General features: G+C 39.2%; 3 protein-coding genes across 3 annotated transcripts; 2 read left to right on the forward strand and 1 right to left on the reverse strand.

The window, feature by feature from the left end:
* Positions 1 to 32019: 32019 nt before the first annotated feature.
* On the reverse strand, positions 32020 to 35686 carry uncx (UNC homeobox). Its single transcript, XM_036552833.1, has 3 exons — positions 35366 to 35686; positions 34533 to 34708; positions 32020 to 33084 (listed from the first exon to the last, which is right to left on the reverse strand). Exons 1-3 carry the CDS (start codon positions 35622 to 35624, stop codon positions 32020 to 32022), a joined length of 1500 nt encoding a protein of 499 aa, XP_036408726.1. The 5' UTR covers positions 35625 to 35686.
* Positions 35687 to 48743: 13057 nt separating this feature from the next.
* On the forward strand, positions 48744 to 50160 carry LOC118794742 (AN1-type zinc finger protein 2A-like). The gene is made up of 4 exons (XM_036553001.1): positions 48744 to 48837; positions 49307 to 49401; positions 49579 to 49710; positions 50005 to 50160. Exons 1-4 carry the CDS (start codon positions 48783 to 48785, stop codon positions 50158 to 50160), a joined length of 438 nt encoding a protein of 145 aa, XP_036408894.1. The 5' UTR covers positions 48744 to 48782.
* A 52-nt stretch (positions 50161 to 50212) lies between these two features.
* LOC118794576 (AN1-type zinc finger protein 2B-like) lies at positions 50213 to 55898 on the forward strand. The gene is made up of 6 exons (XM_036552834.1): positions 50213 to 50217; positions 50721 to 50843; positions 51295 to 51391; positions 52650 to 52726; positions 54637 to 54740; positions 55587 to 55898. Exons 1-6 carry the CDS (start codon positions 50213 to 50215, stop codon positions 55673 to 55675), a joined length of 495 nt encoding a protein of 164 aa, XP_036408727.1. The 3' UTR covers positions 55676 to 55898.
* The last annotated feature ends 16191 nt before the right edge of the window (positions 55899 to 72089 follow it).

Consider the following 72089-nt stretch of genomic DNA (forward strand, 5'->3'; position numbering starts at 1 on the left):
TTATGAGAAAATAAAAGTCAAGGGAAGTATTTGGTTGTATGTATTTCTAAATCATCTGGTAAATGCCATTTATTTGACATGTGCCCCTAAAAAACAGACACAGCCACCTTTTAATCTGTGAGAGTGCTTTCAGTGGTAACACACAAACCATTCGCATCCAAAGTAAACTGATGTTACTCATCCAGTCCATCCAGTAAGGGCATTGAATGACAGAATCCTATTTTATACAAAACTACACAGGGGGTGTAATCATAATAAAAAATCAATTAAAAAGTCCAATTTACCAACCTGGGCATCATTACCATTTCTGAATTCATGAATCTCTGGCCACGGGGAGTAGGAATGACAGTGGCTCAAACTAATAGAGCCCATGCAATGCTCATTAAACCCATGATGAGGACAATAGGGCTTCCACTTAAAATCCTTTGTCACGTACTCTGCATCCACACACCCTTGCAGAGTTCCCTACAAGCAGTGTCCCATTTCAGCTGGCCATTGGGTCTCTGATGCCTGTTTCCCTCTGACAATCTCACTTTGACATCATACATCGAGGAAGGGACAGTGACCGCTAATTGATTTTACAGCAATTCTGAAGAACAGACAATGAAAGCTCCCTCAGTTTGATCCTCTATTTCACGGCTCCACTTTAGCGTCTGTCAATGCTTACTAAACTAATTTCTCCCGGTCCAGCAATCTGAAAGGCTATCATATCTCTAACTGCTTTCAGTATATTCATTGGTAAAGGGAATTTGGCCAATTCAGACCTGTGGAGATTATCTGTTAGTGCCACGTAAATGTTTATAACACGGCAATCTAGCTTGTTTATAAGGATGTGAAAAGTTTTATTGGTAGGTCACTGGAGCGGAAAGGTTGGATAATAGGTAGTCACCAAGCAGTCTCTAAGAGCTTTGAAGCATTAGAGTCGACGGGAATAACATCCCAAGACCTTCTTTGATCAGAAGCTAAAGGGAAATTTAGAAACTAAAAGCTGGATAGATCCCTACTGATACTGTGCTCTGTGACACTTTTCCGGCCTTGTGTAAATTATTTTTCTCGTGAGATTTCGTCAATTTTACCCCAAAGCTAGGGAGCAACTGCAGATGCCTTAGTCCGTGCATTATGAAGGGAGCTGGAGATGGAAAAACAAAATGGTCTGTCTCCATCTGAGTGTCTCATGAATCCAGAGATGATCGGCAATATATCGTAAAGTGAAGAGATTGTAAATCATAATACGTCCATCACCTTGACACAAATATCTGCGGTATCTATTCAAGCAAGAATAAAGCACACAGATGCACAGATGCAAGCACACACACACACACACACACACACACACACACACACACACACACAAAAAGAAACGTACATTCACTTCTTATTAAGGAGCCAGTTTTACTTTAGGGAACCAGATTTGAACTTTTGAAAGATGTTCAAAGATTAGGAATGACATACCCATCTTTTGATAATGAGCATGATAGTTTAATCCACACTCAAGTGTTAGGCTATATAGAGATCTAAAATAAAATAAAATTTTGACATGTAATGATATAACACCTCATCATATAATTAAGAAAGTGTTTGGAGAACACATATACACAGGTGAGCATATTTTGTGCTGCACACACTTAACTCAGATGTTACTCAACTATATATGTGAGGTTATACAAATATAGCTTGGTGCTCACAGTAGACATGGCAGAGGTGTGGTTAATGCTGTATATAGGGCTCTTGGAGGCATCATTAATCTTAAAATGAGCATATAGGGTGGTTGTGTTTATTTGACCAAATATTCATTGCTTGCAAGCCCCTCATTTCAATGCTGGGGAGTCTGTAAAGATGGCGATTGCTATACATAAAATAAAGAAATGGATGTTTTAAATGGATTTTAAATAGAGATGGCAGTTACACTGGCATACATCTGTGAAAAGGTGTACATAGGTGTAAAAACACATTTTAGCCCTACTGACAGATAGAGAGGCACATATCCACACAATGAACTGTATTTATACCTAGGGAATGCTTTCCCTCCTGTGGCGTTTGAATGACATTGAAATTGCATTTTTGTCATTGTTTATGTATCACTTCCTTGGGTTATTTCACGCGCCAGACGGTCAAAAAGGCATAGTTCAAATAACCGGCACTCTGGACCAAAGTATCGGTTGCGGAGAGACTCCAACACCTATTTTGTTAACAATTTGCAGCTGTGAGCATTGTTTTGCATTATGTCCATTCTGTGTGGAAAAACATTACAGCCTGGTTGGATTCCAGCAGGGACTTGATATCTCCCTCGATCTATCTCAGCAGCCATGAGGAGGTCCCCACGGCAACACCCCTGGATCAGGACACTGAGTGTGCCTGCTCCTCTCTCTCCCTCCTGTTATTTGTTTACACCTAGTGTTGCCCATCTGTGTTTAAACACTAAATTACACTATGTGAGCCAATATCGGACATCAGCCCAGACAAATGGATTTAGACTGCATCACACATTTTCTCAGTTATCTAAACAATGCTAAAAGAGTGAAGCAATTTTGTAATCCTGAAGGACACTTTAAATTTGAGTGATGTCAGAACAAAACATATCAACCATTTTTTTTCTGGAAAAGCAGGTTTAGTATTTTCATCGCATGCCTCAGGAAGTTCTGACTTGTGAAGTGAGGTCAAATACTTGCAAATTCATATGTTTAGATGGTAATAATCTGCATCAGTGACTAGAGATGTACTGAGGAGGGTCTGTTAATGAGACAGACTCCTATAGTCTGTCCAGTCCCAAGAGAGAGAAGAGCCTAAATCTTCCAGCTAAATGTGTCATTACAAATTGTTACCATAGAAACCATTCTCTGCAGATCTTGTTCCTTTCAGAACCTTAATAAGGTATTTTACTACCAGGGGAAACACACAAAGAAAATAGGGTTAGACTAAATGAAATATCTAAGCATCATTCGTGTTAAAACTGCTTATTCACATATTAGATCCACATTTATCTAGCATGGCTGGCAATTTGTGCTCTGAAGTTAATTGATGAAAATCTTTCTCATTGCCATTGTTGGCATCTTGTCATTTAACTTCCAATTTCTAATGCTTGTGCTGTTTGCCACCCGTTTCCAGCTCCAGTGAACCATTTCAAAAGCCCCATTTGCATTATCCCTTATCGAGGTACACCTCAGTGTAGTCAGGGCTTCTGTTATTTTTACATATACTCCTGGTGTATCTTGGCCTGGGAGGAGACAGATGTCTCTCAGCTTGCTTTCCAATATAATACTGATTGTGGTGTCATGATGCCAAGAGGAAGTACATTTGTTCATTGTGATGTTATGGAATGTTGAAGAGTGTTTTCATGCACACATGACTTCCATAAGGAAAGAGGGCAGCCATAGAAGGTCTTTTGTAACACTAAACAAAGGAAAATGGACAACGTTCTTGTTTGACTTGGAAGGAGGGAGACGTTTGCATGGCTATTGCTGTGGCATGATCACTTACGACTTAAGACTTAAGATTGCACACCCACTGTCTTTCTGGTGTTGAGGTGTGACCAACTTATTGTACGAATGCAAGTGCCTCCAAAATATATGTACCATATTCTACAAATATGTTAAATTATATTTTTAAGTAATGTACATATATGTATGTAGTATGTGTGTGTATGTGTGTATGCATATAGTTATATATAGTGTAAATATGCTGTTATTAGTACATGTCTTAGTATCAATGTAATCCATTAGCTCTTGCATAGTAGTTCTAGTAAGCCATAAAATCATTCCTTTTATTCCTTTCATTTCTCTTTTTTAATGGGACCCAAATTAAAATAGCTATTGCATGAATGAGTATTTCGTACTGCTACTTACCAAACGGGGGATTATTTTAATCTAACTCTGTGGACCTTAACTTGCTATCTCTCCCAATAAGTGATTAAAGATGGTCATTGTGCTGTTCATCACTGTGGCATGCCATATGCTACAAACTTTTTTGTGACAACGATCACCTCCTTGCTATTCTTATTCCAGTCTTTCTCTTTGATAATGTACACTGTACGTGGCATTTACTTTGACCTCAAAACTTTTTTCCCCTCTCTGTGAGGGATGAAATCTGATTACACAGTTGGGTTTGCACAGGCTCATGTGTGCTAATTTGGCCCAGTTAACGGTCTGTTTTGACAAGGGGAAGGGTGCTACGGCTGAATTGCTACGCTGATGGGAGTGTAAAAAAAAAAAAAGGTTTGATGAGCTGTGCAGTAGAGGAGAAAAGCCCCAATGCCTCTAAAATAAGAAGCCCCGGCCAAAAGCAGTTTCATACGTTTGGTGGCGGAGCGGAGTTTAACAGAGAGCCTGACGGGCAGGGGAGCCCCATTTAGCACAGATAAGGGTGACCACCCTGCAAATGACTCACAGGCGGTGAAACAACCCCATCTCTGACCGCCCTTCTAGAATAAGCAGTAGAAGCAGGCATGTTCATACAACCCTGATACAGATCTTAAAGGTCAAAGCAGAGGGGTTCCCTGAGCAGGGGCACAAAATAGTAAGGGCAGGAGCACCATTGTTTACTGCATTCAAAATTGTGGGTTGACCCTTATCCTCAGTCACTTGGATGTGGGTGGAGGAACCTAAGCCAGCCTGAACGTCACAGGCTTGTGGCTCCAACGCCATCACCCTTGAGGAAAAAGATCTCAGTGAAGTGTTGGCTGACCACTCCATGAACCTGACCCAGACCACATGAGGGGTAGCTATCTGTGGCCTTGCATTCTCAATATTGAGAGAAAAAGGTAAAGAAAAAATAGCCACATCTTGCTAGACAGCGGTGAAATATTGTGAAACTTTGTGGTTAACTAGCCACATAGCGAGGTTGAGTGTGATTTAATTGTTTAGCTCTGCGAATTGGCCCCCTAAAGTCCTGCAACCCCAATGGTAGGCAGATAGCCAAGTGTGTGACACCTAGCAAGCTAGCTAGCAGATGGCTAGATACCTTTTTGTGCGTTATAGTACCACTGTCTAGCCACGTGTTTGACTGGGGAGCTTTGGAAGAGAGCAACTAAACATTGCACAAAGTTCACTGATTTTCTGATATGATAATATACCATATATATAAAAAGTATGCAATGAACATGACTTCAGAGTATAAAATTGATCAACTGCATAGAGCACATTGAGTATTTCTGAGTAAAACATTTAATAAAATATAAAAATAAAATTGTTGTTACCACCTACCAAGGGCTAGCAGTCGTAACTTCTGGAGGCATCTATACACTATACAACCAGCTATATATCAACTTTCCTTTACTGTGTTTCCTTACAAGCATGTTCAACATTCCTGTTGGTTTCAACAGTGGTACAGTTATCTAAGCACAACATCTTTAGATTGACTATGGCTAGTTAAATGTATGTGATGTGCCTGCAGAGCTGAAAATGTACATGCAAAATTTATAGTTTAGTTTTTGTTTAGCCTATGATATATATTATATAACATTACATATTATCTACAAATAATATTTATTATTGCACATTTTTTTCTGAAGCAGCATCACAGATAAAACATATATTAAATTGCTGTATTAGTATGTCTAGGTTTAAACTGCATAGATGGTTTTAAAATGTACTTAAAAGGAGCATGCACAAAGATAATACTCTATGATGCTTCACTGTTCCGAGCCTCATTCTCAGGCTGTATTTCAAAAGGGAGCCAGATACAAGGACACCTCTGTGAATTTGAAATCTTCAATTTAAATCACATCACACAGGTCCTCCAGCCCAAGAGGATTACATGAACCAGACTTAAAAACCGAGCTAAATTTAATTAAGAGGGATACTACTGCGCCACATGAAAGAACAGTCTGGAAGGCCTAGCTTGTGAATAAAAAAAGAAATCTTCAGTGCTCCTAATACTTGAAATGTATATGTGTAAAATAAACCGAAACATGAGATTCACTCTACAGTAATATAACAATTGATATGAGGAAACAGGCTGGTAATGTCCTACAATACAGTGCAAATAACTGGAAAGCAGTGTTGCTGTAAACAGCCTAATTCTGGTGAATTTTGAGAAGGCAGTGTTGTATGCGAATCACAATGTCAATTTCATGCTTTCAGAAACCTTTCAGGGAGTGCGTTGTTATTTTGCGTCTGGTAACCAATCACATGATGATGGTGTTTTTTTGAGAGAGAGAGACTGTTGTGTGTGACAGTTTACCAGAAATTGTCATGTAGAGAGATGTCACGGGCTGATATTTATTTATTTGGCAGCGCCTTTCCACACATCACAAATGAGAATTCACATCCCATTCGCACTGTATCCCGGTGAGATGCTGAGGATCTCTTTAAATTATTACTCAGCAGTCAGATGGGGCTGATTAAGGCCCTCTGAAGAGGCACTCGAGCTGTTAACACTGCAGATTGTGTCTCTGACAATCACTCAGGGAAAACTAAGATCTGATGGATGCAAATATTGCGCAAGTAAATTCCCTGTGTCCATAGGATGCTGGTCAGTGCTATTATCATCATAAAGAACCTGGTTCTCACCTATTTTCTTTCACTGTGGTCCAGTTCCAGATGAAAAGTGTAAGTGGAATTTTTTTCTGGGGGTGGGTGGGGGTGGGGTTACAATAAAATAAAATAATACAAATAATATTTAAAAATGCAATGTTGTCACTAAATGATTCATATAGTACATACATGAAAAAATGAAAAGCTGACGTAATATTCTTGTTGTTGTTTCATGCATAATCCCATCACTAGGAATGAGAGAACAATGTTTAAAACATGTTTGGAATATCTGAATTTTCAGCATGACATTAGGACTGCAGTTTCTTGTTTTGTTTTTGTTTGTTTTGTCCTTTAAGAGCCATGACTGCATGTGACATACTTGTAGGTCCTGTCACATGCAGTCACGGCAGTAGTGGTGGTGCATCACCCTGTTCTGGTGAGGTGAACGTGAAGTCACTAGTATCTTTAAAAGGAAATGACTTCATAGACAGGTTGTGGGAGACAAAGGAATCCAGTGAGCGGTATGTTGGGAATGAAGAGAAAGGGCGGTGCTAGCGACTCAAGACAGAGAGAGGATGTTCTCTACATCTGCAGAGGGGGGGCCTGGGTTTTGAAAATAAATATGTAGCACTGCCAAAGCCATTGAATGCTCTGAAAGCACAGTTCACTAATCTGCAAGATTGTGAATGAGGAGTCCAAGAGTCCCAGTGACATATCTTATCTCTGCATGGCATGGAGAGTCCAACCCATTCAGTCCCCCCTCATTGGGCTATTGTAAAGATTATGCCCCTCTAATCCCCCAGTGGTAATTTCGCTGCTGGGATGGGCAGGTGATCCTGGGTCTGTGTAAAAATGGAGCCAGGAGGGCAGAGGGAGCAATTGCTGTTTATTCTTGCCACGGTGAAGGAGATTTGAGCCGTCAGAGCGCTGCCATATTGTACTCCCCTCCATCTGTGTTTTATGGGCTGTTAAAATCAGAATAGGATATAAAATACATTATCACTCCTTCAAGATGACTGTAAGATATGGAGCAGCTCACTTCACTGCTTGCGATTACCTGAGAGAGAGAGGGCTATTTTCAAGACACATGACATTTACATTTAGAACCTTAAACATTCAAAGTAAAACATTCATTTGCCTCTATGGGGATATGTCTTTTCTTTAACTTTGAGTTACTATTTTTAGAATTCATACTAGATAAGAAGTAATACTTGCTGCTTTGTTACTCAGTTGGGGATAAATTGAATTGTAGTTAGAATAAATACACAGTGTTGTTTTAACCCCAAATCGTTTTCTTAACTTTACGAAATGGTATGGCTTGGAACAAACAAGACACCTGAATAAATGAGAAGATAGTGGGAGAGGGACAGTACAGGAAAAAGAAGATTTGGTCCCTGCTCCAGTGCCAGGGTGTGAAATATATGGTTTTAAGTGGCCCATCAAATTGATTGCGATAGATTTATTGATTGACTAAGGAAAAACCCTCTGTGCATCACACAGTTATAAACAAGTGAGCGCAAATTCAGGGGTCCAGGGTAGCACTCCTCAAACTGCCATTGCATTAAGGGAAGTATTAACATCTCAAAAGACCTTTTGGTTACTATAATTCCTGCATCCCCCAAGTCTGGAGTGACTAAGAATAAATTGGGCTTAATTTGAGCATGGTTGCAGCTACAGCCAGAATCACTGACACAGCTGTGATGAAATGCAAAGTGGCTGAAGTGTTTTCATTTTTTGGATGCCTGGGGAATTAATCATTGAATATTCAAGAACATTGAGCCAAGATGTCCAGACATGAGACCAGGTTAATTGATAACGTCAGTTACATAGGACAAAAACAAAGGAAGTCCTAAGATAGAATGTCCGAGCAGTTCTTGTTGAACTGTTGAATTTCTTTAACTGTTTAACTGCAGAAAGAAGCATTGTTTCTGGGTTTTTTTAATATACGGTATGCTGAAACGCATTACAGCATGCCAGAAGGAAATAATATTCTCCTGCAGCCTTTGCATAACTGTATGGCTGAATGAGCAGGTTATGAGCTGCATTAAAGATGGAACCGTGGTCGTGGAGAAATACTTTGAAAAAGAAACATTAATAATCATTCAGTGGAAGCCTAGCACCCATCATATTTGTGACTAAGCTCCAGGTCTACTCATCACATCACTGTATTTAGTGTTTTTTGTTTGTCTCTACTTATATACTCAAAATAAATAGAGACCAAGTAAAGTTAATAAATATGCATATTTCTATATATACATCAGATGAGGGAAAAAATTGATAGTTGATAGAAAAGAATATGCAATATGCAATAGAAAAACTGAATTATTACTTTGCAGGTATATCACTGTTGCAGCGTTGTTTTTCTTACACTGCACCAAAATGATTTCAAAAACCTCAGTACAGCCATTTAGCACAGGTTGGCTACCCTGAATTGTCATAGATCTTGCGCATCATCCAGCGTCTTGGTGAGAGTACCGTTGTTTTAAATACACAGACGCCTCTCACTGGACATGAACCATTTAGCCATTTAGCAGGAGGTAACAGTGACCAGCTAAACTTGGATGTTGATATTCTCTCTCTCTCTCTCTCCTTCTTTCTAGCTGTCTCTGTATTGACCAATCTGTGTGGTAGATTCGAACTGTGGAGTAATGAATGAACACTGGAGAGGTTTGTAATGGTGATTAGGGTCTGAAATTGGTTCAGATTTACAGTGTCACTCAGAGATGGAGGGAAAGGGAAAAAGCGGCCTAAGAGGCCTAATGGATCCATCAGCTCCATGCGGCTGCTCAGTGGGCCGAGCCAGGTCAGCAGCCTTCCGCTGGCGGCACAAAAGCACTTCAATTTCCTTAGGAAATGTATCAATTTAACTGACTCCAGCACCACAGCAGAAACCTAATGAATCTGGACTCAATTTTCCGCCACACTGCCTCCGTAAACCGTCGGAAACAATGTTGGCGGCGACGGGACGGAGGTGGGCCCCCTGCGTTTGGCAGGCGCTGGATCCGGCAGCCTCCAGGACAGCCACTGGAGGAAAATGGGCCAGCCTCCTGTTATCTAGTGACAGTTCCGACACCAGCCGCTGTCATTCATCTAACAATGATGCCATTAAAGGTAAATTGGCCTCTATTTTACCAGGATGATAGTGCTAATTGAGTGGCAAAATACAATACAGGGGACTGTTGTCTGCTGTTAAGGGGCGGAGGGGGAGAGATTAAATGGCCATACAATAGTGGGTGTCAGGCATGGCAGATGTTGCTTTATGCTGATAACTGCGGTGACATATCTCCCACTTGCCAGACTAGGGCTTTAGGAGGGACTTACAGCAAATGGAACCAGATGGTTTCATGCCAAAACACCAATGAAGCAGTTAAACAGCCTCTGGTTTGTAAAAACTCCAGCACTAAGATGTGTTAGTTTGTAGTAAGTAAAGGGATGCGGACTGACTTATCGATTCTGCTGTTGTTGCGCTGACCTGGACCACAGGCTAACAGATGGCTCCCAATCAGCAGCCGTCAGGTTTATTTAGAGGCCAAGCTCTGATCACTCGTAACCACTGTCTGGGGAACTGGCTGCTCTGCTGGGTTATAGAGAGCGATCCCAGGAGAGTTCAGACAATCGTTGGGTAGGATGCCATTTTGCTGCAAAAATGTCTGACTTTAACACAGGGAGAAACTGCAGATTGTCGGGCCAGCAATGTTTTCACTCCTTAAAAGTGACTATGAGCAGAATTTCTTTTTCTTTATCTTTATAACCAAATTCACTACACAGGGACCAGGGAGCATAGTGTTGACTGAATGAGAGCAGGAGAGTGAGGAAGCCGAGAAACTGTTATTGGGTTTGGACTACAAATCCCACCACCCTAATTTCAATTTTACATTCAATACCTGTCTTGGTAAACAATGGCAAACAAATTAGGCGGAAGACCTTTGCAGCCCATCAGTGGTCCACAGACCACACTTTCAGAACCACTGATATAGTCATCTTATTGTTTTGTCAGGATCAAGCCCAGGGCACATGTAAGTTAGCTCCTTGGCTTGGCACAATGGCAGGTAAGGAGGCGGTGACTAGCTCCTTGGCTGGCCTTGAGCTTACGTCCTCTCTCTAGCCCTGTGTACTCTCTCCCCCTGGCTCAGGTTTGGCAGTCTATCCCTCTATACCTCCTCATCGGGCATCTCTCATCTTTTCTCCACTGTGTAAAATTTCACTCAGGAGCCAAAAACATTCTACTCTGAGGCATCAAATCAAAGGCATGTTATGATGAGAGTGGCTTAAAAATAAGTAGATATACTGTAGAAAGTATATCAGTGAAATTATCATGGGTTCTGTGTTAGCATTTGACAGCCATCAAAGCCAGATTTATTCTGTTTTGTTACATTCACTACGTATTTTTTGTACTTCTTTGCCTGAAGCTTACATCTACTGGTACAGTAAATTCATTAATAAAAACTACTTTTGCTTTTGAGTTTAATGCTGGCAAAAGCCACAAAAGACAGGAAATTCATTAAATGTCTTCTGCAGTAAACTCAGCCTATGCATTACTAAGGCTTTTCAGCACACTTTTTTTGATACATGGTATGATAATTAGTTACTTCACACATCATGACTCACCACAGGGCCAGTTGCTAAACATTCAAAGTTTATCTCTAAAAGCAAAATCTACAGTTATCAGAGGAATAAAGGAAAAAACCATATGAGTTGGTTACTATATGTAATATAGGCATGAATTGCTACATAAAATTTTACAACTGTGTGTGTGTTAGTACTTACTTTCTAGTAGGAAGCTGTTTATAATAGAACACCAGCAGCTAGCTATAGTACATACAGTTATGCCACCGGGGATTTCTCCTGATCCTTTTCCTTTATCTTCGCATTTTTCAAAAGGGCATAAGGAAAGAGAAAGTTTTAGTATTGACATGAATTATAGTATTTTAGTTAGCTAGTCATTGTAACAATATATGCGTCTTGTTTACACAGGCATATGTATGAATTAGCAATGCTCACTCTGTGTTTACTAGCTAGTAATCTAAATCTCAGTCATGCAGGAGATGTATTAATGTATTAGACCAGCTGCACTGTACAGCAAACTGTACCATGCTCATACACTAATACATATCCTAGATAGCGTGTGCTAGCTATCTAATGTATTATGAGCTGGCTAGTGAGCAACACCTAGGGCACAATCAGGAACCGAATACACCTATTGCAGGCTAGTTAGCCAGCAAGCACTCTCTAATGGAATACCGGTGGCCAGTCATGTCAAGACAAATTCTGCATTGTGAAGCTTTCTTACTCCAAGTCTTGGCACCAAGGTTAGCTAGCAGCCAAATCCGAGATTGTGTTGTCTAAAGTTCCTTAAAATCAGTACAGCCATTTTAAGAAAGATGCACGTGTACCTGTTAACTGATAATCGCAGGGGTTTACTAAATGTTTTTGAAATACATTGAGTGAAATGTGAATAATGTACACTAATTTGTTATAGCGAAATGATCATAATATGTTAAAATTATAATAATAAAATGCACAGTTCATAACAGATGGAAATTACTGATAAAAATTATCTGTGAAAACAAACTGTACACGCTGCCTATGTTACCATATCACAGTTCCCTTTGTTGTTTGTTTTCCATGGTCTTTTGTGGGTATTTGTCATTGTGATGCAAGATTAAATGCTTTTTAGGAGCGTATCATAGTGCAATGATTGTTGCAGTATAGTTTAACTACAAAAGTTGGCTCATAGTTAAACTATACCGCAACAATCATTGCACTATAATACGCTCATAAAAAGTAAAGGACCACACATAATCAATAGCAAACGTGCCCAGGAATATATGTTGCTGGAGTGAATAGCTGAGACTGAAGCCGCTGCAATAACAGGTAAGGCTGAGGTCCAGTCAGTACACAGACGCAAGTCTATTCTGGCGCCTGCACACCAGGGAGGATTAACTTATTGATCTGGTCAGGTATTGTCTTCAATAAAACATGATCTCTGAACATATTAGCCTTACCCTTGTACCTTATCATTGCTGAAAATGGCCATCAAAGCAACCCCCCCCCCCCCCCCCCTCAAAAGACGTACGTGACTGAAGTTTGTGACATTTTATAAAGGGGATGACTTGACATGAACCATCTGTTACAATGTTACAAACAAATATTTCAAATAAATATAATTATACAAACAATTTATGAACTCAGCACTAATTGAAAACAGCGAATCTAAACATATGAAAAGTACTTTTTAAAACAATTTTTCAAAATTTCATACTCTAAAATGATAAGTTTTGATTTGCTACTTTAGTAGATAGGTAGCAACAAATGTATTAACTGTTTTCTAATATCATAAATAAGTCTTTAGAATTAAACATGAATTCACAGGTAAGAGTCACATTAAAATTTGTATTTGTCGCCTCTGGGCTGTAATGCCATTATATTCCTCTCTGCATCAGAGGAATGTTAGAAGCAATGTAACAGGGCAGAGTACCTAAGAACAGAGGATTGTTGTATGTTCTATCACCAGTTTAATCCCTCTTTCTTTTTTCTTCCTTCATTCATCATCCCATCCTCTGGGTTTTGTTGCAGAAATATGAATAAACATAAATAAGCACAGAGCTCTGCCTTTATAGCCTTGAAGCCCTAATACAGGAAGTTGGAGATAATATTTGTCAGGGTCAAGGCTTTAGTTTTCTTCTCTCCTTCCCCTTGCTCCCCAGGGCGTTAGATGGTGAGACATTTAATTGAGGGAGTAGCAGTTTCATATCTATAACAAAAATCAAATAATGCAAGGTGATTTACTCCCCTTAGCAACTGCGGAGAATGCCCTTAGCAACTGGCCTAGCCCCGGGCGTCTGTGTAATCAGCTTGAAAATATTTCAATTATTGTGTTGATTTTAGTGGATTCGAGAAGCGGTCAGAGAGCGAGCGTGGGTGAATTCAACCCGCAAACCCGGACAGGACGGCATTGATTTTAAACAAGTGTGAGAGGAAGTGGAATACACCTGAAATGGGATAGGGTGGTGGAGTCATCGCAGTCTGTTGAGGTGAGGTGTGACATTTACCCACATTTCCAACTGAGCTGGAAATTTTGCCTTTGAAAGCTGACTGATGGGATAGGGGGAGGGAATCTCACAGGCCTGCCATGTTGTCTCTTCTCTTCCACACACTCGGAAATGTCAAGAGCTTGAAGCATTTCATTGGTTACTGTACTGTACAATGTACTGTACAATGTACTATATTTATTTGTATGTTTTTGGCAAATACCTTTTGAATGATTCCCAAGGACATCCTGTTGAGCTAGATTTAGAGTATGTCACAGCGGCAACAAAAACAACGATAACAGGAACAGGTTATGTACTAGCTAGCTAGTCACACGGAGTTTCAAGATGGGAAATGTCTTTGCTGTTTTTTCTCTTTTATGCAACTCTGTTTTGGAATCACCACTTGTACACACCGCAGCAACCTCTACACTCGCCCAAAAGCTCTGAAGTAACACAAATGCAATCCTCTAATACCCTCGCAAGCAGCCAAGGACAGGCTACTTTTCCAAGCAAGGCCGAATTTCCACACGACAAGTCACACAGAGTAATACTGTGAAGCGGGCACCCACTGGAGAGCAGGCACCACGCTGCTGATGTCATCTGAGCAACTCACTTCTGGATTAGGTAGAGTTATTTAAACAGCAGGAGAACTGATACAGGGGAGCTGTCCAAAAAACCAGAGTGGGAGGGAGCGTGGGAGTGAGGAAGGAAGGAAAAACAGAAATGCATTTCTTTATTGTGGATCATAGGTAATTCCACAGCCTCTGCAGTAATTTGCAAATGTTGAGCTTTCTCTGTTTAAAGATACTAGCTCACTGGTACATGTGAAGGCTAGCACTCCATGTGAGTTTTCTTTTGTATTGAAATGCTGCAAAAGCCAGTTTTATATATGGAACTTTGACACTATATGGATCATCATGGGATGGACTTGAATAGTGTCAAGCCATTCTGACATCATAACGTTTACAGGGAGTGCTAAAATGTGGGAATAGAACATTAATACAACTAGCAAAACCTTGAACTATGAATGAAAATAACACATGAAAAATGGGGAAATAGAAACATTTTCTCAATATAGAGTTCCAAATGTATTTATGAATCTTGTAAGTTACATGCAATGTACAGCACAGTAAGTAAACAATGGAAATTTAGCAAGCACATTGGGTCTTCAGTAACTGCACACTGGATATGTCTGGAGGTCTGCTTGAAACAATGTATCCACAGAATCTGAACTTTAAAAATGCACCCAGGAGCTGAAGCTGGATAATCTCAGCATGATGGCAATGTAGCCCCACAACCAACACATAACTGTTCACTACAGTTTCAAATAACTGAAAATAAGTTTAAAATAACATATGAGGATATGCACAAAATGAAAGACCAAATATTTACAATTATGTTATAGCAAAATAATTATTTTTCAGTCCAGTCAAGCAGCAAGAGAAGTCTCACTATAGAAATAAGAGCACTGGTGATTCTGCTTAAAAATAATTCAGTAAGGTATTTGACTTCATCCTGATATTCATGTAACCACTCTTGAATATGTTTAGCAGTGTGTATGGGGGGTTATCATCTTGAACTATTATAAAAGCTTAAGGAAACAATGTTTGCACTACAGAGTGTGCCTGGTCACCTAAAATGGCATTGAATACCTTGGCAGTAATTCTACCATGCAGAGTCATAATTGTATCTAATGACTTTCACGAGAAGCCCCCTCCCATACCATAATAGATCCACCACCGTGTTTAACATTTAGGAACAGGTAATATTAATAGTTAGGAACAGGTAATTAATTAATAGTACTGTATCCTCAAACAAACCTTGCTCTCAGCTGAGAACTGTCTCATTGTGGAACTGTACACATCCTGTCCCCGTACTGTCGCTGTACTTGCTGTATGCACTTTTGTAAGTCGCTTTGGATAAAAGCGTCTGCTAAATAAATGTAAATGTAAATGTAATATGGGTTGAAGGCCTCCCTTTGGCTTTCAACAAACATAAACCTGTCCAGATGTAGGAAAGAGAGTAAAAGACAGTTCGTCAGACACTTTTACTTTCTTCCGCTGCTCAGAAGTACAGATTTTGTGCTTGTTACACCAGGTTATGTGTTTTTGCATATCTGCCTTGTTTACAAAAGGTGTCTAAATGGCAGCCCTACCATAAATATCAGCATTGCAAACTTCACACTGTATAGTTTTTGTGGAGACTTGGTGACAAAGGTGTAGATTCAGTTTTGTGGTAATTTTTAAGGTCACTGTTTTATGGTTTTTAGCATCACATATGTTTAGCAACACCAAGCACAAATTTATTTAACATTACCTAAAAGGAACAAATATTTAAGGCTCAATCAGCCTGCCTCTATCAGTTTGTCTATCCTGAGGTATTCTTGGCCATAATATTGGGTGTTTGGTTTCTACAGAGGTTTTAGCTTGTTTTTGGCTCTGAAATGAACGGGTCTTCCAGCTAGCTTGCTGTTATGAGATTTCAGGTCTCGTTTGAAATTAGAGATGAAAGACTGTCAGATTTGCTTGTTTAATTGCTAAAATTAAAATGAAGAGCTCTTCAGTGTAGGACTCTTTGATGTCCAATTATAGTAAATGTAATGTAAATGGTGTGGAATTGCATTGATAGGTAAAGATGTCAGTGTCAACAAAGGCATGTTTTAGATCAACTTCAAGACTGAAAATAAAAGTTGTACTTTGGATATCTTATTCCAGCAGTATAACCATTTTCATAATTAATGCAGAAGAAAAGTTACAGCAGGCACTAAGAGTCAAGAGTACACAATGTTTAAAAATAAAAATAATGAGATTACAAGTATGCCAAATATGGGTTTGTTTGCAGCAACAAAAGCAATTTCAAAAGCAATTAAATGTGTTTTTGAGCACAATTATCACATTGTTTATGGTTTTCATGTTGTCTCTGTTGATATCAATGCCATCGATGTTAATCAAAGTGCACAGGAGGCTATGTGTAGGTGTTTGCTTTTTCAAACGATATGCACAAATGGTTCAAAAATGTTCCTTTCCAACTTAGCTATGGGATGAATTTGTTCCTGCCATCCGTTCCTTTATCATGGAGAAACATCTGACAGGGTCAACAAGGGACATATGTTAGTATCAATCAAAGTCAGCAATTGTATAATCTGTCAGTGTTGCTGCTCAGTTTAAGGACCACTGTGGTGTCTTTTCATTTGTCTGTAGGTAGACAACACTGTGAGGTGCAGGATGTAAGATGGTGTCATTCTGAAGACATTGGGTGGCCACATAAATCCTTATTGCGCAAATTATGTTGCCAATTATGGTCTGGAGAATTCGGCTAATGACCCAAACTAATTCTTAAATAAAATGTGTTCCATTTTTCATAAAGCGTATGTAAACAAACACATAAAGCAATAGTGGAAACTCTGGATTTTAACTGATTTAAGGGAAATGATTACAGGCTAACACAAGAAACAAAAAAATTTTAGAAAATAAGAAATAGCTGGGGAATAACTGCATGTATAAAAAAATGAAAGAAATGGTTCTGGTTTTTTATCAAGCTGTTAGGGTAAATTGTTATGCATTATCATTCCATTTATATTTCCAAGCCCTTTCATTTTACATAACCTGATTGGTTTAAGTGCTTGGTCTTATTTGCATCTTAAATGTGATCATAAAGAACTGATTACCACCCATCCCCAATAAAAATGCCTAGAAGTGCCTATTACAGATTTTAAATAAAATTACTCAACCCACCCACAGATATATTAAATTCAATTCAGCACAACACTATCTAACCATTTAGTGTGGTCATTTGTTATTTTGCTCCTCACATTAAAACCAGGGAAATTATTCACACACTTTCTTGGGAGACAAAAAAGATTTGACTGGGATATAGGCCGATTGGCTGGGCTTTGAGGAAAGGGTTCATTGTTTATTCATAAACTGAAATTAAACATGTGCACAGTAACAGTAAAAAGAGAAATGTCAGTATAGATAAAGCAACACAATAAGCCCCTAAGATAAGCAGGGTTTGCTGCAACATGGAAAATATGCCAAAAATAGAATCAGATATATAACTTTCAATGTCTGAAAAACAGTTATTGTCACTTTGATAAATGCATTTTTATAATATAATTAATGTAATAAAATATAATCTACTGTAATGAATACTGTGGACAGTGTGATGTTAGAATATCACTTATTTCCTGATCAGTTATGACAAGCCTTGAGCGCAGATCTTGTGTGCATTACATACAGTACTTGTGTACAGTGCAGACACACATATGTACATAACAGACAGAAAATGAGAGAAAGCTCAGTGTGCATATATTGATTCCATGTTTGCATGGAGTCACTTGAGATAATTTAACTTGAGACAAATTCACCCAGCCTAACATTCACTTGCAGTGTACCTGAGAACCAGGTTTCCTGCAAAAGGTGTGTCTGTTAGACCCTTGACTCAAATTCCCTGTCTGTCAGCTGTCTTTAACACCTCCCACGTGTGGTGGCAGACAAAACTTCAAAACAGAAAACATTTTGAAGAATATTATAGGTGATGCAGAGGCCTGTTTCACACCATGCAAAAATAAAAGCCATCAGAGAATTATTGCACTAGACGTGCTAATATGTTAGACGACACATTAATCGCCTTGTCTCATATCCTGTCATTTGACAGTCAGCCTATTATGATTTAAGTTGTGCTAAGGTCTAAGTGTCATTTGTCATAATTTAATTGTGTTGTTTTCTATTTCTCTCTGGTATGAAAGGGATCTACCTACCAGTCTGTGTAGTACAATGTGTCCAGCCTCTCAGAGGAAACTATCTCTTGAAATTAAAACCCTTTGCATTCATACCACACTTCGCTTTATTTGTGACCTTGGAAAATTAACTGCTGACAATGATGATTATCTCTTGGTACCAGAGAGAATGCATGGATCGGGTTACTAATGATTCTGCAGGAGGACCAGTGCAGGAAAACAAGGCAAAAATTGTTCTTGATTCGAATGTGTTTCAAGTGAGTGAGTTACAAAGGAAAGAATAAAAAGTCAGATTTCACAGTCACAAGAGAGTTGTGACAGTCATGAGTCATGAGAATGCTTGCATGCTATGGCTTAATACTATGAATGCTAGTTCAAGAAAAACAGAGGGTGATTGAGCATTTCCACTCAAGTCTCACAAAAACGGCACAATGAATTCAATACAGTGTCTTTTCAAAAAGAAAATTATGCTAGGAAGCCTAGATTCCACAAATATGCTCCATCACTGTGGCTCAGGAATAGCAAGGGAGAGCAGTCATCATGGCTGGGTTGGTGGTCTGAGGTTGATAGAGCCTGATCCGTGAAATATCAGGAAAAATTCCCAAGCCAGTGCCCCAGCGAACAAAAATATCAGCTTACAAGGGTGGTCCTGGATCAACATAGCCCTCCTAAACACCGGTTTTCACGCAAGGGGGCGTGCGTGAGGGGCAAATAATGACCAAAACCAAAATGTTTTTCAGTGTTTACTTTATCAACAGTGAGGGACATGCCAGTGGCCTGCTATGATAGTCTTTTACTCTAGTCTGAGTATGCAGTATGTTTGACGAACAAACACACAGCCGCATTCTCCCACCGTCACATAAAGAGGTTTAAATTATTCAAATCAACATTTCCCGATCAGATGCCATGGCACTGCCGGTGCTCATGGTCAGTTGTTCCAGGGATTAACGTGACTTTTGATACAGAGGGCATCACAAAGCTGGTTGACAGACAGCATTTCTGTGGCAGGTTTGCAAGATGGCAGAACTCACTAACGAGGAGCCGTCTGATTATGACATAATATTGCAGGCATATGGGAGGATACACACATAAAATAGCAGATGCAATTTACAAGTGTTACATTTTGTCAGTTTATATAGCTGTATATCTATATAAAGGAAACTCAGGTTAAGTGCCTTGCTATGTTGGTGCTATACCCAGAAATTGAACCTGTGACCTTCAGGTTACCAGCCCAGTGCCAAAGCTGTATTGCAAATATTGAGCTACCTTTACTCTCTCTGAAATGTTTCAACAATATTGTGAACATAATAAAATTGTGTTACTTTGTGTATATTGTAGCCATTGAAAATCTGTATATACCTACGGAAGTCATTTTTTTATGTCATATTGAGGTCAGAGGCAGCAGTGCATGTCTTCCCTTGAATCACATTTAGTGTATGAAAATCTCACCTGATAACTGATTTACATACATTACTCTTAATCGAATTCCTCCTTGGGAGTTAGCCTGCTGGAGAGCATGTCAATTTGCTTGCAGGAAACGAATGTCCTATAACAGCCCATTTTTCTGTCTTAAAAAGCTGTGGGAGGCACTTTCATTTATTTTCCACCTGAATCCTTTATTTTAAAAGGCAGGGACGTTCGTTGATATCAGTGAAATATAAAGGCGATGTCCTAAAACCTTCCTTCCTTTGCTTTTCCTCGATCTGTCAGTCGTTTTTCACTTGTTAAGGAGAAGCAATGCTGTCATTGTCCCAGGGTAAGGGCTTGATACAGTCACACTTCTGAGGAGTAAATAGCAGCCTATCGATCGTGTCCTGCTATCAGCTCTAATTTCGCTCCAGCCTCGCCACAGTGGGATCTTTTATGACCTATCACACCCAATAATAGGGGCAGAACAAGATGTTCTTATTTTAAGTACTGCGCTCAAGGCTCTAAGATTGAAGAGAAGTGGTCCTGGGCTGTTTGTTTCCTTCCCCAGTACCTAGGCTTTAGTGCAATCAATTGATTGACCCCAGACTTGAGCATAAGATACTATACACCTCTGTGGCATAGTTTTACATTATAATTGACAATTGTCTAAATCACACCGTGTGGAATTGATTTGAAAGTCCGTTCTTGTGCGCCATCAGGAGATAACTGCAGTGTGCATACACGGCTACATTTTCGGGAAGTCAAGGAGTTCAAGTCTTGCAAATAATCACGCTGATGATTCCGTGGTCTTGGCTCCAGCGTGAGAACACGCTGCTTTTGCAGCTCCCTCATAATGAAGATGAGGAGAGGGCGTTGTGCTAGTGACCATTACACTCAGAGGCCACGCGAGGAGCTTCACGCCAACCGTTTTAATTGCGAACAGAAACTGCCTATTAGCGTGCGCTAGAACGAAGCTGAAATGAGGTTTGTAAAATGAAACACTGGGAGCTATTTAATTCGGTTAATGAGTGATACCAACTCAAAATAATTGCATTAAGTGGGCCTGTGCTTTGGAGGCTCTGGGATTCCTGCTGAAGTAAACAGTCAGAGTAAAGTTTGCCAATTACATGCCATACTGGGCTTTGTTAAAATTCCACAGTTGTGCTAGCTTCACATCCTCCAGCTCTGTTTGGCTGTTGTGCTTGCATTAGACACTTGCATTTACACAGTTAAAACAGGGCCCTGGCCATTTTATGTTTTTTTTTTTTTTTCTTCTCAGTGTTAGTGCAATTTTAAATTACATATTGAAAAACAACCCCAGTAGTAATAGTATTCCCAATCTATATCTTACACTTCTATTAAAACACAGGGCATTAAAGAACACTTAAATGGACCGCAGACATTGTGTAAATCAGATTAATAGTGTCTCTGTGTATAAAGAGAAAGAAGTCCCACTGAATCTCTGTACTTTTGATTAAGAAAAGGTAGTACTGGCAGAAGGAATGCCCTAGTGAACCCTGGAACCTATATTGAGCTGTTCCATCATTATATCATGAAGTTTATATCAGCAAAACTGATTAGACAATGAGAAAGCCTGATATTAGTTGCTGGCTTTGAGATAGTAAAAAGCCAGGCCAATACTTGGTTATAGCAATACATGGCTGGGCGTCTTGTATTGCCCTCTCTCATTTTTTTTTTTTCTTACTGCATGCTTTGTATCAATGCTCTTGTATTTAGACTTTGAAATGTTCAGGCGTGTCACACATGATCCACAGGACATTTTTTTTCTGCAATGATCAATAGTGAGAATAAGAAAGGCAGTGGAGAAATGCATCCAGATGGAAAGATGTGATATGAACCAGACAGATTAGTCTCACAGGTACAGTGCGTAACAACAACGTCAGGCATGAAGTGGAAAACCCTTTAATTGTGATCCTTGTAAATGTGTTATTGACACAACATCAGCTGAAGAAAATCTGGGAATTGTACACGTGTCACGACATCACAGTGCCTTAAATCAGAACACATTTTTCTTACTTAAATTTACAGCTCAGAGCTAAGGTAAGCTGTTAGAACGGAAACCCCTGTGTGTCATTACCCTCTGAAGCACGTACAGTGTTTCCACTATCATGTTAAACAGTTATTGGCTGAAATAAACCAGGAAGATTTACTGATGCGGATCTTCAGCAACAGAGTTTCCTTCCAATGAGGAAGCTCAACTGTCTCAACTCAATGGTGAATAAAAATCACTGAGGGAAAAAAGAGGCAATAACTTCAAACAACAAAACACAGCTTCAGTAGACACGCTGAGAGTCAGTCTGGTAACACTTTGTTCGTTATTTCAATGTTACATTTTTTGATCCTTACACAATATTTTTTTCCTGCCTTCAACAACCACAAAGCTTGTTTCCTTTGTATGTGAAAAAACATACTTAATTAAATTCAATACCCACATTTAAACAGAAAATTCATTGGTGTCAGTTTGAATTTTTGCTTAGTTTCTGTCATAAAAAAATATCTTACTCAAATTTAAGGACATGACATTGTGGTAATAATAAGGACTAGATCCAAAAATATACCATCAGAATGAATGCCATTAATTTTCAGACCTATATCTGTGCATTTCCTCTTTTCAAATGTGGTGTGATTACAGCAGATGCCCAAAGATCCCAGGCACAAGATATGTGGCACCTGTGGACATTAGCAATGACATTCAGATCTATAGTTTCATGGTAAATTATCAGTATATCAACTGGGTGCAGACATGTTATTTACTCCAGGTCATGGAGTTTTAAGGAGCCGGCACAGCCCATAGATACCATAAATTTATCACAGATGATATCAATACTTAACAACCTCCTCATCAACCAATTTTGAACTGTTCTGTTAGTCAATTAAAAGTAATTGCTTCTTAAGTGTTTTTATTGCTACAGGGTTGTAGAGGTTATTTAAACACACTAAAGAGGTTTTGCTGACCATATTTATGGTGGCAGTGGTAATCATATGAACAATAATGGGTTTATGATATCATATTCACTCCAGACTTTTTCATCCATATCATTAGTGATTACATTGCGTAGAATGTCATCATCTACGTAACTTTTATAAAGAATATAATTATTGCTGGTATAAAGCTGATAGTGATAGACATATCAACAATGTGGAATATTTTCAGCTATGTTTGAACTTAGGATAATGATTTACAGGCTATAAGGTGCTGGGAATAATACAATCAAAAATTCAGATGCCTGCTTGTAATAATGTAGAATGCGTAAGTCATATCCGTTTGTATGATAATGCAGAGGAGATTATATCTTTTCCATCAAAGAGCAGCATAAGACATATTTTGTGCATGTTATAAAGTGCTGTCTATTGTTTATAAGATTTTTTATTAATATGCTGTTGCCAGTTAGGGTTATTAACTTAATTCCAAAAAAAGGTGCTCATGGTGTGAAGGACAATTATACTGTAGATAGTGCAATCATGTAGTGCAAAAATTGACTGGTAACTGGATGACATTTTCCTTACTTTCTCAAGACAACTTAAATTTCTTTATTTACGATGACAAGTGAAACAAAGAGCTCCACTCTCTCCCTGATTGTAACTCGCGTCATATGGCACGGTCCAGAAGAGGCGACGCACCGCCAACAGTGGGCATCTTTAATCTGGGCCAGGGCTGCCTGGCTGTCTGGCTCTGACGACAGCACCCTGGGTCAGGGACGGGCTGCTCCAGTGCTTGGGGGCCGCAGGGTCTCCCGGCTTTGAATCTGCCTTGGCACCTTTATAGTTTAATTAAAGCCATTATTCAAAGTCACCAGGTCCTCCAGGTGTAAATCAATTGAACCTGCAGGAGTTTGGCTGTTGTCGCACAGTGCTGGATGGCCCTGTCCCAGAATCTCTCTGCCTCACTGTTCTGCTGCCATCCAGCCGTTCCTCAGGAATTCAGACTCCAGCCCTTCTCATTGTGTGTGCATTCTGCACACCGACTAACTATGAGCAATGTTCGGTTAGTGGCATGTAGTAGGCCATATAAGTGAGCAAAATACACAAGGTTGAATGAATTCAGTTTGTGCAGTAAAAGAAACCGATGTCTCCCATTGAAAACAAGATATAAACGGTCTGAGGCCTTTATTGAGTCTGACTCAAATGCACTTTGACCTTTAGATTTAAACATTCAAGGAAGTGTCATGTTTTTCATCTCATGCACAACCATTCTTGTTCATTTTAGTGACTGTCAGACCAAAACCTTAGTTTGAGAAATGGAAACAGTAATGCTTTATGAAACTTACTCAATGTTAAATCCATATCAATACCATTATGTTTGTGTTTGGAAGGAAACCACAGATGAAAGATTTCAATGAAGAGATACTGTACCAGATACTCATTTTATTTTTGTTTGCACATCAATGGAGTCAGCTCTTGACAATCACATGTGTTGTAATGTGTTTCCTGTACATAGAGAGAGCATGCAACCTCACTGACAGCTTGTTGTGTATCCAGTCTATGATACTGTTAACAAAATGAAGAACATGAATTTGCATCTTTGTTCAGTACAGCTGTAGCAGTGAATGACGTCAACCTTCAAAGAGGAATGTCCTGTGGGCTTGAAAAGGTAAGGCAAAATATCTTTTATTCCTTAAAAAATTGTGCATTGACATTCTGAGAATACCCTGTGCTTGTACAGATAAAAACCCTTGTTACAGCAATGTTTAACCTTAAATGAAAGGACTTTCTGTGAAGAAAATGCTGCCCCTACACTTCTCATCAAAGATAACTCCCTTCTGGAGTGTTTGACAAAAAAAGGAAAAGAAAATTCAAATCGACTCTCTGAATGTGTAGGCCTATGGGAAGATGGGGCTTCCCGCTAATGCAATTGGCGGAGTCTTTGCCTGATCAGAAGTAATCCTGGCATGAAATGCAAGAGGTTAATACAGTTTGAAGTTCGAAATAATAGCTAATTATCTTTAGGTTAACTACACCCTATGGCCATTTCTTTCATGTCCTGCTAGGTTATGCTTGACCCAAATCAATGAAAACATTCCCTCTATTAAATCCCCAAACAAAGCTGAACCTCTGACTCCTGGGCCTGGTGGAACAAAAGAGGTAAATTGAGATTATGTCATTTCCCCCCTGAGAGGATTGCTCTCTGAAACTTCTCTGAAAGCATTATTATTATTATTATTATTATTATTATTATTATTATTATTGTTGTTGTTGTTGTCAGTTGTGTATGTATTGTAGGTATTTTCTTTTTATTCAAAAGTGAAGATATTAGTCCACAGTTCAGTAGTAGTGTTTCAGTGATGCACTAAAACCGAAATGGGCTTTCACATTTCTGAGTGAGTCCTAGCACTTTTTTTCCTAGCATGCTACTGGTATGGCCAGTTTCAAGTGAACAGTACTTAGATGAAATACAGCAGTGATGAAATCCTTTTAAACAAAGTTTGAAGGAAAGCGGCAAACATCACAGGTGGATCATTTTTGTCATTGAAATGTTTGGAGTAATTTAAGGCATTAAAGGTGCTGACAGCCGCAAATAGATTTCACCAGTTGCGCAATTGCATCAGGGGATACTGTTGAATTCATCCCATCTCAGGACATTTTCACACTTCACGATTCATTAACCTGTGGGGCTCAGATTCCTTGGGAAGCAGGCAGAGGGAAAAAGTGGTTTGCGCAGTATTTCCTGAATCATTATCAAGTGTTGAGAAGCCACAGTGGCAAATAAATATTGGTGATAAACATGGTTCAGCATTCATTGTGTTCACCTTACAAAAAAAAAAGATATTTTACTTGTAGTTATTTTTGACTCCCCTCCCCTCCAAAAAATGTCACCTAAACACCACTCTATTATAAAATGTTGCAAAAGTGAATGTAAATGAATATGGATATCACAGTCTTTGTCCTAATCTCAAAGTGCATTGTCATGAGCAGGGAAATAATGACTGCATCAAGCATTACATTTTTTTTTCCCATTTCTTATCTATTATTATTCAAATCTGGGCGTGGGGTTCCCAGGCAAATTAATAGCATGCAGACAGATGATTTGCCTTTTAGTAGTTGATCAAGCTTTTCTATGAACTTTGTGCTACATGTGTGTAAAGTAATATCTACAGATTTTAGAGTAAAATAATCAGAAACGTAAAATATGTTTCATTTCGATGGCTCAACTATTCCAAGTCTTCATACATTTTAGTTCTGATAACACAGCAGGGCAAATGAAACATCTGTTTAAGAAAAGAGATGGGGTTTCTTTTTATTGCTCAGTGGTGACCGTTGTCTTATTATCCAATATTCTTGGTGGGGAGCTAATCAAACTCATCTCCCAGCAAATGGGAAGTTTCTCCTGACAAGTATGTTTCATCAACACATCACAAACCATGCTACTCCAGACAGCTAGCAGTCTATAGGCAAGATTGTGGTATATTTGATTATTCAAATGACTGCGTGCAACCTAGCAAGAGTGTAACCCATGCTGGATTAGATATTGTACAGTACCAGTCCACTGAACACAATATAACAGAAGCTGGTTGCCATGTGAAATGTTCTGTTTATCTTGAATTAACACTAACTACATGGTTGTAGAAATACCATAAAAGCACAGTCATGTGCTGATTATAATACATTAATATTAATGAAAATTGCATTTAATTAAAGGAGCAGATTGGAATTGGAATGTAAATTTATAATATCGGTATAGTCACTCAAGCGATCAACAGGATCCACAGTACACTAGGCTTACTGCTTTGATAACGTGATGTCACCAAGACATTTACAGGAATCATTTTCAATCTTGTCAGACCCTTTTTAGGATGCAGCATAGAAACACTGCATAGCATCACACATATACATCCAACTCAGCAACATGTTAATTTACTTAATGTTTTGATAAATACTTAGTTCTGGGGAAAAAAAGATATAAATGCACAGATAGAATCCACTGGATGCAAGGGCCTAAGAGATATTGAGGGCAATAGTTAATTGTGCTTGGTTGCAATAATGGTAAAACATAAAGTAGGCATACAATGCTAAAGGGGACTTTCCATACAGCATGTGCTGTTGTGTTTAAAATATGTCCAACCAAGACTTTATGTTTTGAAACAGCTGCAACAATATATCCTCAATAGCATATTTAATACAAACTCCTCCTAATTTACTTCAAGTGGTATTATAGTCCAGCTGAGCTAGCTACTGTGTAAGTGACATACATATGACCGAGTTACTGCAAAAATAAATGTGGCATGAAAATCTGACAAGAGCATTTTTACATTTGTTGAGAACCTATAGACACATCAAAAAGATGTGTGGAAGTGTCAGCATTGGCCAGAGGAAAGCTTTGTTTTCCTTGTGGTCAGCGTTCCATTGATTATTAATTAAAAAACGTAATGAAACACTTCTCATAAGGCGATAATTAGCAGGGGAGAGCAAGAATGTGGCTGGTGGCTGTTAGTTATTTAATAACCACCATGAACAAGGCCAAAACCTGGTGTGTGTGTGTGTGTGTGTGTGTTTGTGTCTGCACATGTATGTGTGTGCATGAGCATTTCTGCATGTTGTTGTTGGTAGTGGTTATAGTGGAACATATTAGTTTTGGTTAGTTTGTGGAGTTGGTCTTGGTTATGCTGTTATTTTATTATCGAGCCAAAAACAGAACATGCCATTGTTAAATCAGGACCTCTGAATTGCATACGCCGCTTTAATTACTGCTGACAATATATTTAAATGTATTGTTACACGCTGAAGATAACGAATAAAGCATTGTTAAGATGAGCAGGTATTATGGCGGTAAATACGTGTTGTATTGACAAAAAGACAGAATTTTATTCATATTCCCATGCTATGATAAAGTAACTTGTATAGATTTCTAGAAATGTAATGACTATTGAGATAAAATCCACTCTTTAGTGTTTGCAAGCACGATTGATGGGTATACCAGTCAGTGTGTTGTCTTTATTATGCGAAATTCTGCTGAAAGGCAGTAAACTTTCCGATAAAGCTAACTGGCCGGGGACTGTGTCGATTGCGCTGGTCCTGCAAAATGACTTTCCACAACAGACTGGCGTGCTTGTAAAATAATTCCAAAAAAGCTGTTATCATAAGACATTCATAGAATTATTTACACATAATTGAACGCACCGCACTACACTGCAGACCTTTTAAATATGAGTGAATACATTTTTGTATTCACCCCTCCATATGACGTAACAGTGATGCATTACCTATTAATTCCTGAAAGAAGAAATAAGCACTAGAGTCGAATGGATTGACACGTGACATGGATTGCCGCTTTGGATAAGAGCATCTTTTAGGTGAAAAAAAAAAATTAAATGAATAATCGATTATACATTTCCTTGCAGGCAGACCGCTCTGTCCATAGTGCAATGTGTTGTCATCTTGTTTGTATGCTTTCTGGGGAATACGTTTATAGTAACACACACGTACATTTAATTTAATTGCTATAATTTAATTTTACGTTTCCGTCCTAATTTATTCTTTATGCGGACACGGTTATTTAACGTGAACATTTTAATGGTTGCATGTTGCTGACTTCATGCAACAAGAGTAAGCTCCATTATTCAATATTTGTCTTGTAGGGCTACACGCACATCCTGCTTTGTTTAAAATATTGTACCATCAAAACTATCGATTAAAATAGCCAGTTCTTCATTGATTTATGAGCTTAAGAACTGCGTGTTGCCTTTGTTGTATCGTATGCTTGCTATTGGTTGGTACGCGAATAAAGGGTTGCAGGTTTAAAACAGGCCTCGAGGTGACTAAAGAAGAATAATGCGACTTGAGTCTTTCTCAGAATCGCTTAAAAAGATTCTTGACATTTGGCTCCTTTTCTGCAGCAGCGCTCCCATACATTTCAGGATTACTTTAGATCGTATAATTGTTAATGCTCTGGTGGACTTAACCACTCTTATCTTCGCCGCACAAACCCAGGACATGAATACAGCTGGCAAGTACTTTGTTTTAGGCCCAGTCCTTAAAATTGTTTTAATTAACGCTGAATCTTTATCAGTTTGTTTCGGATTTTGTGGTAGGTTGCTTGGTCCATGTGAAGGAGCTTGCTTTTTCAGCTATTACGAGAAAGCATCGTGAACTTTAAGTGTACGAATTGCTTTATAGTTGTATGGCTGTTTCCCCGCTATTGTAGCCTACATATTGATCAGCGTTAAGTGTTCAAATCTGTTGTTAGATATTCGCTTATACTGGATTTCCGCTGTGATCGCGAATCGATTTGACACCTCAGGATGTAGTGTCTCTCATTTTTCACGCTCATTTCGAGGTGCAGAAATAATATCCTCTCATTAGGAGGCCGTGAAGCTTGGTTAATTTATCCAAACTGTCAAGGGGTTGTACGGTCTGGGTTAAAAATGAAGCAGAGAGGAGACAACACCATCCCGTACTCGACGGATTTATCAACAAAATTACTACAGGTCCTTCCTGTACTATTTCCCAGGAAACGCTGAACTGTCCGAACAATTTATTGAGGGAGACAAACCTGTCGCAATCCTCAGTAAACCTCTATGATAATTAAAAACATGCGGTTTATTGGCCAGCGAGCTGGAAATAACAACCACATGTATTTATTGACCGATGCGTCTGATGCATCTGAACTGCCTCTAACTGCAATTATAATAGAGGTATAGGCCCATCTATATGGCAAGCCAGTATTTGGAGTCTGAATGTGTAATCAAATGCGTCCTCGTAATGCTGCAAGTTGATTTCATACAATGTGTATGTGTTATAGCCTGCATCATAGTAATCGACAATAATCACAAGGAGGTCAACTGTTTCCCACCCGAATGCCATACAGAATTGGCTTTAAGTAGACTGTATAAATTGTGTCTTTAAATTTTAAAGCATTGTCGTGAAGTTGCAAGCTGGAGAAAGAAAATGTCTACACAACAAACGAGCGGTGTCACGGTAAAAGGCAAACTCGCATTTCTGTTCGATTGAACCGCCCCCCTAGTTTGACGAAGTAGCAAATGACAAAAGCGGAATGCTCAGAGCTGACGGGGGAGGAGAGTGGAAGGAGACCGAGAGCTGCAAATGAGGCTCTCGAAATTACCTCCATAATTAATTGTGTAAATTTGTTTCTATTAAATTAAAATAACACGTACTGAAGAACTCAATTAACATTAATTAAGCCTGATATCCTAATTTGGAATTTGTGTAATAGAAAACATGCGTTTTGAAGGCGTTTTTTTTTCCTTCGGCTTTTGAATAGAAGCTGTCTGCCTCTGGCTACTTCTCTCTCACTCCTTTGAGAATTGAAAATGAGAAATGGAGATGGAAAACCAGGAGGTGCTAAATTAGCTGCCTGATCTGCACTTATTGCCGCATACACATCCTCCATTACCGACCCTCGGTGTGTCTCTGTTTTAATATTCCAGGCATGGGGAGCTGTCTAGATAGCAGATTTATCAAATGGGAAAATGAATGTATGATGATCAGTTAAATTGAAAATCAGCGCCTGCATGGCAGTTCGACCTGACACCTCCGTAATTAGAAAGAAAAATGGTGGCATCCGATGCATAATAGAGCAAAAACAATTTACACTCTGCAGTAATGATCCGGCGTTCAAATTGAAAATTTCTCCTGGTAGAAATTGAAATCATAAAGTATGATTCATGGACAGACACATCTCCCGGGGGCTGCCTGGGCCAAATCGATTGATAGTTTGTCTTGAATCACACAACCTGCTGGTTTGGGGGCTTTCGGGATGGGGGCGGGGGCGCGAGGGGGGGGGGGGGGGGGTGGTATAGTTAAGTCAATTAGTAATTTCACCTGAAGGACGTCAAAGATCAATCATCGATGCTTTCAGCCTTAAAACGCGGAATATATTAATGTAGGCCTATACAAGACATATAGGCATGAAACCGCAGCTTGTGTGGAATTAAATATTTACATTGTTTCATAAAAATGATATCCTTGTATTTTTTGGTAATGTTTATATTTTTTGAAGTTTTGCAACGTGAAAATGTATTATTCACAGTCCTCTCAGATGAATTGTTATTCACTATTTTTGTGTTTTCCCTCTGCAAATAGTAAGCGAAATTATGTAAATATTGTTTAAGGCACAGTGGCTCTGAAATCCGTTTATAAGTCTGCCCCTCTGATTATTTTTAATTTATTTGCAAATAAGGGACGCATGACCGTGAAAGATCCAGGATATTTAACGAGGCCATAAATATAATTCCATCGTGCTCGCGCTGGCCAGAATGAATGGTTTTAATAATTGGGATTTAAATTTCAGGGGAATTAGTTGCGTTTGCACTTCACAAGCGCCATGTAAACTGAGGAGGTCGGCTCTTTGGAATCTGCTTATTTGCCCCCCACCTCCCACCCCCCTTATCTTGACTTTAGATCTGGCCATCTTTGCTAATATTTTCTTGGTGCAGATGTCCTGGAGCCACCCTAAAACATCCCCAAGGACCCACGACCCTATTAAAACAAATGTGCACTGCCTTTGTAAAAAGGCGCGTTTGCTGCGCCTGTCCTATTACACACGACATATGATCAATAGGCTGATAACGCTGGAACATCAATATAAGCGACAGAACAATGAGGGATATCATGGAACATCTATCTTAATATAGCCAGCTACAAGAGCTCCGACAAAGACAATAGCTCATGAAAATTCCGCCCCACGAATTTCCATCTCCTATCCAATATGCACAGACACTCTCCCAGCTGCCGAGGCTATTATTTTCCTTTTTCAATTTGACACCCCAGCCTTTCATGCTAATTCTATTATTGCGGGAAGTTTATGTGATTCCATATCACTAGAAATCGGTAATGTATAATAACCCTTTGGGCAAAAAATGAATCCCCGCAGTAGCCACCGGGAAAATAATTACTTTCATATCAAAACTCTGCAGGAGCCGACCGGGTCCTATCGCCTACGGCTCCTAACCTCATTTCAAGGAGCTTTTAAATGAATAAATTTGTTGAACCAACAAACAAACACAACATCGGACTTTACTAGAAAGCACGGATTTAGCTCAATCTATTTATAGGCTCACACGCATTAGGATTTTGTAGCTGTAACTTTATTTATCAAAACGGTACATATATAAATATGTCATACTCTGCATTTTACGTGTGAGGATTGTATTGTTCTTTTATCATCTTGACGGTTTGTTAACGAGGTCTTGCTGCTAATATTTGAAAGAAAAAAAGATTTTTATAACCCACACAGAAGATACAAACAGATACTTCATCTTCCACCTGAATCAGAATATCAATATATCAACTTTGAAAATAGAAGTTTACATATACTGATACGTCAAAAAGATTTTGCATCTAGTCTTGAGCTTTGGGAACGTGAGAAGTCTTTAGCGATATTATTTTCGCTAAATTACTCCTTATCATCTTCATTACAGTGTGTGTTGGGTTCCGTCGGACAATTTGTTCTCTCCGACTCTAAGCACTCTTTATGGTCCTGCAGTGATTTTTCTTTTGTGTCTGATTGCGGAGAATTTGGCTGAACGTCTTTAGATTCCGGTTGCTGCGTGTATGGTTCGTTGTAGCAGGTCTGAGGACGAGCGGTTCCGGTGAGTGTCGTCTGGACCTGGATGCTTTGTGTAGAGCCTTCGTCTTTCCCTGGAAAACTGCTCATCTCTCTGTTGGTTAACCCATTGCTACTTAGTTTGTTGCAGTTGTTCCTATTTGTGCTATTCTGTCCTATATTTGAAACAGGAGAGCTTGGCTGAGTGGAAACGCTGTCATTTGATAAACCTTTCTGTATGGGGTTGACTGTATCTGTTCCTGATGCTGTCTTCAACGCAGTCTGTGGTACAATGAAACCAAGCGGCTGAGTGATGGGGTACAGTAAGAAGTGCCCTTTCCCTATCAAGGGCCGTGGGGAAGGTAAGGCAGGGAAATCCAAATGGGTCTTACGTCGCGGTGTTGAGTCCGAGAGAAGGCTCTCCACACTGAAAGGGCTCAGTTTCTGTAGGGCCGCAGTTCTGCCGTTCGAACACAAGTTCGAATTGTGACTGCTGTCGGAGGAGTCCAACTCAGACACACTAGCATCCTGGCCCACGTGTCTTTGGCTTGGATTTATTGGTCCTGTTTGGTCACAGCTTGGTTCAGTTTGGTTTCGGCCATTAGATCCCGAATGTAGGTCTAGGACATTCGATGTGTGTTCACTGTCCGTTACATGCGAGACTCCACTGTCGCTATCCGATCCGGGGGTGTGGAATAAATCACTCGGTATGAGTTTGTTCTGTGACCTCAGAAGCTTTCGTTCCTGCTTCCTCCTTTTTTTCTCCAGCCTCTCCAGCTCCCTCCGGGCGATTTCTTCAGCATCCATCGGTTCTCCGCTGCATGTCGTTGGGTGGGAGTTGTGAGCTGGCCGCCCTGGTCCTTTCTTCGTGTTCTCCTTTTTCCTCCATTTTGCTCTGCGGTTTTGGAACCAAACCTAGACACCGAGCAAGGAAAATTATTTTTATTAGAATACTGATAACATATCTAGAATCCCTTTCCACATATATACGAATGGCCTATCATTTACGTAATCGTTGCAAAAATATATGCTGGAACATAGTTTATCTCTAAGTATTCAATGTGTCGTTTAAAATCGAAAAAGAGACAATAAATTCGGGTGCCAAACACGTCGGGTATAGGTCATGTCACATCCGAATACTGTACCACAGTGAGACTTAGCTAAAGCATGTTCAGATACGGAGTAGTAGGCCCGTTCCTGTTCAGAGGCCTCATTTTTAAGACGTTCTACTTCCGTAGAGATTGTTTTCCGATGCACCTTTCTTTCAAGTAAAATAACACTGTTGCTCTATATTAACAGAAAAAAACGTAAAATATTGTATGTAGGTGTGCGATATTCATATAATTACTGCGAACATGATGCATTATTTACATTACAACAAATTCAGATTTAATGCCGTTTGCGTGGTAAATTTTACAATATTGATTATATTTTCAGCATTTTGGCTTATATGTATTGTCCTCAAATTCGCCTTAACCAAGAACTTACAATTGTTTGCAATTATTAATGAAACCAATGTAACAGAAAAAATAACAAATGTAACGTAATATATTTGGTTTCGATTGTCCAAAGCAAATCATTGAAATAAAATATTCTCAGAGATTAACGCAGTGATTAAAAAGAACACACATTGCAAAAGCATGCTGTAGCTATAACATTTCTTTCTCCTGGTATTGTTGCTTTGTGTTAGCTGCAGATGACCTTGTCAATGAAACCTACTCATTATCGTATTACAGGGAAATTGAGGGACTCGACTTCACTTAACGACCTCCGAACAAATTGGATAAAGTATTTGAAATGGAGAGGTTAAAAAGGAGGAGGACTTTCTTTTGCAAAACGTACTGTAAACAAATTAGTTCAATGACCTGTCATTCTTCGTTGCACGATTTTGAACTTTTGTTTCCTTCCTTCTCAGCAGTGTACTACATTGAATCTAATTCAGCACCAGCACGTAGGCAATAATCTATCACGCCAATAACTATAGAAAGAATGTATGTCAAAATGTATGAGAATGCGATCATGCTATTGACCCATGACCACATCTATTCTTTAATGGGCTCTCACAGGCAAAACTTTCACTTATGGTCCTTGTCAAATGTGTAATTTAAGACTGTTCATTTTTCCTCAAAATTTCTGAAAACAATATTTCATATTTTAAACGCAAGCATTAACAATAATAATAATAATAATAATAATACATTCTTTCTTTCAAGCATGGGTATTTTTTGTGTCATTATTGCATTCCAGTGACTGTCTTTTCGTAGGACAAGTGCCTTTTGAAGCTTTAAAAGGAAAGGATCGGAAATTATGACAATTGTATTGACATAATGTACAAGAAGTATTATATAGTAAGAGGCATTTACCTGTACTCTAGACTCAATCAAATCCAGTCTCAAGGCAAGTGCTTCCCTCATAAAAACATCAGGATAATGGCTCTCAGTGAACGCCTTTTCTAATTCCTCCAGTTGCCATCCAGTGAAATTTGTTCGAGTTCTTCTCCTCTTGCAACCGGGGCTATCTTTGTCTTGGTCTCCAGAATCTAGAGCGAAGAAGATATATAATAAGCACAGAATGGCCACATTAGAAAGGCATACGCTGGCTAACTGTATACTGCCACCTAATTTTCGCAGTTTACATTCACCAAACAACAGAATTACACAAACTGTCATTCACAAGACAACCGGGCACTCACCAGGCTGTTCCGTAAAACTCAAATATTTCATGAAATCAGGTTTGTTTTGGCGAAACAGCAAAGCAGGCTTTGGGTTAATCTTTCGTTTGTTTCGCAATGCATTATCCTGTTTTTCATACAATACGTAAAATGTTTGATTTCCTTGAAAATATGCATCTATTGCATGCATTCAATCGGCCGATAAAGAATAATTTGCTAATCTTGACTAATCGTTATTGATACACGTTATTGAGTGATTTACTCTAACCTCAGACTACAATTTTATCCAATAAATTATTTTTCATGTGATTATTGATACAAACCGGACAGTTTAAACCTAGTCGATTCTGTTCTTTCTTTCTTATGCGTTAGATTAGTTTACGAAATGCCTTCTGGAACGGAGAAAAGAGCCAGCCTGCTATTTACAGCGTAAGCCTCCGCACTACAGTGACATTAACGTTATTATTTGTGTAATTCTTGGTTCGCAGACGATGTTTTGACAGGTATTGTGTCCCGCGTGCTTACCTGTCAGTTTGTACGGCTGGTTATCTCCATTCATACTGCAGCCTGAAGACAGCAGAGGATTTGAATTAACCACGGATGCTGTGCAGGAACCATTCAGTAATCCGTCTATGGAGAAAGGAACGGCGGTCGCAGACTGGAGTTGGTGTCCGGATAATTCGTACACATGATGATGGCTCAAATGGTACGGAAAGCCCACCATCCCGCCGAGAGAGCCTCCATACTGGGCGCGAGGGTGCTCTAGCATCCTGCTATCCATCATCTCCCGGGCAAGAGGGGCCAACGTCTGGAGGCTGGTTGTGGGAATTTCGAAAGCATGCAGCGAGAGCGGGCACCGAGGAGGGGACACGATAAGAGGAGGATCAGCTTTACTTTATCAACATCAACCTTCCAATAATTAGCCTAGGCTTTGGGAATTTGGGACCAATAAGGAACGTTAATCGTCCGTGACGTCAGAGACGGGGTTTGAAAACGTTTTCCATATCGATTGCTAATTAAGCCTGACATCCACCTCGATAAACAATATCAGAGCTGTCACAACAGGACAAGGAGGGCTTTGATAAGAACTACATCTCAGCTAGACATGGTGGCTAGTAGAGTTAGCGATCTGATTGATATCCGGTTAAATATGCTACTAAAAAGACAGACCACAGAGATTTGTCATCTCACGTCTCACTCCGTCTCTGTAAACAATATCCCTAAATTATACCACAGCAGGTTGTGAAGATTTTTTTTCCAACAGTCATTTTTCACTCCTTGAGCCTTTTAAGGACCACTGAAGACTGACCCGATGTATGGATTTCTCGTACACCCCTTCTAGTGCATGTCACGTCGTTTTTAAAACTACAAACCTATTTTTCGCCATACAATTTCCACATACGTAACACAATAGGTAACATTTGGAAATAAAAAAGCGATCTTTAATTCTACCTCCTGTCGATTCCTCATGAACATCATCATTAAGTTTTTAATTACATCACTAGTCTACTTAAGAATATGCCATGTTTAGCAAGGAAGTGAAAATTAAACATTTAAGTAAAAAATCCCTGTCTTGCTTTGCCGGTAATTAACAGGGTATAGAAACTGCTGCTCAGCTCATTATAATTAGTATATTTTTTCCCACTGACGTTTACAACCTCTCTGCAGCCCATACTATAATAAAAAGGATATGTATAAGCAATACGAAATAAGTAAAAATGGCATACCTCACCGGCAGATAAAACGTCTTTTAACAAGGTATTCTGACATATTAACAAATACGTATGGCCTGAAAACGAAGTAGCCTACACATTTTCACTTATAATTCTGGGAGGGCTACGAGCGATTAACCCCGCAACTTATATTTTTATACAAATTCCTTTTTGGGAAATGTGGTATTTATTAACGTAGAGGCCTGTCTAGAATGTATGTAGAATAACAAATGTATCGGAAAAATAATTATGCAAAAATCCAAACAAAGCATTTATCTATAGTCCCTCTGTCGCCCAACAAACATATCCGCTCATTAGCGAAACTGTTGTATGCCAACAACATTGAAATGCTGTAATTGCTGCCTAATTAATAAACCTTAGGATTATTAATGAGGTTCTCAGCGTGCATTTGAGTAGAATCTTGATAAACGTTTGGGTTCATTAAAATAAAATCAATATTCAGACTAATATACCAAATATTCACAGTATTCGTAGAACAATATTGGGTCAAATGTTTTAGTGGCTCCACTTCTCCCCATAATTCAATTTCTCCGTATATAAATGCTTAATGTAAACTGTACCTAATTTTGCCGGTAGCCACAGCCGCTTCTGTGTTAAATTTCATGGGGAGGAAAGCTACGGAAACGTGTCTCTGAAAACAGATTGACAATCAGTCCCGCCGACTTTATTTAAAAATTATACGACTTTATGCGACTAATACCACTTTATTTATCCCATGTCTGAAGATGACATAATGTTAATCTTAGATGAAAAGTCCCTCCTTTCACACCGTGACTCTTGGCAGCCGGATTGGCGTGTTGTAATAACCTAAATCTTTCAACAGAAGGCCTGATAATTGTTACCTTATTAGCATGTAAATTGTTTAATTAATATTATTACGAAGAATCATATAATCCGTTCGTCTATTGACCGCAGGCCTACATAGCTATATGCAGACTACATTTACATTTACTTATATGTTGCAACTGAAGTCAGGTCTATTGTATCTGTCCCGTGTATAAGGGTGTTTTAGGTATGTCTTTTTATTCTCTTTTCTGAGCACAAATTATGGAAATCACTTTTATTTTACACGTAAAGCCAATCAATAATGGCGTCCATGTCATCCTCCTAAGAAAGGAGAATCTCTAATTCTGAGTGCTGTTCCAAACACACGAGCTCGCAGCACAATGAAATGCGCCCCTTGACACGTGGTCCTGAGAGACATTACATGTAAATCCGATTCTTTTTTTTCTATAGCCGAGTGACACTGTCAGATGTTGGCTTTAATTAACTTGATAATAAGACATACAAGACCCGCATTCAAAACTATAGTTCGCCTCACGATGTATTATTATTTATGTACTTATTCTACTTAATTTTAACGGTATTTAACGGCCTTTCACGGTCGTAATGATAAAGAAGTTTAACATATGAACTCAGGAAAACATTTAGAAACTATATTTATGTCTGTGATATTAAAAAGCACGTAGAAGTTAGGTATTATGTCAAAGCACAAGAAAAAAGATGGCAGTGATTACAGTTTTCTTAAAAACCTTTTCCCTGGAAAACAGGCATTCACGCGGACAGACAGACCTTGTGACAGAGAGATTTTCTTTATTTACTGTATATAGCACAGAGAGAGAACAGTACAGACCTCTTGCTCATGTTACCCATTATGAAAAAAAAATCTTACTTATACTTTGAAGTGTTTTGTATGAACTTCTGAACATCTTCCAATGCATAAAGGAAATAACTGCATGCTGTGATTTTTTTCAGGTGATAAAATGGAATGATTATGTGCCATGACTGTGTGCAGGGTAAGAGTTCCAAATTTAAGCAATTGCTGTGTTATTTGAGTCTCACTCATCATATCTTCAATCTCCTCAGCATCTGTAAAATCTAGTATGGTAAAACAACAAAAATACACCATCAAGGGGGGGCAAATTATGTGACATTAGCTATATCTTAAAGTGAATGACAAATTAAATAAAAATTTATAAAATATTTTTAGGTACTACACTGCTTCTATTACATGAATATATGATATTTAGCATACTTCTTGATTTTGGACCTAACTCAATGGCACAAGAGAAGATTTTTTTTTTTTTTTTAATGTCACATTTACCTGGAGCCTGAATGCAGATGTACGTATGATGCTCCAGGTGAACTTTAGTAGAAAGTTTACTTAAACACAGGTCTGTAAGACATGTTGCTCTGTGTTTCCAGTGTTCTGTAAGTCCAAATGTTTTTCATAATTTCCTGTGTGTCCTTAATCAGATGGTAGAATAACCAAGTTCCCAATTCCCCTCAACACTGGAGAAACACACAATTTTTGGGCATATGTTCAATCCATCAGCAATGTGTTTTGTCATTAGTTTTGACTAACAAACATCCAGAGCATGGTTTTATCAGCATCCCCTAAACTCCTGATGTCAAAGTGTGAAAAAATCTATTCGTATTTGCCTAAACTCGATTTTAAGGGCAAACGTGTTGCATTTTGATTCAGTCGCAAAGGGCAAAGTTTGCATGGGTTCAATATCCATTCTAATGGCAGCTGCTCATAGCCTATGACTGGTTGAGACATCACTGTTCATGGAGAGCCACAATCCTGCACTATTTCTTGGACTAAAATAATAACATAATGACTTCCTCCAGCGCATTCTCCCCTGCCTTGATGCAGCCTATTAATTAATCCAATTAAGTAATTAAGGGTTCAGAGGAAACTAAACCCAGAAGCATTTCCAACACTCTAGGATCATATTTGCTTACCCATGGGCTCCTGAACATGGACTCCTTTCACAGCATGAAACAATATATGGATGTCAGGCAATATGTGGACTATATAATTGTTTGATCTTAGAACACCGACATACAAACAGGTTAAGCATGTTGGCTTCAGAAAGAAAACATATCTTGCTCTTTTTATTCCTTCTTGACTAATTGAACCCAAAATATAGTGCTGACTTGATATTCTTTGTCTAATTTAGGGTAAAGGGGCCCGTTAGCTACCACCACAGTCCAAGATAACGTGGCCTTGCTTTAGCTACTGTGCCCTCGGTCGAGATGCCATCCAATTGCTATGGGATTTGATCATAACTTCGAGGCATTTAAGCACCTGGTATCGCGCATTTTCGATTCCATGACCGTTAGTTCGTTGGAACTATTGCACGATTTTGTCCATGCGTGTGGAAAAAGCAACACCGGTTAAAGTTCATAATTCAAGGTTAAAGGAAAATGATTTCGCTATTAGATTAGATTCGGGCCAATGTTTCAAACTCACCTGGTGAAGCTGGACAAATATCAGAGCCATTAGGACACGCGACAGCCACAAACTAATCAAATTGCTAATCCGAGACTGATGTCAATATTACTTATAATTACACCAAATCATATTTGGTTAATTAATAATGGTTAATTACTCAATTAACTTCACGCAAGTTAATTTTATACTGTCTAAATTAAGTTGCACATTACTCGATTTGCTGATAATTGTAGAATTTAATCTGTGTTCATTGTTGGAGGTGATTTAATCGCGAAACTAGATGCGGGTCCAATTAAAAGGGAAGCAAAGAGATTTGCGTTCCTATTTTAAAGCCAGTCTTTGATTTTATTTTGTAGAATAAACTATTCCTCCAAATTCCCTCTGATCCTGAAAATTCGCCCTCCTTCTTAATCCCCACAATTAAAACTTTTCTCCATCTAATTATCTGTAATTGTGCTGCTGCCACATTGTAGGAGCGAAATGAAAGCGATTGATTTAGAATTTTAATTCACTCCATTTCTCATAGAAGGAGAAAGTAATTCCCTTCAAATTACCTTCTTCAATTCTGACGTCCCAATGCCCTTCAAAAATATATATATTTTCTCCGACCGCATTTCTATATTAAAAATTGAGTCCAAAATGGGCATTGCCTTTTAAATAGTAATAACCAAACTTCCATTAGAATAATAATTTCATTTCAATTAAAACTGACTTATCACCTTTGCTAAAACGTGCTTAATATGCCAAAATTATCAATGCTTGAAGGAGCTCAAATCGGAGTCTAATTGTAATCTGCAAATCAGAGGTGCTTGTCGCTCTCGTGCCTTTGCGGAGAGGCAGTTCGGAAATAGAACTAATTTTCTCAACTCCCTCGGGAAATCCACTCAACAGATTAACATTTTCAAAATATAGTAATGATATAATTTGAGAAATGGTGACGCCAATTTGTGAGAGGCCTTTGTGCAGAATCATTTGCATTTTTTCACCGCCTGCATTTTTTCCTCACTTAATCACAACTCCAATGATGGAGAGGGTACGTTTTGACGTATCACTTTAACAGCGACAACTTTAATTCAGTAATTTTACACAACAACAGAAAATATAGCCAAAACATATTGCCATCCGGTTCAAGATTCAAGTATGCGATGAACAAATTTGAATTGGAAATTGTAGGGTTTTTTTTCGGCTTACTATGAATATGACTATATTCTTTGGGAAATTAACTTATGTACTGGCATGGGCATATAAACTGTTAGGAATATATGTACGTAAGTATGCATGGTGGATGCATGCGTGTTTGTACCTGTGTGTGCGCGTGTCTGTCTGTCTGTCTGTCTTTTTTTCTGTGCCTGCTTGCCAACTGCATATGAATAGGCCTACTATTTGACTAAAGGACATGACGCATCGACTGAATTTCACTTAAAAGACATTAACCCTGCATATACAATGAACAATAAAAATGATATCTGAGACACTTCTTTCTGAAATACGCGATGTGCTCTTTGTTGCCCCCTTGCGGACCCTTCTTCTGTGTCAAGTGTGCAGGTCTCCCTGTTGAACTTAATATTTGCAAGACCATATTGGGATATTCATTCATTTCGCTGTTTTGAGCGGTATAGGGAATCATTTTATCAAACCTTTTGAAATGGGAATCAACTCGATCGTAAGACCTCAGTTCTTATCGACCAGGAGAGTTGGCAAAAAGTTCGATTCAGACTTGGAAAAACAGACTGGATTTGTACTCACATCACACTCAAGCTAAATTGCGAAGTAATATTAAATACGCAATTCGTCTGCATAGGTTTATAATTGTTATTCTTGTAATAAATGTTTGTCCAGTCATGCGAGCAAACGTTGTACATATTTTTTATGCATGAGGGTGCCGAAGTTGCCACCGCTCTAATTTGCACACTGCAAGCTTTGCTGGGTTTTGAGAAATGGTCCGCTTTATCAACATGAGTGACAGACTTAGTATTTGAGGCAGAGGCAGACCGTTCATCAACTATGCCTAACTTGCCTGTAGCTTATACATATATTTTGTATTTTTATAATAAACAGTAGTATATTGATAAACTCTATTCTCTCTACAAGTGAAACACAGCAATTTTGATTGCAATAATTCAAACAAATTCAGTATTATAGTTGAAATCGTCTCAGATAACATTGGACAATCAACTCTAAATTGCCTTTACAATTACCTAGTCAACTACCAAGTCCGTTGTTTTGGTGTAAACTATTATAACCACAAGAGAAAGAAAAAAAAACATAATATTGCTATGGTTTTTGGTTCACCAACCATTAATGCAATTTTTTTAAAAATATATTTATTTATTTATTTTGTCAGATTTAATTTTGCACAACGGAAATATTAAGAAACAGATGTCAAGTAAAATAATCGTGATCGTAGCGTAAACTTCTGACTCTGAGGCTCTCAGTGAAACTTCCAAGTCTGACATTGGTTCCTTTGGCAGTTTGAACTTTGACAGGCCACGCCCAATCGGTCACTCTCTGGTTAATTTCCCCTTTGTTGTTGTGTAGTTTAATCCTTTACAAGGCCGACGGCTCACGTTGCTCGTATCTGGTGCGGAGAAAGCGTTAACAATCATCTGCGGCCTGACCATCTGCTGTTGTAGGCGATTCAAAACCCAGGAGGTCTATTTAAATCCACATCATAAATGAAAAAAGATGTTTTAATTAAGGAAAATCAGGTTAACGTAGCTCTAATTTACAAGCCGTCTGCTTAATGAGTTGTCTATTCTGCTGTCTATTCTGCTAGTTTTTTTTGCTGCCTAATTCATTCAATGAAGGAGAATTATTTATTATTAATATGCTATCTGCAGTTGTAGAAGTTCCATGTGCAATTGTAGATGTACATGGAGTAAACATGCTAACATCACTGTACATTCGTTATGTTGTCTGTGCATTCTGGGCAGTTAACGTAAAGCCAAAAAAGCGCTGTCTTTACGTTTAAAGCATAATTGTTTGCTTAGCCTTTTTACACAAAAAATAAATAAATTAATTAATTAATTAATTAAAAAATCAGTATATTCCGAAAACAGATACAACATCAGCTATGGCTCTTTCAAGACAATTATTTTTCAATGAGATACGGCATCATCCTTACAGACTCGGTGTTTAATGATATTCGTTCATTATAAGTGTACTTAAACCAAGCGATTGAGCTTTATGAAATTATTAAGGCTCTGTCGCCGTCTAGTGGTAATATATTTGTGATTCGTTAATCTTTTGGTATGTAGGAACCAATAACATACTCTTCTGTCAATTTGATAGGGAAAGGCCGAAATTGAAATGGAAATTTCAGTGACATTTTACATATATTAAAATAATGTTGCTCTTTAACCTTATTATTTATAGCACATTCTGAAGATCGTGGGCATTCAAAGTGGATTACCATATGTGTGCGGGTTTATCTTAATCAAAAACTCAGGTCTTCTTCTTTCTCAAGGGTTTCAAAATGCAGGTCTTCTTCAGATTTTTTCTTCAAATTAATCTGAGAGTAAATCATTTTGCTGTGGGAGATTTGGGCTCAGTTTCAGTCATGCCCTTATGCTGGGCTGAATTTGCTGTCCATCCCATCACCGCTTGACAGGCCCTGCCAGTGGACTCCCCATCTGTCCCTCTCTGTCTGTTTGTGTGTGTTCATGGCATGTTTATTGACACTTCTCTAATTCCACATTTCTGCCTGCCTCTCCGGTCTCTGCTATATTGGTCTGCTGATATCTTCTGGCTCATTAACCCATAGATGGAGTGTGGCTGAACAAAAGACTGAAATCCGATCCCTGCCATATTAATGAGCCACATAAACCTTCCAGCCATTGCTTTGTCCTGGTTTAATTTCAGATTGGTAGGAGTGGAAATCTGTGAGCATAAAACTGACACCATAAGACTCACGGTCACTTGCAACCATTAAACCCCGCATTTTAAACTCCACAAAATCATAGATAACTGTGTACGGCCATGATTTCAAATTACAAAGGCAGATTGTAATTGTGCAACCGTATAATATATAAAGATTAAACTTTTTTTTTTTGTTGCTGATTCAAAAGCCAGTTGTTTAGATCCTAAATAAAGAAGAAAGTCCATACAGCCATCGTCTTAGCATGATATTCTCATAAACCAGCCAAAAAATACAAATAGAAAAAAAGCAATCATTTACTTATTTCAAATATAACATTAATTTGAGACATAATATTTGAATTTTACCCAATTTAGGAAAATTAAGATGTCCTTCCTCTGCATCTTTAAATTAAGATATTATATCTAAATTGTACTTGAAGTTAGGCATGACAATAGTAACATCTCTTTTTCTTTACTCTGCATATAATAATGTTGATTTGTCTTGGAGGGAATGAAAAAAGACTAACAAAAAACAAAGCCATTCAGACTTTAAATGCAATGGTTTATTAAGTTCAATTATCATTCAGGCAGCCTATCAAATTGCAATCAACCATAAAATGAATTCTTAATGAGAAAGAACACAATATAAGAATGAAAATAGCAGGGTAGATATATTTCAGTTACTTTGTTGTTTGCTGGTAATTACTTTCCTACCCAGCAAGACTATGTATTCAGCAAGACAATTCATTCAGATGCATGAAAGGAGATAAATAAGCAAAGCAACACAATTACGTTTGCTTAGCAGACATCCTTCGATTACTTTTTTCATTTTAGCCATCTGTACTGCCAGACATAGTTATTAAAGCAATTAAGAATATGTGCTTTACTCCAGGGTGTAAGAGTGTTCCTTTTCTTGGATTTGAACTTTCAGCCCTCTGGTTACAAGACCAATTTGTTCACCACTGTGCTACACTGCTATAGTATGCACTTTTGTACAGTGTACAGTACTGCAGCTCTTCCAATAAGTAATTTCATTTCATCACCAGTAATGTTTCCTATGGTGGAATTACTCTCAGTTTGCCACAGATTTGATATGATTGAGGATATTTTAAAAGTGACTTGGTACTATCTCAATAGTATACAGATGCTCCTACCTTGAGATGTGTCTTCCTAATTTTTTGAAATACCCTTCATCTGTGTTGTTGGACATCTGCTCAAGCCTGAATTGCTTCAGTAAATTTTCCAGTCATAAAAATCAATATTATATTTTGAAAATAACATCAGTGGTCAGCCTGGACAAGAGAGTCTGCGGAGGAAATGAATAACTATAACATAAATGCAATGTAGTTTACCTCCCACCCACTAGGGAACATCGCATCGTGCCCATCACTAACTTGATGTCTGACAGAAAACAAACAGTACCATATTGGCACAGAAAAGTGGTGCTTAACAGGATGAGGTATATGCAACATACAGGGAACAGACAAAATAATGGAAACACCAAACTTAATGAATGTGAATATTTATTAGCTAATAAGACATCAGGCTGTCAAAATGGCTTCTTTCAGAATTTACACACTCTATGTTGCAGAACTCCCCATAAATGACTGTACTTCAAAACTTGGGTCCTTTTTCATTTGGTGTTTCCATTATTTTCTTCTATCCCCTGTATTTACTCTTTACATAAGGGCCAGATCCTTTTATTACTACCTAACATTGCATTTCAGCTGGAGTGGCAAGCCTTGGCTTGACTTATTTATAACCTTAAATGAATTGCTGGAGTTCACAGTAATGCCAATGAACTGTGAACTCCAGAACTTTGATTGCCTATGAATATGCAATCAAAGAAAAAAGTGATAAGAGTATACTAATATGTGCATCAATTGTGCGTTAATCTGGAGCTTCACATTATCTGTGGCTGAAAAAACACAGATGACTTAATCTGAAAAACGGTATTCAATGTCCTTTTTAAGATGTAACCGTTTCAACTTTGGAATTAAATCCATACTTAAATTCCTTGTCAAATATGGTTGTGAATACCACTTAACCTTTTTAATCATGTATGGATTGCCAGAGGCAGCAACAGGCACATCTGTTAAACATGCTTTTGGTTTCTGTGATTTACTATTTTCATTGCAGGGAGTCAGTGTCACAGACTGGAACTTTGTAATTGCTTAATATTAAAATTGGCTCTGGCTCTGTTCCTGAAGAGGGATCAAAACTATTGCATCATGAACACATGCTGCCATCTGGTGAGATAGGTGAGATTTGTGACCCAAATCGTACTAATTTCATATAAAAAACCAAATCCTTTTGACCCAAAATTTCCTAATGAATTAAGTTCTCAGATTTTGGGATGATATGCAAAATCTTTTCTTTTCAAAAATTTTCTGTTTAAATTTTAATGCTGAATTAACCGATCTCACCCTGTCAATCACTATAATATTAATGCAATGCTCAATACTACTAGAAGAAGAACAGTGTCAGTATGTCAGATATCAGATGATTAATTAAATAATGTAGGGATCTGTCCAGACATACCATTGCTATTTTTGTAAGAGACACAAAAGGGACACACAAGCTCTAATTGTACCTCATTGGTTCTATATGAGCAGCCATGTCCACCATATAACATTTCACTTGTTGTACACAAAACAACAAATATGCTTCACTTAGTTTTCTGACTCCGCCTGATGGATATGATAACTAGAAACAGCCATCTTTCAAGGGTTGATGTTATAGAGTTTGCTTAAATACTGGCTAGTAGTACTACAAATGACTATGTAAATAGGGCAAGGCTGTTGTATGAACCTTGGCCATGGACAGCCTTAGCACCCCGTGAATCAAGAGTCGTTTTGAAAAAATGGATGTTTTCATACATAAGGAATACTGAAAAACAAATTGCAAACGATTTTTTCATTTGAAAAAATCTCTCTGTGAAGTGTGAATTCACTTTGATGGAAATACTGTTCTGAATAGTATAGATATTACCACTGTTTTCGTAGCAGTAGTAGAAAAGTAGGAACAGGTTTTTATGATCATTATTTTTATGGGGACACCAGGGATAACATCCATACCACAGAACAGGTCATATTTCCAAGTTGGAAAGTCACATGCCATTGCCTACCTTGTTTTTTTTTTTTTTTGGTGGGCTTAAGAAAAATCAAAACATATCTTATGCACACACGTAAAGATTGGCCTCTGCACAACAAAATTCATGTTTAGGCTACCTTTAAATTCGTCTGTAGAGCGGCAATAATTCACTGCTGCATGGTACAGCTCGCATTGGTCCACGGCTATTACGAAGGGGCTGACTATTGTGGCACTGCCTCACGTGGTAACACTCTCTGGGATATACGTGCTTACGTCACCGCTACTCATCCGGGTGCTTGGGGGAGGAAGGGGAATAAGGATCGGTAGCAATCTCACACGATATATGACTATACCCACTGTTTTGTTGTGTCATCAAAGAATCCGTGCAGTCTCCGTTTCTGATTTTAATGCGACGCTTTTGAAAACACACAATTGGTAAGTGTGCTGGAATAAAATAGAGTTGAACTACGCGCAATAGTTAGCTATCTGGCTATCGTAAAACTGGTTCGATAGCTATCTTCGAAGCAGGCTTGTTAGCTAGCCGTCAAAACAAAAACAAAACGGGGAATTTCTATTTACAGGTTGTAATAGCCTACCCGGTTGCGTGGAGACTTAGTTTATTTACACAGTAACTGTGATCTGCATTTTTAAAGTCAACAGTTCAGTGCATCTATCTCAAAATTCATGACTTACTCTGTGCTTTTTATGTAGAAGTATTAGCTATTTAAAGTGTACATGACGTTATATGGCTTGGTCTAGCTAGCAAGCTTCTTATGTGTGAGCGCTTTGATTGGTTCGTTAGCTAACGGGTCGTTCGTCCCAGAGTTCGGCCACTGTGACAACAATGGAATCAGACAGCCACGAAGCAACCTTTGGTCTCGATTGCTAGCTGCTGCCATTCAGCTAATAGAAGCTACAGTTTGTGTATTTAACCAGCTCACTGAAGAGTGAAAGCTAGGTCACTTGCGTTGTTGTGCAACAGTGTGAGGTTTGGAAGAGAACCATGACAGAATGTAACAACCGGTATTTGTACCCAGGATTATATGGTTCAGCATTGCTTATGTGTATCTGGTACAAATGAAAAAAATATGTTTGAACCGTGCAACCTTTTAAGTCAGAGAATGGTTTTACTCAGAATGTGGGGAAAGCGCCTTTGCCAAAACTAACTTTTCAAAATGCAGGACTGCTGTGTGTGTGTTTGTGCGTGCGTACGGGTATGCGCTTGTGTGATGTGAAGTCCCTTTCCAGTTTTTTGCAAGATTCAGTCTATAATGACAGTTGTGACACTGTACTCCTTTTCACTGGATTACATCACATTACGTCATTTAGCAGATGCTCTTACCCAGAGCGACTTCCAAATAAGCGCATCACTATGCTAAGAGTAGTTATTGAGAAGTAAGATACTGAGCTCAGTGCAAAGCTAATGTAGAGTGTTCTTTTTTAATAGACAATAGGGATAGATAGGGTAGATAGAGCAGAAGGTAGACTAGAGATATAGCTTGGAAAGATGAGTTTTCAGCTTTCTCTTGAAGGCACTTGGGGAGTCTGTTGTACGAATCTCAGCAGGAAGCTTATTCCACCAGTGTGGAGCAAGAGAAGAGGGGGGTCCGAGTGATGCTGCCCTTGTATTTCGGGACACATAGGCGACCCGAGGTGGCAGAGCGCAGTGCTGTCAAAGGTTTATAGGCCTTTATCATGTCCGGTATGTATCGGGGGGCTGATCCATTAAGTCTCTAAAGGTTAGTAACAAGGTCTTGAACTTGATCCTTGCAGCAACCAGTAGCCAGTGGAGGGACACGAAGAGCGGTGTCACATAGGCCTGCTTGGAAAGGTCAAGGATTAACTTACATGTTGACAAAACCTACCCTTAAATAAGCTTTGATATCCATGATCAGCTTTGGTTATAAGTATTAGATTATTGCACATTCGTTACAGTTGTATTTGTGATGACGTTGCATTTGTTGCCTTTTCAGAACCAGTGGCGGTAATTCCTGGAGCTGCTTAGCACCATAGTGCCATGGAGTTTCCAGACCTGGGGGAACACTGCTCAGAGAAGTCCTGCAAGCGCTTGGGTGAGTGGTTTTAGAACATTACTCCTGGTGTTGTTATACCGTCAGCTCAGAGGTCCTGTAAGGTCTTTTTACAAAACTACTCTGACTGGCATAGAAAAATTGGTTAATAATTATGCCACTGGATATGACATTCTGTGTTTTGTCAATACTAGTTTAACAGGCACTTAGTCTTCTTTTCAGAAATAAGTCCAGATATAGTGTTAAGTTGGATGTGGCAAGCATTTATAAATGTAACCTTAAAAGGGTCACCTGTAACTTGTCCAACTGAACACTTAACTAAATTTACAAAATTACTGTTCCAGAAAACTCCAGAAAGACTACAATTTTGGCTATTTTTTCAGAGAAATGCTGTAGAAAAGAAGAAGAAATGCTTCAAGAAAGTGTTTATAGAGTTATTCAGATTGTATATAGAGTTATTCAGTCGTAACTCCTCTTCAAATTCATACTCTTACATACTCTTGTTCTACAGATTTTCTTCCTATGAAATGTGATGCCTGTGAAGAAATCTTCTGTAAAGACCACATCACTTATGCAAATCACAAGTGCACTTCATCCTATAAAAAGGTAAGGAGCTCATTGTTCTTCATAAATTGTTTTTATGAATGAAATTTTTAAAATCGCAAGCTTGAACACTACCAAAAAAAAAAAAAAAAAAAAGATGGTTCCTGCCCTGGCTAGTTAAAAAGGAGTAAAAAGCAATGGCATAGCTGCTATGATAGCAGCTCTTTCTGATTTCTTTAGGATGTTCAGGTACCAGTCTGCCCCCTGTGCAATACCCCAATTCCAATCAAAAGAGGAGAAATGCCAGACATTAAGGTCGGGGAGCACATCGACAGAGACTGCCAGTCAGACCCCGCGCAGAGGAAGAGGAAGGTAACTGCAGGCTCTGGAACGACTTTTTGTTTCATGTTGTAAGCTGTATGAAGACTGTCAAAATGTTTTGTAACCTGCTATGTTGCATTTCTTGTTTGTTACCGTTGTTAGTCTGCTGTATTCAGACTGTGTAGCTATGTTATTTCTTTCAGTTCGCTGACTGCTTATTTAGTCAGGTAGGCTTATCTCAGAGTGGCGGGTTTCCTGCCTGTTGAAGTTGCCTTATTATTGTTTTCATAGCACATTATTGTGCCCACATTATTCATTTTATTTATGTATTTTTTTTTACCCTAGATCTTTACAAATAAGTGTTCCAAGGGTGGTTGCAAGCAGAAAGAAATGATCAGAGTGACGTGTGACCAGTGCCACCTGAACTTCTGCTTGAAGCACCGACATCCTCTGGATCATGACTGCAAGACGGGCAGCCGCCCCATCTCCAAAGCTGGGTAAACAAAGCCTCCCAACCGTTTCAAACACACATTCAGCTTTCTCCCGACTCCGTATGATGTAGCAGCCAACACACAATGCTGGTGCAGGCCGCAGGAGTGATTTCTGTAGTGATCGTTAGGATTGTGAGTCTTCCTGCAATACAAAAGGTATATTTGCAGTATATGAGTTATAACACAATATGGGGGACAAAACCTGTCTTTTAAGAATGATCATCAATGACACAATTTATTAAAGGGGGGTTTGATAGAAATTTATTCTAATTAAGCACTGAAATGTTGCTACTGTGCAAAACCTTGCACTTAAATTTCAAATCCATTTTCTAGTCATTATTCTGCTTAGAATAAACACTCACTGGAATAGCCTCGTCAAAACAAAAGTCTTTATTTCTGGAATTTAAAAGAATACAAAAGCTAGTGTAATGCACCAGAGTCAGTATTAGATGCATATTTGTTACTCCTTTAGCCATATGTATATTTGTACATCTATAGAAACATATGAAATGAATTCAGGTAAAGGAATGAATGGTGCCTGCAGTGATTATGGCAAGGTTTTGTTTTCAGACACGCTGCTTTGGAGAGGTCAAAAGGAGCCAGCTCCAGTAATGCTGGCACGTCCACCACTAGAGGGAGCTCCAACTCCGTTCCCAATGGTGTGACTGGGAGTGCCAGGCCCCAGCCCGGCAGGTGAGGAGCCATACCCATATATCTGCATTAGCACCTTCTGGGAAGTGCAGGTGCACAGTACGTTGTACAGGGGTCTGGTTGTGTTTGCTTGTGTGCAGTGTAAAATGGCTGTTCCTCAGCATTGCTTTGTCACTTCAGGGGATGGTGTGAGTGCAGCGGCACAGTGGACAGACACAGTTAATGCCCTCTGGCTTGTCTTGAGTTTTTAAAATAGACAATATAGACAGTATAGCAATGTGGACAGTAGACTACACTCCAGACATTTACGCAATGTGATGTACAAACAGTTAACTAGACATAAAGGGTGTTAATGCTTTTCCTACTGACATCAACCTAAAGCAAACATATGATGAACGCATCAGAGTTCTGATTGGCTAGTCACCCGCTGACAGTTAGTCACATGACGCTGGTTAATTGGATGAGGTGTTCATGCTCCTTCCTCCCTTTTCAGTGTGCAGAGGAGCCACACACCTGCAGTGACCCCAACACTGGTGCCCTCCCCAGCACAGAGCCCCGTCTATCCAACAGCATCCCTTCAGGCTGGACTGGTAGGTTCCTCACACACCCTTGCCCTGGTTCCCTTGCCACTGGAAATGCCTGCAAATACATAAATGAGAACTGATTGACTGACCCCTTCCTTAATCCTCTTCAGCTCCTAAATATGGTACACCTGTGATGCAAGGAACTCACTCAGCCCATTTAGGCGTGGTTTAAAAATATGACAAAATGAAAAACAGAAAATTAAATTTCAAATAATGAGAATTTATCTGCCACAGTTTTCATGTTATGTATTTATATTGCTGACACATTAAAGCGTGCATCACATTGCATGAAGTAATTCAAGCTAATTACTTGGTGCAATAGCACTGGGCCAAATCAGAATAATCAGGCCTAATCAATTTTCACAACTTTACTGTATTTTCATAACATTTTTGTTCATTTTAACAGTAAATATTTATGTCTGTGTACTTAAATGTTCATCACACACATACACTGGGGTCCAAAATTATTGGGACACTCACTTTTTTTCTGAAAACCCACAATATTTTTGCTGCATATTCCATCAGACATTGGGAAAGTCATATTTATGTCAATGTCAATTTCAGCTTCATCTTCTGTGACCATGTTCCAACCTTGTTAGGTTTATATAGGCTTCAGTATGAGTGTTCAATTAGGGGGCAGGGCAACGTTCAATCAGGCCTAATTGAAGTGATGGTCATTTTTGTTCACTTCTCTGCCGTCAATAAGTATGTAGGTACCTTTTAAAATGAAGTTAATGTCATGGAATTGTCAGTTTGTTTGGCAGAATTAATGTCATACATATTATTAAAATGTTGGAAATAAGGGTAGTCATCAGGCAATCGTGTGCCAACCACATAAAGAGATGTTTTGAAAATGTTAATAGTTGCCAAAACATGTAACTGTTTTCGCCACACCATAAATTAGGTTCAAGTGATAAAACTAATAGCTACACGGACACATCCACACTTAACCACAAAATGCCCAGGTGTCCCAATAATTTTGGACCCTAGTGTACCTCATTGGTTCTAAAGAAACAGTTATATGGGATTATAACTTCGCTGATTGCCATTATATTTTTGTCCCAGCCTTTCTGTTTTCTTTGTATTGCTTATCCATAATGTGATTTGTGAAGTGACATGTGGAAATTTCTTTGTCAGGGACACTATGAAGAAAAATTTGCTGAGTGTGTTTTTTTGATGGATATGCGGAAGGCATGGTTAGCTGATTTACTGCTGGTGGATTGAGCGAGTGCGTTGGTACGTTTCCGCTCTCTGTTTTGAGCAGACCGAGGAGCAGGCGCTGCAGAGAGCTCTGGAAATGTCGTTGGCGGAGTCGTCACGCAGCGCCCAGCCATCGCTAAGGTAACAGATCCTCATTAAAAGGCCTTAATCCTCCTCCAGTCACCTGCTGCAGGGGAGAGCTTAATCACTCATCCACCAGGCTGTGGTGAGGCTTCCCTGTTTGAAAGCCCATGTTCTCCTGCCACGGTCGCCTGTGTGGCCATCCCTGTGGAGCCCACGCTGATTAAATGATAGGTCCATATCACAGCTGCGTGTGGGTGCGTGTGGGTGAATGTGGGTGCGTGTGGGTGCATGTAAATACGCTGTCCACTTCTCTTTCTGGTGTGGCTCTGTGTGTGTATGTGTGTGTCCCTTGTGATTGCCCCCCCCCCCCCTTCTCAAATGTGACCCTGTGTGTCCATATATAAGTGCATAGCCATGTATACATGTATGCATGTACGCCTGTTGTGAAAAGTAAGTGTGTGTGTGTGTGCGCGTGCACTTACTATGTTGTAGTTGTAGTGTTCTATGCATGTATGGTATGTACTCTGCCTTCATGTTTGTGCTGTGTGCTTGTGTTTGTGTGTGTATGTTTACTGGGTACTGTATGTGTCTGCATGCATACCTCTTCTTTATACTGTAAGTGTGCACACATATGTATGTGTACGTTGTACTGGAAGAATGCATGCACATGCCTGTATGTGTGTGTCTGTACTGTAGGTAGGTCTGTGTGTATGTGTGTGTTCGCTAACTATGAGAGTATGTGTATGTATGCCTTAACTGTGTGTGTGTGTGTGTGTGTGTGTGTGTGTGTGTGTGTGTGTGTGTGTGTGTGTGTGTGTGTATGTGTGTGCGTGCTGTGTGTGCGTGTGTGTACACTGTAAGTGCGTGTGCTGTGTGTGCGCGTGCTGTGTGTGTGTGTACACTGTAAGTGCGCGTGCTGTGTGTCTGTGTGTGTACACTGTAAGTGCGTGTGTGTGTGTGTGTGTGTGTGTGTGTGCGTGCTGTGTGTCTGTGTGTGTACACTGTAAGTGTGCGTGCTGTGTGCGTGTGTGTACGCTGTAAGTGCGCGTGCTGTGTGTGTGTGTGCGCGTGCTGTGTGTGTGTACACTGTAAGTGTGCGTGCTGTGTGTGCGTGTGTGTACACTGTAAGTGTGCGTGCTGTGTGTGCGTGTGTGTACACTGTAAGTGCGCGTGCTGTGTGTGTGTGTACACTGTAAGTGCGTGTGCTGTGTGTGCGCGTGCTGTGTGTGTGTGTACACTGTAAGTGCCCGTACTGTGTGCGTGTGTGTGTACACTGTAAGTGCGCGTGCTGTGTGTGTGTGTGCGCGTGCTGTGTGTGTGTACACTGTAAGTGTGCGTGCTGTGTGTGCGTGTGTGTACACTGTAAGTGCGCGTGCTGTGTGTGTGTGTACGCTGTAAGTGTGCGTGCTGTGTGTGTGTGCACACTGTAAGTGTGCGTGCTGTGTGTCTGTGTGTGTACACTGTAAGTGTGCGTGCTGTGTGCGTGCGTGTGTGTGTGTACACTGTAAGTGCGCGTGCTGTGTGTGTGTGTACACTGTAAGTGCGTGTGCTGTGTGTGCGCGTGCTGTGTGTGTGTGTACACTGTAAGTGCGCGTGCTGTGTGTGTGTGTGCGCGTGCTGTGTGTGTGTACACTGTAAGTGTGCGTGCTGTGTGTGCGTGTGTGTACACTGTAAGTGCGCGTGCTGTGTGTGTGTGTACGCTGTAAGTGCGCGTGCTGTGTGCGTGTGTGTGTACACTGTAAGTGCGTGTGCTGTGTGTGCGCGTGCTGTGTGCGTGTGTGTGTACACTGTAAGTGTGCGTGCTGTGTGTGCGTGTGTGTACGCTGTAAGTGCGCGTGCTGTGTGTGCGTGTGTGCGTGCTGTGTGTGTGTGTACACTGTAAGTGCGCGTGCTGTGTGTGTGTGTACCCTGTAAGTGCGCGTGCTGTGTGTCAGCCCTGCTCTCTGACAGGCTCGGTTATTTCTCAGTCCTCAGGAGCAGGAGGATCTGGCTCTGGCTCAGGCCCTCTCTGCCAGTGAGGAGGAGTACAGGCGGCAGCAGCAGAGACAGCAGGTATCCAGAACCCTTAGCGGTCAGTAGCATGCTAACAGGACCTCTCCTAGGTACTCATTTCTTTATCTCTCACAAAACACAGGCTGGAGGAAGCCTATTCGCATGACCATATGCTGGAATTTCCAACAGGGCTGTCACTATCTAGGGGGATTGGCGTTAAGGTTTTCAAAATGATTCTGTTTTTACTACTGGGGCAGTTAAGCGAGAAAAAAATAGTATATTTTCTTACAGTTTTGCACATTTAACAAGTAGAACCAATCTGACTCTGACTTAAATGTCTATGTGTTTTGGAAAAGTAAGTATTTGAAAATGAACTCCAGGGAAAGTATTTAGTGATAACATGTAAATGGCCCTTACAAGTATGATCTGTGCATTCTAGATACTTTTCCTGGGTTTTATTTGTCAAATATAACAATGCTTAGTGCCTTGCAGTAATGATGTGTTTACATACTTAAACAATTAACATTATTAAACAGTGGTTTAATAAAACAATTACTACTTTGATATGGCTCACAAATCATGCACTAACCGTTTGTGTAATATGGTTGTCTATGAAAGAGTTTCTTATACCACTCAAATTATTGCATGTTGTGAATTGTGTCTGTCACACTATCTTCAGTGTTGTGGCAGTGTTGTGTAGCTGTTATGTAACTGGATTTACAGCCAGAAGGCTGCAGGTTTGTATCTTGAGTAGGAGACTGCAGTTGTAGACTTGAACAATGTATTACACCGGAATCACTTCACTAAATATGTAGTTGTATACATGGAAAACACAAGCTATTCAAGCTGTCCTGCAAAAGGTCAACTTACATTGCAATGCTATCTGATCAACTACAATGCTGTAATATTTTCCTTTTCGTCACAGGGGAGGGGATCCAAACCGTCCACCTGCAGACTGTCTTAAACTGTGACTTGCTGTACTCAGATTGCCTCATGTCCAGTAAAGCCTGCTAGTCCTCACCCAGCAAATGTCTGTCTGCACACTTCAGGAATGCTCTTCAGTCAAATGGCAGGGTTAATATTTTCACATCAATCCCATCAGAAGATGCATTGCGCTACTGTTCGGTGTGTCTACACCATGCACATGTCTTACAGATACTGTGTGTGTGTCCTGTCATTTTTACCAATTGCCGTCTGTGTATGTACATATATTTGATATATTGATCATGTTAATTACACCTCGACTTAGATGTTTCTCAAATAAATTATTTAAGTATATTAAAGCAAAAGTGTTTCCCTCTTCTTATGTGTTTTACAAAGATGAGCTCGTCATCAACCTGTTCTTGATAATATGATCCTTTTCAACAATTGGTACTATAACTTTTCAGTTAGGACATAGAATAATTCATTTAACAAACAGTTTAATTGTTTTGTTTAAGTGTAATTGTGTGTGGCACCAGTTTTGTACTGATATTGTCATAACTAAGCTCAAAAAATCTCTTGATTTAAGCTTTTTTTTTTTTTTTGGAAGGAAACACACCTATGACCACAAAAACCAGATGCATAAAAATAGATTAAAAAACAAAACAGCTTAAGCAATCAGTCAAATTGACGTAGAGAAGTCTGAATGAAAAGCAGCATATACAGAGGACTGGGGAAGCGAAACGCTGGTACAGAACATTTTGTGGCACTCGCAGATCTTTCCATGTTGAGAAATTCTGTCTCTAACTTCTTTTAGTGTACTGAGACACTATTGCTATGACTGTTCTGTTATTTTTTAAAAACATTGATATGATAGTAAAATAATATTTTGACATTTTCATGCTTCCTGCCAGTATTAAGGCCATGACTGGTTGGAAACAGACACAACTGCTATAACTGTGTCACACCACTGAGTGTCAGCGATGTTTCACAGTGGTACCAGATTAACTTCCTTTGTACAGCAGATGTCAGCAAAACCTTGCACTCAAAACCTGTAATAACAGTAACTGCAATCAGCAGCCTTGTTTCTTAGTGTAAAATTCAGCTTGTCCCTCTAACATTCCAGATAAGGGGTGTTTTTTTCAGTTTTTATAATAACGAGATGATCAGCTCAGCTGATGAATAAATAAAGCTAAAAAAAAAACATAATGGAGTATAATTGAGCCTACTATTAAGGTGTGGGCTGTTTTTTTTTTTTTTTTTTCCTCGAGAATCCAGTAATGACTCTCTTAAATTGTTCAGTCATTCAGCAGTTACATAAAACCTCTTTGACATAAAATTATGAAAAGGATGATAATTAGTAGGCCAGTTTGTTTTTTTTTGCCATTATGTCTGTGGGCCATCTTAAACCATTGCATATCTGTCCATGTATAGAGCAAATGATGTATGTCCTGCTGTTCACTCTTACTGAAAAATTAATATCAGAATCATGGATTGATTCATTATTCAATAATAGTACATGGTGACTGAATTCTTGACGCTGATGTAATTGATCGTTACATATCATTAATTACATTTGACTGCATCTCCCTCTCATTATGTTGGAAATATGGTACTACCTAGTAAAAATTTCACAGACCAACACAATGTACGGTACAGAGAGACCTCAAGTGAAAACCGTAATGATACTTGATACACCTACAATGATAATAATCAAAAATAATCAGGCGGCGACATCAAAGGAATTTCATCTTATACAGCATCCTTCATCCCCTTCAAGGATCTTGAAGTGCTTTGCAGGTGGGTAACTCACATGGGAGTGGTGCTGCTACTGTTTCGCACAAGAAATTCACCACACTGAGCTGAAGAATTGGGGAGCCATCAGGCAGCCGGGCTGGTAAAGCCAGATGGGGAAATAGGCCAGGACATCGGGAAACATCCCTTACTCTTTACAATAAGTTTAACAGCAAACGTAGCAAGAGAAGACAGTTGGAGTGACGTGGCTTCTCAAAAGACACATGCTGGCTGGTCTGAGCATCACAGGTGAGGATTATAGTGATACTGCAAGGCTACGTACTCAGATGAACTCAGATGACAGCACTTTGATGGCAGTGCATTTTCTGCTCTCTCCCTTGTCTGTGATCTTTATGATTGATTAAGCCCTCCAGAGGTGGGGGTGCACTGTGCACATGTATTTGTGTACATGTGCATATGTGTTTGTGTCAAAAGAGCATCAATGCTCACTCACCACCAAGTGTTTCTACGTTGGCCTCTGATTTTTAAACAAGTGTTTTCTAACCTGTGATTCCCCATATAAGACTGGACACATACCAACTTGTGACGCAATGGTTCCAGACAATGAAATGGTGCAGTGGAGCGGCACGTCATTCTTTTCCATCAGATTCACATATATACATACATTGGTTTCTTATAGCAGGAGTATCGCGATTACCAATTCTTCCCTTCCTGTGCTGTAACTGTTATATCTTCCACCAACGTGTAGCTCCCACCTGACTGATGCACAGCTGTGTTATATGTTCTGCAATTTTTGTTTCATGCATCTCATCCTCCCAAGACAAGTGAGTTGTTGGGGAAGTTGGCCCTTACCTAACAGTGCCATTGTAAGTCTTCATACTATTGGCTGCCTAAATAGTTGTCTGAGAGCTGTTTGATTTTATTTGAAGATGAGTAAAAATGCTTTCTGTGTTCAGCAAAGTGCAAAGCAACAAAAGATGTTTTAGTTAGGCCCTCTGATGTTTCTCTTTTGAAGTTTGCTGGTGCTAGGTCCAATCTGATGTGATATGCATGGTAACACTGAGGCCACCATTAGTCATTCAGAGCTTCCACGGGTCACCCAGTCTTAACAAAAAGATTTGAAGCCCCAGACAGTCAGATCTGGGGTCAGTGAGCAATGAGTGAGATTTGTCAAGCGCATTCAGTCACCTGTCATACCTGGCGTAAACTAGTCTGAAAACAATGCATAGGTCTACAATCACATTATAACAATGGGGGACACATAAAAACAGCTAAATCAATGAATCAATCAATTATTACTGCCTCCGGTCAATTTTTATTAGTGACTGACTGCCAATTGCAGATCATCTCAAAAATAAAAGTGAAAAAAAACAAAATGTTTATTGGAACTATAGAGAGAAAATACATAGTCTCTCAAAAGGGGGCTTAGAGTTTTAACTTTTTACTATTTACTATTTTACTAAAGGTACTCATAGCTTCTGCATAGTATAGTATAATATTGTGAACCATTATTAAACAGTGATTTTATGGAGCTCTCCTGTTACCACATGTGATTATCTCACAGCTTGAAAACCCATCACATCACACTTCAGATAGTTGATTCTTCTTTGACATTGCCCTATGGGATTCTGTGAGCAAGCACATGTCAGTATTACAAATCACAGTGTGTCACAATGAATAAGATAACTCGTGAAACTCCAGTTCAGAGCTTGACAGACTAATTAAAATTCATTCGCTTGTAAGAGAGGTTTTGCTTCTTGAGCGAATTACTTGCATCTATTATTCTCCTTTTATTATCCTCGTGTTTTCCGCCTTGTAATTAACTTCACCTGATGAAACTTGGCTGAAATTAGGCAGAGCTGAATAGAAAAATCTGTTGATTGAAAGCAATGTCTCGCACATTCTGCTTTAAGATTCCCTGGGAGCTCCTGAAATACATGGGTCGAAAGCTTGAGGTCTGTCAGAACCAGGGCTTTCAACAATGCTCCATTACAGCTGAATCAAACTTTAGTGAACTCCTTTCAATCAATACAGAGAGTAAGTGCTATAAACCAAAAATGCCCTTGTGAGGTCTGCCGAGTGCTGCAAATATGGACACCACAGGGAAAGCAAAGAAGCAGTGGACCAGACGACATTTGAGGGGGAATAAAGGAGGAGAAAGTGGAGTATCTGGTAAATGTGGGGTGACTGACTGCTATGGTATCTCAGACATTTTTCTTATGCCCCCCCCACCATGAAGATTATGCTAGGCCTCAGTTCGTTAGATATTCATGATGCTATCACTGATCAGACTCAGTTCCAATTTGACTGATGTGCTTGAGGGTACATTTTTAGAATCACTGTGCTGGAGTATGTTTGAATGTTGTTAGGCAGCAGTGACATGAGTGGGTAGGGAAATAGCCTGGTTGTACAGTGCCAGATTTGGCCCACTTGAGGTGACATCCTCTGCGTGTATCGCTTATTGTCATCAGGAAAACGGAGGCGCCTAATGTGGGGCTGATTAATATGTGGTGGAAAGCTATTATCTAAAGTGAAATGGAAGTGGAATGAAGTCAACCACTGGGGGAATGGGTTAGTGGTTCACCATGGTGAGTCAAAAAAAAACAAAAAAAAAAAAACAGGGGACAGAGTTGTCACTCCTAAAATACAATGCTGATTGTAACAAAGAAAAAAGATCTGAATAATTGAACAAACCAATTTTCTCTGACTCAGGATGTGCATGTCTTGTTCATCAAAAGAAAGACTGCTATCCTTTAATTTGACGAGTTGCATTGTGCTGAAGTATAGTGTGTTATTTAACAGGATTCCAACAAGATTAACTGTGTTCCACCCACAAGAGATTGGAATTAACTCTCTGTCTTAAAGACCCAGGGTTCTCACTCTAGTGGGTGACTTTACTTTCTGCAGCTGACTCACATGCTCCCCCAAGCTCTGCTACAAATAAATGCTTAGTGAAGTGACAAGTGAATCATGCTGTGCATGACAGGTAGCATGCATAAAGTCAATATATGAAATATTGAAATATGCTCATTGTTGAACATCAACATTAGTATACATTTCACATACAGTACAACAGTTTACATAATAGGTCAGTCAAGATAGAATTTTCACTTTCCAAGCTGCTGACACTTATTTTTATTTATTATATTATATATTAATTTATTATACTGCAGAGCTGGGCAGTAACTAATTATTTTTTTCCTCTCTTTTTACCAATAGATGGGAAACAATGATTCCTGTATAAGTCAATCCTCCAGGTCGAATTTCTGCAACTGTACTTCAAATCAAGATGGGAGAGAAAGCTGTATTTCTCTTGTTTCATAAAAGCCAACTGCGCCTCTGAGGCAAACAGCTGAAAGAGCCCATAGAAAATGTGTCAGGTCGATTCCCCGAGTGACATCAACTCCTGGCAAAACAATTAACTCCTCAGTAATTGGCTTACGCTGAGTCCTCTGTCCCCAGAACTCTGGAAATGGACTCTCACAGTGAGCTCTGCAGGCCACATAAAGACGCAACAAAGGAAATAAAAGCACAAAATGAATTTAGCTGAGAACGCAGACTGTGCTGTTCTTCCACAGGGACTTGAACTCCCCCTTTCCATCCCATCAGCACAATACGTGGGATGTTAAATTAGATCTGCCACGGAGTTTGTAGTGTCAAGGACTGGGTGAGGGCAATCGAGTGCACTGATAAAAATCCAGAAAATAATCATCTTCTTTTGACTGAGCCAAACAGGGCTCAGCTTTAACTCTGTGTGTGTACTAAAAGAGAGCGCACATTTTACATCATTTTAGTGCTTTATCATTTTAACAGCTTTCAGCAGCACAATGCACATTGTCTGATCTGTCTATCTATCTCTATTCTATCTCTATTAAAAATGCAACATTTTGCTTAAAAACATTGATCAGACTTAAGGACAAAGAGCCATAATACATTGAAAACTTCAATCAGCTGTCAGCACTGAGAAACTTTATATTAAATATGTGCATTTTATAATGTAAATTTAAATATACACACTTTATAAAGAGCTGTTTGCAATTTTGCAATGGCATGGTAACATACCACCCTAGGTAAAGGGTCTTGTTATCACAAATGCCATTGGTTAGAACTTTTTTGACTTTGACAGGAGGACTAGTCCTTCATTAAATTGGGGTTCTCATAAAATAAGGAAAAACAGTTCCTTTGTAAGATAGAAATCTTCTGGAAATCTGAGAAAATCTTCAGGATTGGTGAAAATGTACTTTGCTTCCTTAAACAGATTCACAAACTATTGATGTTCTACTCCCAGTCTTCCTGTTTTCTTGTAAAATGATTTTCTTTTGGTCATTTAGGGATCTAATTATGGCTGCATTAAAGCTATGGATTGAGCTGACTGTGCACCAAAGTCCAATATTGGACATTATGTGTTTCATAACATCAGGTTTACCTAGATGTAGCTGTGACTGTACCTGAAATGGAATCTATCAAACATACAGTGCCAGTAAATAGTTTGGAAATACCCACTCATAGAAGGGTTTTTATTTATTTTTACTATTTTCCACATTTTAGAATAATAGTAGAGACTTTGAAACTATAAAATAACACAAATGGAATTATGCAGTGACCAAAAATTGTTAAACAAATAAAAGCTATTTTATATTTTATAATTTTGTAGCCAAACTGTTTTTTTTTAGATTAAAAATTTTGGAAAGAAATGCATACATAAGCATCAACTTTATACTGTATTTGTCTGAGGAACAAATTTCAAGCATTTAAGCATGTCTTCAGATCAAAATGTCTTTGAATGCATGTTTCCCATTATCTTAATCAGGTGTGTCCAAACTTTTGACTGGTACTATATATGTTGTCACTTTTAAAATGTGTTCCATTTGGCACTTGTTTTTGAGTACAATGTCAATCTTCCTGTACATGATTTGATGAATGCGTCTATGAAGACCAACCAAAGGTGACACAATGAGTCTAGGAGTTTAGTGTCTTCCACCTTCACAGTGCTGCAACCTGATAATGCTAACAAGGTAAAATGTTGACGCAAATAGGCACAAGTGTACATGTAACAACACGTCTCTAACCTCTTTAGCATCATGCTCCATAAAAAAATGCTTCAAAAAGCATAATAGCTTCCCTGTGGATGTGTCTGGGACTGTTCTCTGAAAAACTGTAATTATCTTACAATTATGACTTAAAATATTGGTGTCAAGGAAAGTATTGTATTTGTAAATAAACCCAGGGACGGTGCTTATTTGGACCTACTTGGTATAACAATTTAGTGGTTGATTTGTAAATGACTGGTAGGTCTACTTACTTTCCCAGGATTTTGCTTTCCAATTCATCAGCAATGATAACACCATCATGAACATTATTCTTCCAGTCAAATACAAGAAATTTCCCCAGTCAGGAGTCTTCATATCTAATGGGCAGTTAAACAGCCTGTAACATTTTTTTTCCATTTGGCATTCCAAACTGACACATGGAACTATTTAGTCTATGCTAAAATAGACATCAATGGGCATACATTTAGTGAATTGTGACATGTTTCCATGACAACCGGCGGGGAATGTGGAAACTATTGAGTTCACTTCATAACTGGACTTGACAGATTGTTGGTGTTTCGATGTGATCAGAGGACAAAATCCAGGCACAAATTCCCTGTGGGGGGGTCTTACCTGCTCCATTACATTAATGAAAGGAGAGAGTAATGAAGGAGAGAGTAATGAATGAAGTGTAATTTCATGAACTATAAAATAAGGTACAGACTGCATATTTGCCATACGCTAAAGCAACATGGTCCTGCTCATCCATTAGATGCAGGAATCTAAGCCAGAATCACTCAGCAACAATTGGCACAATATTGGCCTGAGTATATACAGTAATGGATAAAGGTGAATCTATTTTATTGTTACTGCATAATCAACACCCCCCCCCCCCAGCTGCTTTTTTGGTGATAGTGGTGAGGGGGGATCTTTATGATCCAAAAAATGCAAAAATTGACTGTATAATGTCAACAAGAAAATGGTTATTTTAATCATGTTGACAGGACATGGCATCTATTTGCAAAATTACTGAAGTGTAGTGTATTTATCCCTCTGAATAATTTCCACAGTGGTGTGACGTCAGCATTAATTAAACACTCTGCCCACAGAAACAATGGTGCCACAGATACAAATATCCCCTCTACTACTGTCTGGTACATCTCCATCCTGGATCCAGGTCAGATCATAATGGGGCTGTCTTCACCAAAGCTGCTATTGACTTCGCTGGTTTCAATGACCTGGTCTCATCATGATAATCTGCCTGCCCCCTCTGATGGTCTGGACAGTCCCTGGATAGTCACTCGTGAATATCTCAGCTCTAAAGTGTACCTTATGATAGCAGACAAAAGAGTCTGACTCATCATTTAATGAAGGGTAATTCTGCACGCGCTATTTTAAGCATGGTCGTCAGCATGCTAAAGTTGGTGGGTATTAGGTTGCCGGCATGCTAGTTTAAGGCATCAGTCATTTTAACCAGCTGCAGTATTTATCTTTTCTTTTGTCCACGTTTCCGTCAACATACGGAAATTTTGAATAATGCAGGAGGCCAGCTGCTAAATTGCACCTTTCAGCACTGGCCATATCTAGGGAAGCCTTTGGCAGGGAATACAGGAAACATTTTCATAAAAGCAGAAATTTAAAAATCTGAGAATCTTGTGGCATGAGAGTCATTCTTCTTAGAGTCACAAAGTGCTTTCATTCCACAGTTTTATAAACTCCACCTTGCAGTACAGAGATAATGTCAGCTGAAACTGTTAATTTAAATAGAACTAAATTGATAGAGTACTGGTTTAAATTGGTTATCTTAAATATTAATGCCTAATGTCATATATCAGGCAGGTCCAGGCTAAACTTAAGTTTTTGATGAATATTGAGCATGTGATGACTGTGGGATTGCAGAGATGTGAAATGGTAAAAGGACAGCATATCTAGCTATCTATGCTTGGTTTTGTGTATCAGCAAAATGAAGTGTGAAAAGAGAATGGATCATGCCTTTGGAAATAGAAATGGAACTGTGTTGCCTAATAAACAGCTGTATATGGCATGAATCTACGGCATGAATCTCAAAGTCTGTGACAAATGCAATTCAGCTCACATGTGCTGTAAAGAGCCATTCAATGTAGAGAACATTCAAAGCATACAATGATGGAGGTAATCTCACTTCTGAAGCCATCTTCTAAACACAGAGAAAAGCTGGACTTTCATTTAAACACACAAACTTTATTTTTCATTGTGTACTTATAGTCAGCTCACTAGGAATGGGTTTCCTTTTTACCTAAAACCTATTTCAAAAAAACTGTTAGTTTTTCACACTAATGAGGTCCATCTTCATGTTAGTGGGCCAAAATCATCTGTGCAGACACCATTAGTGTTCTAGTGCATCCTCTGGTTTGCAGCGCGTTTGAACAGCATGCATAATGGATAATTAAGGTCCACCTCTCTGGAGATGAAAGTACCCTTAGTTTGGCAGAGGCATTATCTTTGTCTGCCTCACTATGCGGTTAGTTTAGTACTGTAGCAGGAGAAATGTCTGTCATGTGTGTCAATCTTCAGAGAGAATTGGTGTCATGTGGAAGGAATGTTTCCAGGCCAATGACACAAAACCTATTGTGCTTAAGGTTTTTTTTTCTTCTGTGTGGTGTCCTTTTCTGTGTACATTTTAGAATACCCCAAAGATTTTCTCCTTTTCTAACAATTCGGAATGCCCAACTGTACAGAGATGCACTGTTCATTGCTACAACCCCTGCTAACAATCTGGGAGCGTGCAGAGAAACACGTGTTCTCCTCCGCAACAAGTGATGCCAAACGCCACTTCTTTTCACACTGTGGTCCACATGCCAAGGCCTGCACAGATATGAGTCAAGGGAAGACACTTCATGTGCAGCTTGAAAATGTCACGCTGTGTCACCATTATGATCTTATAGACCTAATTGCTTATCCATTATTTTCGACTGAATGACTGTCTTATTCAGCAGCAAACATCCTAATGGAATGGACCAATATGAGCGATTATTAGTCATAAATGAAGGCCAATTTGCGACAATGTGGATATTGTGAAGCTTACAAGGGAACGTATTTATTGTTTACTCCAAAGTACTGTCATATATTTATATTCATACCCTATTTATATTGTATAGTCCTCATAGCCTTGGCAGTGCAGATTGCTGATATTTTCCATGATTATTGTTTGATTTTCTGTTTCTAATGGAATATATCCTGGGGCATTTTGATATTTAATGAGAGAGAATTTACAGTAATTGTTTTAAATGAAATATAGTGGTGTAAACAAATACTAACAGTGATAGTAACCATGCAAAGAATACAGATATATTTTTCAGGCAATTTGATTTTTACTGTAAAATAGAGAAGGTCTTTACTGAATGATAGCCATTGTAAAAATACATAAGAAGAAAAGAAAACATGCAGAATGTACTCGGTCCTTCAAAATCAGATGTTTAGTGTAAAGCACTACTGGGCAAATTGACAAATTTGTGTGAGTCACACCTCAACATCCACAAGGAAATATATGTGTGTTCGTCACTCTGTTAGAACAGACTGAATGCTTCAATATTGAATGGTCTTCATAAAAGACAGCCATAAGATTATCTCTGTAGCCAGGGCATGAGTGAAAACATATGGGGCTCGATTGAACACAAATCTAAACAGTTCATCCATTTTATCATTTATAAGCACTGTGTATTAGTAGAAGTATAGAAGTTATGTTTGAGCATTGTTTTCCAGCTGGATGCTTAATGACTGTTGTGTTATTGTTATGAGCATCTGTCAGGTAAATACATGGATAAAATAAAAGCAAAATCAGATATTTGCTTCCAGATGTGAACCACGCCTCATCATTGGTTGTTCTCAGATGGTTTCAGTCTGTTTATTTATCAGGGGATGCAGGCAGATCACACAGGTATTGTGGGAGATCAAGCCATATAAAATTTCACACATTACTTATAGCTGGCAAAGCCATCAGCCTTTCCATAAAATGGTTCCGTTCCAGTGAACACTTCCAGGGTGCTGCACCAAGGAGATACATCCTTTCAAAAATAGTGTTTCATATTATCCCACCTATCCCCTTGTAATATCCTCCTGTAATACCTGACTCCTGTTGGTCATCATATGACATATTTTTCGCTTGGTAAAATTACAGGAGGTAATACAGGATTTCAGGCTTGCAGGTCCTTGCCATTCTAATTACTAATCCTGTAATCCTTTCTCTCGCCCTGTGAAAGAATCATGGAGAGCTGTTTTGACAGCTTTCCTTTGTCATTGCAATTAAAATCATACATTCCTTTGACAGAACTGAACGACACAATAAAAAGCCACCCTGATGATTCTAATATATAATTCTATGTTATTATCCTCGACAGACCTCGCCTGCCATTCATGAAACGTTCCCCATCATTTAAAACTGAGTATGGTAAGTTGTTTTGTTTCCAAGGCATTGGCTGTCTCCCACACCGTACGTCTTAAGTCACAATGACTTAATTTGACCTTCCACACGTTTGCAAGATTCAAGTGTTGGAGATCGCCAAGTACTTAATGAGAATGTCATAAGGGATCTGCAGGCTCATGTTAGTAATGATACTAGGATTGAACGAGATCTGAAACATAGATACCTCTAGGGTCAGAGCCATAACCACAGAGCACCTCTACTGGATAACAGATGGAAACAATAACACCATACTTTAGCCCCGAGAGCAGACAAAAGGGGACACACACTGCATTTAATCCTATCTGCACAGTACAACAGAGACACAGTGGATGAGGCTTAATTAACCCTATCTTTCATTCCTTTGCAGAAGAGGAAATGATTGGTGGAACCTGCCCTGAATTGCTGACGTTTTGGTATGGCCTGCACAAAAAGAGCCACGCTAAAGCTATTAAGACTATCTCTCTCGCCCAGCATGCTCTAATTATGTGCAGTGACTAGCCGATTCTGCGGTACTTCATGAATTAGGCATAACCTGAAGTAACCCGCACGCACAGGAACACTGATGAAACGTGACTATGTGGAGGATTGTGTATGATATGCCACATCATTGGACATTCGCAGTCAACTCCTCTCAGCAGACAGATTTTGTGTTGGAAGGGTCATCCTAGTATCCTCTAATTAGCTGCCAACAAAATCTATTACTTTAAAATGCAATAGGACCAGCCCCATTACCACTGACAGACTTGCGCTTAATGGCGATAGTAGCAATGATTTACATTTACTGCTGCCCCTGTTTCCCAAAAGTATTACTTGGTAAACAAGCCACATATGCAATGGTGGAAATATTCCCATTGTAAAGGAATACATTTTGTAAAAAAAAATGTTAGAGACACACAAAAGTCAATATCACATTTATACACATAAGCCGAATGACTAAATTGACAATAATGGTTGTGATATTACATGCAGTCTTTTGGGTACATTGCAGATTGGTGTTGCAAGACATGAATAATAAAAACAGTGTGCATACGGCAGACAAAAATAGCTAGCAAACTCGTTAAAGTCTATAAACATTTTTAGTCTCTTGTGTCACCCCTAGTTTTATGTTATTTTGTTGGTTGTCTCATACTTTTGGTTTTTTGTTTACTTTTTGTATTTTGCACTTAAAATGTTCAATGTACCTCCTGTAAGTCACCGTGGAGGAGGATGTCTGCTCAATAAATGCATACATGAACAATCATTCAAAGCAGGTACAAACCACAAGCTTCAGGGTAAAGCCTGCAGCTCAACAAGACAAAAGAGGTTCAACCAGCGCTAATTGGACACATTCAAGCAGCCATTCCAAAAGTAAAGAAAGTTGGTCATTTTTCATCAAGCAAATTGTTTTACAACAGCTTAAGCAACCAACGGACTCTCCTCTTAAGCTGCATATTTAATATTTTAGGTTATGGCCCTTTGAACAACACCAAAAAGAATTTTAAATCATCTCATCTTTAGTATTTTTATGGCCTGGTGATTTCAGCCTGCTCTTTTCAATTTCTAAGAGCATAATAACTTTCCATTTCCTTTCCGCTTAACACCATATAGTGTTCTTGAAAGAGAAGAGCCATAAATAATCCTGATTGAGGTTAGCGGTGGCTGAGTCTGGCTTGTAGGACTGATGGAGTTGGCAAGGGGGTGGAGTATGGTCTCAGTCAGGAGTGCTATTTTGGGATAGGACTCTTCCATGCCTAACCATTACACGGTCACCAAAATAAAGTGAAAATATGTGGGAGGAAAGAAAAATATAACGCTTCCTTAAACTTGTTGCTCTAAATTAAGGCTCAACAGGGAGAGCAATAAAATTGAATATCCCTCCCAAAAGCTTTAATTTAAATGTCCCCTTTTAACTATTTGCTGAAAGGAAATAGCCACAAATAATCCTTGATTATTGAGGTGAGCAGTGGAAGAGTCTGGATCAAAAGACGGATGGAGCTGGTGAGATGGAGTGGAGGATGTTCAGTCTCGCTTGGGAGTGAGTAGGTTGGGATTGTCAGCCTGAGGGCACCTCCATGCCTCACTCCCTCCCTTAGGGAGGAAGAATAGGGGCCTGCCCCATACAAAGGGCAGGGCAACCTCTCTTGCTTTTTTCTTGCTCTCCATATTCATAGTTACCTCAAATACAACAAATAGAAAGAAGTTTGTACAACGCATAATTGCACAAACTTCTTTCTATTTGTTGTATTTTATACCTCTCTATTTATTTTATTCAATTTATTCTTTTGTTGCTTTTGATGTGTGCCGGACGGTGCAGTTGTGACACTCAAATGTCCTTCGGGATTAATTATTATTTCTTATTCTTATTCTTATTCTTAGGACATGCGTTCTCAGGAGTTTTCGCATTCGTGGTTCAGTCAAAAGTGGCTTTGGAGAGCACCGGTTTGGCAAATGGAAAGCAATTAACTGTATTTGTATGCAGAGAACATTAAAATTCAGCCTCAAGTGGCGAGCAGAGGCTTCAAGCAGCCAAGCCGTAATTCTTGTTTACAAAATGCTTCATCCACTTAAACAAGCATAATTTGCTGTGGTCATCATGTCAAGAAGTAAAAGCACTACACTGTGCAAAGTTGCATAATATTGCCTAAGAAAAATCCATTACCTTCAATTATCAATCCATCCAATGTCTTCCTAAATTACACAAAGACAACTATGTTTATAGTTTCATAGTAGATGACTATATACTTCTAATTGACTTACTAGTCAGGACATTCAGTTGAGTCTCCAGGCACAATGGTTTTATACATGTTTTTGTGACTCAAGAGAACGGAAAAAAGAACATAAAAGTCACACCAAAAACAATCGCTCAAATCTGAAAGGCCAATGTGAGATTTTCCTTGCACAACACAAACACGTAACAGAAATCTTCACCTAGCAGGGCTTATCCAATGAGGTGTGCTTTCCTCAGTTCAGAGATGCTGTGCTGAGGGTTCTTTCAATTAGCAGCTGGTTAAAGTCTTCATCCAGTCAGTGGCTCTAAATGAGTCATTAAGACCACTGTGGCCAAAACAGGTCATTCCCCTCTGGATATCACATGGACACTGTGCCTTTCATCTTACCCAGGAAGTGGAAATGGATGTTCAACTCTTGTTTTCAAAAGGGTCATCACTCAGTGGGCTTGTTTCTTTTTGCCCTCTGCCTCTTTGCTCCTGGCTTACTTGCTGGCCTCGATGCCCCCACCCAGGGATAGTGGGTTTCACATGTTAAATGAAGGAGATTCCTCCTCTCTGCCAGGGAAGGCTGTCCTCTGCGGACCTGACACCGTTAGGATGAACTCTGAGCTGTATACACCCATCCACAAAGCTGTGAAGACACAACTTGCAGGAGGCCCAATGGTCAACAAGCTACCCCCACCCCCTTCCTGTAGGGGAGTGAGGAGATTTCTGACTTTCAATGAATTTAGTTTAAGCAACAACAGCATTTTGTACAATCCAGCGGGATATGAGGTCTGTTCTGCAACCATGAAAATGAACATTAGGTAACCTTTATGAGATGGGATACCCCATTTTTCTACTTCATAAACAACTTAAAAATAACTGGTGGACCATGTCTTATCCTCAAGGAGGCATTTGGCCAACACTGGATGACGGATGGAGAATTTGGAGGATTAATGCTGTATAACTGCGAAATCCAAAGGTATATATAACAGCCAAGAAGAGCAGGATTTTATTTGCCTTTTATCTATTTGGTCTGCACATACAGAGCTGATGCCAACTGAATATTATATGGATAGTAATGAGCAAATTTGAGCAGACATGGACAGACAGACAGACAGACAGATAGACAGATAGACAGATAGACAGATAGACAGATAGATAGATAGATAGATAGATCTTAAGAGTAATCACCTGCATAGCCCCTATAATAAATTATTTATTATATTTTCACATCCACAGGGTTCCTTTATTTGATTATTTCATTTTGGGAGCCATAAATTAAGAAATCAAATTCAAACTTGTATTTGATAGAAATGCAGACCCTATATAGATTAATAATAATTTAAAGAAAGGTCAGCACCATGGACAGGTCCTTCAAGAGGGAGCCTGTGAGGGAAGGAGAGAGAGACTAATGCTGGAGTACTTCATAAAATATGTGAGCTCGCCAAGCACTGCTGGAGCTTATTCCTGCTTTAAGGCTGAACAGCTTAAAGGTCTGGTACAAAAGAAGCCATTTCAACTGTGTCACGGTATTGGGAAACAAAGGTTCTACCGCCTGTAATGGTTTCCTGCAGCGAGGTACAAACATTGTACAAAAAGGATGTGGTGCCTTCCATACAGTATGTACGTGTGAGAGAAAGCATGAGAGAGAGAGAGAGAGAGAGAGAGAGAGAGAGAGAGAGAGAGAGAGAGAGAGTTGGGGGGAGCGAGGGGGTGGGTGAGAGGCTGAGTAAGACTGAGAAAGGAAGGCAGAGAGGGAGAGAGGGAAAGAAACAGACTGTTGGGGTGGAGAGAAGGGTTACATGCGCTGCATTTCTATTGGACGTATTAGAGAACACTAGAGCACTCCTGTGAACTGGAAGCCTGAGGCAGTGGATCATCGGAATCCAGGAGTACCAATAAACCTGGTGAGTACAGACTCTAATAATCTAGCAACAGCCTGATTTCTACCGAGAATTCCAGTTTTAAATGGATCAGAGACTCCTTTTGGTTTTTCAAAAAGCTTTGCTCTTTCATCATTTCTATTGTCAACACCATCGCGCTTTACCCAAGAAAGGGAATTTTATAAAATGTAATTTAATGAGTGTGTGTATTGTGCAATCCCCAGTACAAGGGAATGTTAACATTGTAGAGAACAGGATAGTAAAAATAATTTTTCTTCGAGTCTGATTACATACTCTAGAGTATTTGGAAAATGTGTCTCAGAAGTTTAAGAGCTGATAGATAAGAAGACACATTAATCTTGCTTTATCACTCTTGCTTTATAATTATCTTGCATCAGTAAGTTATCTGATTTGCTACTGTTAATAATTCAGTCTATTAATTATTATTACTTTTAATTACTTAGCTTAACTGTATATGATATCTTTAAATAAAGAGTGATAATGGCTTAATAATGACTTGTAAAGGCTATGCTGGTTGCTTAAAATGCAATGGCATTAAAAAAATGTGAAAGCATGGCTGTGTGACAGATGTTCATGGAACACCCAATTTGCAGACAGACGTCAATTCAATCCACTTGACTAATGCTGTGTCAAAACACTCGCTCTACCTTCAACCCTGAAACCACTCCAACCAACGCTAACCTC

The sequence above is a fragment of the Megalops cyprinoides genome, chromosome 19, assembly GCF_013368585.1.
Source record: "Megalops cyprinoides isolate fMegCyp1 chromosome 19, fMegCyp1.pri, whole genome shotgun sequence".
Classification (NCBI taxonomy): Eukaryota; Metazoa; Chordata; class Actinopteri; order Elopiformes; family Megalopidae; genus Megalops; species Megalops cyprinoides.

Excerpts from the sequence above, each read along its gene's own strand:
- LOC118794576 (XM_036552834.1), top strand. Across the intron at positions 50,844-51,294 it reads GCCAGGCCCCAGCCCGGCAG|TGTGCAGAGGAGCCACACAC; the intron begins GTGAGGAGCCAT and ends CTCCCTTTTCAG. Across the intron at positions 51,392-52,649 it reads CATCCCTTCAGGCTGGACTG|ACCGAGGAGCAGGCGCTGCA; the intron begins GTAGGTTCCTCA and ends TGTTTTGAGCAG.
- LOC118794742 (XM_036553001.1), top strand. The coding sequence starts at position 48,783 with ATGGAGTTTCCAGACCTGGGGGAACACTGCTCAGAGAAGTCCTGCAAG. Across the intron at positions 49,402-49,578 it reads GCACTTCATCCTATAAAAAG|GATGTTCAGGTACCAGTCTG; the intron begins GTAAGGAGCTCA and ends TGATTTCTTTAG. Across the intron at positions 49,711-50,004 it reads CCGCGCAGAGGAAGAGGAAG|ATCTTTACAAATAAGTGTTC; the intron begins GTAACTGCAGGC and ends TTTTTACCCTAG.
- uncx (XM_036552833.1), bottom strand. The coding sequence starts at position 35,624 with ATGATGGATAGCAGGATGCTAGAGCACCCTCGCGCCCAGTATGGAGGC. Across the intron at positions 34,709-35,365 it reads CCAGCCGTACAAACTGACAG|ATTCTGGAGACCAAGACAAA; the intron begins GTAAGCACGCGG and ends TCTTCGCTCTAG. Across the intron at positions 33,085-34,532 it reads TGATTGAGTCTAGAGTACAG|GTTTGGTTCCAAAACCGCAG; the intron begins GTAAATGCCTCT and ends CTCGGTGTCTAG.